The sequence below is a fragment of the Chiloscyllium punctatum genome, unplaced genomic scaffold (genome assembly GCF_047496795.1).
Source record: "Chiloscyllium punctatum isolate Juve2018m unplaced genomic scaffold, sChiPun1.3 scaffold_167, whole genome shotgun sequence".
Classification (NCBI taxonomy): domain Eukaryota; kingdom Metazoa; phylum Chordata; class Chondrichthyes; order Orectolobiformes; family Hemiscylliidae; genus Chiloscyllium; species Chiloscyllium punctatum.
In genome coordinates, this window is record NW_027309901.1 from 173,611 (window position 1) to 245,699 (window position 72,089).

At 44.1% G+C, this 72,089-nt stretch overlaps 2 non-coding genes across 2 annotated transcripts; both read left to right on the forward strand.

Annotated features, from left to right (window-relative positions):
* The first annotated feature begins 22,776 nt into the window (after window positions 1-22,776).
* Window positions 22,777-22,858, forward strand: trnaa-ugc (transfer RNA alanine (anticodon UGC)). Its single transcript has one exon. It is a non-coding gene; the product is annotated as a tRNA-Ala (tRNA).
* A 13,107-nt stretch (window positions 22,859-35,965) lies between these two features.
* On the forward strand, window positions 35,966-36,038 carry trnar-ucg (transfer RNA arginine (anticodon UCG)). The gene has a single exon. It is a non-coding gene; the product is annotated as a tRNA-Arg (tRNA).
* Window positions 36,039-72,089: the final 36,051 nt, after the last annotated feature.

A 72,089-nucleotide genomic window follows, 5' to 3' on the forward strand; every position in this document is an offset into this window, starting at 1 on the left:
TTCTGAGCAGCAGGGACAGACGCTGTGCCAGATCCCTATACCCCACTGCTTTCCCCTGGTAAGTCCCCGCTATAGTATCCAAAATGGTATATTAATTGTTGAGGTGAATGGCCACAGGGGATCCCTGCACTGCTTGCCGGTTCCCTTTCTGTCCCCTGATTGTAACCCATTTACCTTTTTCTAGTACCTGAGGAGTGATTACCTCCCTGTAACTCCTCTCAATAACCCCCTCTGCCTCCCGAATGATCCGAAGTTCTCGCAGCTCCAGCTCCAATTCCCTAACGCGGTTTTCAAGGAGCTGGAGTCAGGTGCACTTACAGCAGATGTAGGCAGCAGGGACACTGGTGGTGACCCTTACCTCCCACATTCTGCAGGAGGAACATTCAATTGCCCTCGCCTCCATTCCCACTAGTCTAAATTCCCAAAGAGACTGTTGAAAAAAAAGGAATAAAAAACTCGTTAACTTTCCAAGCTGTGGCACAGGTACTTTGATTTTGGTTAGAGGAGGAGGATTATAACAGATTATAAGGCAAGGTTAGCTTTTCTGGGTGTTTGGTTTAATTCACAAACGGGTTCATTGCTGTGTCGTAACAGCATACTTAGAACATTGTGTTCAGTTCTGGTTGCCTTGTTATAGGAAAGATGTAGAAGCTATAGTGAGGATGCAGAGGAATCCCAAGGGATCAACAGAAATTTTGGCACACACCACACGATCGAGTGAAATATTGAGGAAGACACCACGTGAAAAATAAATACTGGCAGATTCTGCATGTCTGTATAAAAGTCAATGTGTCAGTGTTTATGGTGTGTCTGTACTGATGTCTGTATATCTGCGTGTGCACATGCATCAGTGTATTGGCATTTCTCTCTGTGTGCTTTCGTATTTGTATGACTGCACCAATTTCGATGTGTGTCTGTGCAACTATATGCATATCTTTGTGTATCTGCGTTTCTCTGTGCATATCCGTGTGCACAGCGGATCTGCCAGCCTCTGTGGTGTTTAAAGTTATGCAAAGTCCGCCTCTGCTGGCCTTCACACTCTACTGCATTGATGGCAATGGAGGGAGAAAACCATAAGGGATTCAGTCTAGGAAGTGGGGAGAGGAAGGTAGATCATAGCACCATCCAAACTGACAGAACCATCTGCACATGCACTACAACACACACAGTTGGGTATAGGGAGGATCATAATTGTACTGAGGACACTCAGAGTGGCGAATGCTCCTGAGTAATATCTGTGCTCTCTCTGCAATTTGAAAGTGATTTGTCTTTGAAGATTATTCGTTACACAGAGTGTACACCTTAAAGAATAATTCCACTGCAACTGCATCCAAGCAACGCTGACCAAGTAATCAGTAAGGTGATGCGATGAATTTATTACATGTTCTTTAAATTGAAATATTTTATAATTCACCCCTAAAAGGCGTAAGTGAGAAATGTTTGAAAAGTCCTGAAACTGACCCAGAGGTGATGGTAATATATCTAGGTATCAGACAAAACTGTTCTGTGCATCCAAAGATATTTGCAAAACCAAACAGACGTGCAATGTGAGAGATTCACAGTATTTGCTGTCCTCTGATCGAGAAAAAAACTAACACTTGTGCAGTGGCATGGAGCTACCAGCAGAGGGTGGTATTGTATGACTATAACCTTAACAGGGACAGACGTAGAGGTGGAAGAGAGGAGTAAGGGTTTATCTCAATTTCAATGGATTTACCCCCAAAATCACAGAGCCATCATTTCACAGAGACGCACACAAACATACATAGACACATTAAACACACAACACACATACATACCGATATGGACACTTACACACAAACACATGCACGCGCCCGCACCGCACACAGACACCGTGTTTTCTTTAAGATAGAGACAAGTATGTTTTTCATGAATAAGGGAATCAATGGTCAGTTGGTGAAGGCAGGAGAATGTGGCTGAGAAACATTTTAACTGTGATCAAACGGCACAGCAGATCCAAGGGGCTAAATGGCCTAATTCTGTTCTAATTTCCTATTTTGTGAATGGATTCATTTTGGAAGTCGAATTTGAATGCAGATTACTGGGTCAAATGTAGGATTCGTAGCAGTGTGGAGGAACAAACCGATCTTGGGGTCCATGTCTGTAGGTGTCTCAGTTGCCACCTAAGTTGATCGGGTTGTTAAGAAGGCGTATCGTGTGTTGGTTTTCATTAGCAGGTGGACTGAGTTGAAGAGCCGCAAGATTATGCTGCAGGTCTATAAAGCTCTGGTGAGACCAAATTTGAAATGTTCTGGTCGCCTCAGTAAAGAAAGGATATGGAAGCTTTCGAGCGAGTGCAGAGGAGATTTACCAGAATGCTGCCTGTACTAGAGGGCTGGTCTTATGAAGAAAGGTCGAGGGAGCTATGGCTTTTCTCCTTGGAGTAAAGAAGGATGAGAGGTAACTTGATAGAGCTGAACAAGATAGTGAGAGTTACAGACAGAGTAAATAGCCAGAGACTTCCTCCCACGAATGATTGTCACGAGGTGAGCATAATTTTAAGGTGTTTGGAGAAAGGTTTTGGAAGATGTCAAAGGCAGTGAAACACCAACCCCCCGTCCCTCTCCCCACAAACCGGGTCCCAGGTACCGTCAGACAGCTGTACTAACCACTGAGGTATCTGTGCCTCTCCCCATCCCCCCCAAACTGGGTCCCTGGTACTGTGAGACAGCAGTGCTAACCACGGAGACACCATGTCCTCCTCACCCTGCCCCAAAACCTGGTCCCTGGTACTGTGAGACAGCCGCGTTAACCACTGAGACATCATGCCCCCCTCCCCCTCCCCCAAACCGGGTCCCTGGTACTGTGACACAGCCGTGCTAGACACTGAGACACCATGCCACCCCTCCATATCCCCCCCAAACCGGGTCCCTCGTGCTGTGAAACAGCAATGATAACCACTGAGACAACATGCCCCTCCCCTCCCCACCCCCCGAGATCGGGTCCTTGGTACAGTGAGACAGCCGTACTAACCACTGAGACACCATGCACACCCTCCCCCTCCCCCCAAACCGGGTCCCTGGTACTGTGCGACAGCCGTGCTAACCACTGAGAAACCAGCTCCCCCCCCCCCCCGCCAGAACCAGGTCCCTGTACTGTGAGGCAGCCGTGGTCACCACTGAGACACCATGCCCCCTTCCCCTCCCCTCAATCCGGGTTCCTAGTGCTGTGATACAACCATGCTCACCACTGAGACACCATGCCCCCCTCCCCTCCCCCCAAACCGGGTCCCTAGTACTGTAATACAGCCATGCTCACCACCGAGACACCATGCACCCCTCCCCTCCCCCGAAACCGATTCCCTGGTACTTTGAGACAGCCGTGCTAACCACTGAGACACTCTGCCCCCTCCCCCTACCCCCACACCAGGTCCCTGGTACTGTGAGACAGCCGTGCTAACCACTGAGACACCATGCCCCCTCTCCCTCCCCCCAAACCGGGTCCCTTGTACTGAGAGACTGCCGTGCTAATCACTGAGACACCATGGAACCCTCCCTTCCTCCTGTCCCTCAATCTGGGTCCCTGGTACTGTGAAACAACCATGCTAACCACTGAGACACAATTCCCCATCCGCGCCCCCTCCCCCCAAATGGAGTCACTGTGCTTGGTAATACTGGGGAAATGTAAATAAATGTGATGAGCTTAGAGCTATGATGTTTTGGCCATAACAGAGACATGGGTTTCTCAGGGGCAGAAATGATTGCTGGATGTTCCAGGGTTTAGAACATTTAAAAAGAATAGGGAGAGGGTAAAAAGAGGAGGGGGTATAGCACTGCTAATCAGAGAGGGCATCACAGCTACAGAAGTTAACATTATCGAGGAAGGTCTGCCTACTGAGTCAGTATGGGTGGAAATTAGGATCAGTAAGGCAGCAATCACCTCAGTAGGGGTTAAATACAGGCCCCCCAATAGAAGCAGGGAGATTGAAGAAAGCATAGGTCGGCAGAGTTTGGAAACGTGTGAATGAAAAAGGGTAGTTGTAATGGGTGACTAACTTTCCCAATATTGAATGTTGAATGGAACCTCCTTCCGGCAGATGGTTTGGAAGGAGCTGTTTTTGTAAGGTGTGTTCAAGAAGGTTTCCTAACTCAGTACGTTGACAGGCCGACGAGCAGAGAGACCATTTGGGATTTGGTGCTCGGCAATGAGTTGGGGCAGGTGTCAGATCTTGCGGTGTGAGAGCATTTTGGTGATAGTGTCCACGACTGCCTCATCTTCTACATAGCCATGGAAAAGGAGAGAAGCAGGCACAATGGAAGGATATTTAGTTGGGGAACAGGAAACTATGATACTATCATACTGCGATGCGAAGCATGGACTGGGAGCAATTGTTCCATGGAAAGGGCACGATAGACATGTGGAGACTGTTTAAGGAACAGTTGTTGCGAGTGATGCATAAATGTGTTCCTCTGAGACAGGTAAGAAGGTGTAAGATAGAGTAACCTTGGATGACGAGAACGGTCAAAAGAAAGAAGGCAGCTCATGTAAGGTGAAGGAAGCAAGGGTCTTGCTCAGCTCGAGAGGATTACAGGCAGACGAGGAAGGAGCTCAAAAATGGCCTGAGGAGAGCCAGGAGGGAGCAGGAAAAAGGCTTGGCAGGAATGATTAGGGCGAATCTAATGGCATTTTGCACATATGTGAGAAATAAGAGAATGATCAAAGCAAGAGTATGGACGATCAGGGATAGCTTAGGGAACTTGTGGATAGAGTCTGAGGAGGTAGGGGAAGCCCTAAATGAGTTTTTTGCTTCTGTCTTTATGAAAGAAAAGGACTTTGTAGTGAATGAAACCATTGAGGAGCAGGTAATCCTGCTGCAACAGATAAATTGAGGAAGCTGATGTGTTGAAAATGTTGTCAAACATTAATATTAACAAGTCGCCAGGGCCAGACCAGATTTGTCCTCGGCTGCTATGGGAAGTGAGAAATGTGATTGCTTCGCATCCTCGCTCTCCACCGGATTCGTACCGGAGGACTGGAGGGAGACAAATGTAATTCATCTCTTCAAGAAAGGACATAGGGAAATCCGCGGAAATTACAGACCAGTTAGTCTCACGTCTGCCATCTGTAAGGTGTTAGAAAGGATTCTGCGGGATAGGATGTATGACCATCTGGAAGAGCATGGCTTGATTAAATGCAGTCAGCACGGCTTTGTGAGGGCAGGTCATGCCTCACGAATCTTATTGAGTTCTTTGAGGATGATACTACAAAAGTTGATGAGGGTCGAGCTGTGGATGTTGTGTATCTGGACTTCAGCAAGGCATTTGATAAGATTCCCCAAGGTAGGCTCGTTCAGAATGTCAGGACGAATGGGATACAGTGAAATTTAGCTGTCTGGATATAGAATTGGCTGGTCGACAGAAGACAGCGAGTGGTTGTGGAAGGAAAATATTCTGCCTGGAAGTCAATGGTGAATGGTGTTCCACAGGGCTCTGTTCTTGGGCCTCTACTCTTTGTAATTTTTATTAATGACTTGGATGAGGAGATTGAAGGATGGGTTAGCAAGTTTGCAGAGGACACAAAGGTTGGAGGTATCATTGACAGTATACAGGACTGTTGCAGGCTGCAGCACGACATTGCCAGGATGCAGAGATGGGCTGAGAGGTAGTAGATGGAATTTAAACTGGATTAATGCGAGGTGATGCATTTTGGAAGATCGAACTTGAAAGTTGAGTACAGGACTAAAGGCAGCATTCTTGGCAGTGTGGAGGAACAGCGGGATCTTGGTGTGCAGGTACATAGATCCCTTAAAATTTCCACCCAGGTGGACAGGGTTGTTAAGAAAGCATATGGTGTTTTTGGCTTTCATTAACAGGTGGATTGAGTTTAAGAGCCGTGAGATCTTGTTGCAGCTCCATTTACTCATACTCCAACACTGGGTTCTCCTGCTTTTGCATATAACGATACTAATTCTGCCATTTCCTCATATCCCAGTATGATTCTCTCATTTTCTGATGCCCGAGTTCAAATCTCGCATTTAGGTGTGCCCTACACTAATTCTACATTTTAATGGTGACTTGCACCAAATATCTAATTTAGGTCCACCCCGCACTACTTCTTCCATTAACTATGTAGCTGCAATGATTCTCCCATGTCGTGGTCCACTGCTGTAATTCTCCAATTTTGGCGTTTACTGCATCAAATTCTCAAATTGCCAATTCTGCATTAATCCACCCTTTCGTCATGAACTGAAGAAACTCTCCCACTGAGTATTGCCTTGCCCCAACTCTCCTGTGTTGCTGTTTCCTGACATACATATTCCACATAATGGTTTACTGCTCAAAGTTTTTTCATTATTGGCGCCCTGCATCGAATGGCCACTTTCCTGCACTTTACAACATTTCTCCGACTTACTGATTCCTGCCTGTGTTCTCCCATTTAACTATGCTCTGTTCCAACTCTGCATGCTTTAAGCACCCCACACCAATTCTCGAAATCAATATTGCCTGAAACAATTCTCATATTCATTGATACCCAAACCAACTTCTCCCAGTGTGGAGAATGCCACTCTGACTCTCTGAGATAGTGGTGCCATACCGCAATTCGCTGTTAAGGTTCCACTGTGCAATTTCTCCATTTTGTGGTTCGTGCAACAATTGTCCCACATACAGCTTCACTTCCGTGCATCATTCTACGATTTTCGAATCCTGCACGAATCTTCTTTTCATCAGCAACTGCACCTTCATCACATATAATATTTATCAGCACCGGTTCTCCCACGTCTTCCACCAATTCTCTCCTTTCGTGACATCGGCACCAACTCTCCCATTGTTGATGCCCTGCGTCAATTGTCCCATTGCGTTGTTTCCTGATACACTTCCTCCACGTATTGGCTTCCCTGCTCCAAGGTTTATTTTTCATTTCTTGGTGGGCGGACTCGAATCTCGACTTTACTGCTGCTTGAAAGATTGCTCCTTCTCAATGATTCCCTGCCCCTATTCTTCCATTTAAAGGTGTTCTGCTAATATTCTTTAATGAATAGGCAATTTGTACTAATTTTCCAACGTAATGGCACTGTGCAACAATTCCCCAATTTACTGATACCCAACAATTCTCCCACTGCCTGACACCCTAACACCTGTCGTGGAAATTTAATCGACTCGAAACAACTGCTAGTAAGAGCAAAGAAAAGGCTTTATTTTCAACCTCTGCATGCAGAGCGGCCAATGTACTTGGCAAAAGTGCCTTATGTAAGGGCTGTTAACAAAATTCACATATTCGTGTTATACTATTCTTATCACATGCTCAAGGCCAAGTGTTGGGAAACATTCAAGCTTATATTTTCTCATTCCCATGCCTTGGACATAATTGTCTTTATGTTTTCCGAAGCTTTTTTTCTGAACTTGGCTGCTCGCAAGGCCAGGTTAAATGTTTGCAAAGTTCCACAAAGACAAGCTGACTCCTCGACGCAGATTTCAGCAAAGTATTTGCATATTTCAGCGAAGTATTAAATTTTGCAAAACATTCTCTGACAGATTTCACAGTAAATGTTAATTTTGTTAATTTTCCATTATATTTTCGAAATGTTTGTCATTTTACAACAAGGACAACAACCAAAAAAAAGTCATATATATATATATATATACATATATATTAATTTATGAACACCAGGCATTTCCTCAGCCACCACCTAACTCAAACAAAGCTTTTTGGTGGTTTTTCCATTTCCCTGGTTTCCCCGATACACAGCCCATCTTTACACGTCACATTCGTCAACGTCGCTGTAGGGTGTGGACGAGCAATCGAATCTTCCTTCTTTGGGGCCACTGATAGTTTAACATTTCGTATCTTACTGCATTCATAAGCAAGTGGTGTAGGCAGGTAACAACTAGGGTCTTATTCAAAGCAGTCTCAGTAAGACCAGTCCTACATCTAATAGAACGATAAGGGTCCATTACCCCCATCCTCCATAAGGGACATGAGCCATCGGGAGGAGGAGTCATCTGCTCGTGGAGGCGGTCATTTCGCAGCCTTCGTACCATTTATTAAACCAGTAATACTTTGGGACTCATCAGGAACATTAATACAGCACGAGGTACCTAACGTTTTGCAGACGCCCCCGCTCTCGGTCGTCAGGATGTCTAGTACTAATCGATTTTGTGTCACTGCTTCCTAACCGCCATTAACTCAGTGTTAATGAGTGCTAGGCCTTCCTCCGTCTCATTAGCGAATACACCATATGCGAGGATGTTCTGCGAATGTGCACCCATTCCAATGCAGAGGTATGCCCCTTCGAGTTCGGCAATTGCTGCCTTTTAGGGCGAACACTGTTGTGTTGGTGGACAGTATCGCGGTGTATCAGCACCCCTTTCTCCCCGGGGGAGTGGTGGTATCCTTTCTCGCCACCTGCCCTTATTATACCTGCCATCCTGATTAGATTAGATTACTTACAGTGTGGAAACAGGCTTTTCCGCCCAACAAGTCCACACACACCAGCCGAAGCGCAACCCACCCATACATTTATCTAACATCTAACACTACGGGCAATTTAGCATGGCCCATTCACCCTACCTGCACATCTTGGTGACTGTAGGAGGAAACTCACGCAGACACAGGGAGAATGTGCAAACTGCACACTGTCAGTCACCTGAGGCGGGAATTAAACCGGGGTCCCTGGCACTGTGAGGCAGCAATGCTAACCACTGTGCCACCATGCCGCTCATTGTCTGACCATTGATAAAGGAACAAGCAATGATTACGGTCGTATCATTTGTGTATGTTGCTGTTCAAGAGTCATTGTTCAAGTACAGCATCAAGGTACACTGGGAGATACCCAAAAGGAGTCTCCCCCGATTGGTGCAAATGCACGTTTATTCCCTGCTATGGACGGAATGCTGTGGACGGTAGCGCGTCAGGCTTGGGGCTGTAGTTAGCCTCGAGTTCGGGTGGTGACACGAGATTTGCCCAAATTTCCCCCCACTATCATGGTCAGGCTAGTCGCCTCCCGTGGATGCAGACAGCTGGCATTTCTCGCCAGGCTGTCAGTAATCTGCTGGGCAGTCTACCTTTGGGCTGTGTGCAAACATATCCAACATGTGTAGCCAACGTCTAATCTCTCGTTTTGTCTTATGACCAAAGCGCATGCTCTGTTCCTTTCACATCTAGCAATGGCCCTTCGCAGCTCCCAACCTACTGGCGTCGCATTTATGCCATTTATATCCAGCAAGCAAATTCCCCTCCTGCTTTAAATTCGCTCTCTCACCACGGCCGAATCCCTTCAGGTTGGGATGTGTCATTAATGACCTTTGCCCGGCTTGGGGTTAGGTCCATGATCTGGTTTGATTGGTTGCCATGCCCCATTGCTCCTATCGTCTGTAGTACATTCTGCACTGCATCTCGGAGGGCGCGGTTGAGGCGATTGCACCACTATATTCACCTGTCTACAGATGTCGGAGAAGGATCTATCTATTCCACACCACGAGACTCACTCATTTCTCTTCTGAGCCTTACTTTGATCATAGAATATCTATTTCCCATGTCAGGTGCCCCTTTTTGCCGTGGTGGCTACTACTAAATGCCAGTCACTGGCGCGGCATGGATCCCTGCATAAATCTTAATTATCCAATTTATAGTCGTCCTTGTTACTGAACGGCTATGGGTTGCATGTAAAGTTCCACTTCGTTCTATCAGTTAAGATTACCGTCAGCTGCTGCATCCCAGTCGCCCCTGCCCTTATGAATCGTCCTACCAGGGCGCTTGCCAACAGTGTGAAGTGGAGCAGCCCCACATTTGCGTAAGTCTTCTACTAAATACTTGCTCTAAATTGGTTTTGGTGTTGTGCGATGTCTCCTCAGTCCCAGCTGCACGTTTGTAATGGCGGGCGTGTATCCACGTGGCTGTTCCGGCGACCTTAACAGCTATCTGTGCTGTAAGGCGTACTTGAAACGGTCCCAGTCACCTCTTCGCTTTCCTGTTTTCCCTCCTGAAGTCTTTCGCCACTATTCAGGCTCCAGGTTATAGATCGTACATCTTCCCTTCTGCTGATTGGGGGTAGTGCTGTCTTCACTTGATTCTGTATTTGGGACAGAAGTGCAGAGAGTTTCATGCAGTAACACAACATCTCATCCTCACAGTGGCCTGTTATCTGGCTTCCCTTATGTCTCGGGACAATTCCTGTGTTTGGCGGCCTACCAAACAAAATTTAAAACGGGCTGAGGTTCACTCTCCCTCTCCTCCTCGATCTCATACACATTAGCACAATTTGAAGTGCCTTTGTCCATGTCATCCCTAGTTCCTCACAGCATTTTCTTTATATGGTTTTAAAGGTAGAATTTTCTCATTCCGCTGCCCTACCGCTCGTTTGGTGGTAGGCACAGTGTTATCCCATGTTTATTCCCAAATATTCACTAATCTGCTCGAGGGCATTATGGAGAAATGGTGTCGCACTGTCACTACTAAGCCTAGAGTGTAGGTTTGCTCGCTGAGCTGTAGGTTTGATATCTAGATGTTTCATTACCTGGCATATGGAGGTTAGTGGGCTCATGTAGGTTAGGTGGGCTTGGATCGGCGCAACATCGAGGGCCAAAGGGCCTGTACTGCGCTGTATTTTTCTATGTTCTATGTTCTCGGTAACATCATCAGTGACGAACGCGAAGTGAAGAGAAGCTGTTGTCTCCTGCTTTCTAGTTATATGTTTGTCCAGGATGGGGTTCCTGGGGTTTGTGGTGTTGCAATTTCCTGTTCGTTTTCTGAGGGGTTGATAGATGCTATCTATATATATGTCTTTTTTATGGCGTTGTGGTTGGAGTGCTAGGCCTCAAGGAATTCTCTGGCATGTCTTTGCTTAGCCTGTCCCAGGATAGATGTGTTGTCCCAGTCGAAATGGTGTTTAAATTTCATCCATGTGAAGGGCTACGAGGGAGAGAGGGTCGTGTCTTTTTGTGGCGAGCTGGTGTTCGTGTATCCTGGTGGCTATCTTTCTTCCTGTTTGTCCTACGTAGTGTTTGTGGCAGTCCTTGCATGGAATTTTGTAGATGACGTTGGTTTTGTCCAAGGGTTATACTGGGTCTTTTAAGTTTGTTAGTTTTGTTTGAGACTGTTGGTGGGATTCAGAGGGGTCTTAATCATCTGGCTGCCACTTCTGAGACTTTATTGATGTATGGAAAGGTCGATAGGGTTTCTGGCTGTGTTAGGTCTACTTGTCGTGGTTTGTTCCTGAGGAATCTGTGGACTGTATTTTTTAAGTATCCGTTCTTCTTGAATACGTTTTATAGGTGGTTCTCTTCTGTTTTCCGAAGTTCGTCTGTGCTGAAATGTGTGGTGGTTCATTGGAATAGTGTTCTGATACAGCTTCCTTATTGCGTGTTGGGATGGTTGCTGGTGTAGTTTAGCATTTGGTCTGGGTTTGTCAGTTTGCTGTACATGCAGACACACCAGAGAATTCCGAGAGGGCTCGAACTCCAATCACAACGCCATAAACAAACACATAGATCGATTTACCATCTGTCACCCCCTCAGAAAACGAATAGGAAATGATATCACCACAAACACCAGGAACCCCACCCATAACAAACGTATAATTAGAAAGCAGGAGACAGCATCTTCAGTTCACCTGGAGGTCGCCACTGATGATGTTATCTAGCCAGGTAGTGAAACGTCTGGATAACAAACGTACAGCTCAGCGAGCAAACCTACAGCATAAACCTCAACCGGAGCTATAAACCTTCACAAACCTTGGGACTACTAAGCCTCTCAGGGATGCTCCATCTCGGAATTATTTCAGTTAGGAAAGCTTTGGTTATGGCAGTGGCATTCTGTTTTGCCGTGGGGAAGGCTTGCACCCATTTGGAAAACATATTACCTATTACCAGACAATACCTTTTTTTCCTTCGCAGGGTGTTAGTTAGGTTATCTCCAGTTGTAAATGTTCAAATTGTTTTTGGGGTTTCGGACGTGCTACATGACTCATCTGTATTCCCCTCCCCACATTATTGTGGCACAGATAACACATCGTTCACAATATTTCTGGAAGTAATGATTAAATCCCTCAGTGTACCACTGTGCTGAAATGCTGTCACATCTCCCCTCTTTTGACACATGTTCCTTACCGTGTGTCAGTTTGGCATAGAATGGAAATAATGATCGTGATAGAAAAGGTTTAACACTGGGGCCACACCATACCCCTTACCTCAAACTGCACTCTGCTTTTTTCCCACTCAAACGTTTCTTTGTGGGCGGCACGGGGGCACAGTGGTTAGCACTGCTGCCTCACAGTGCCAGAGACCCGGGTTCAATTCCCGGGCGACTCTCCGTGTGGAGTTTGCACGTTATCCCCGTGTCTGCCTAGGTTTCCTCCGGGTGCTCTGGTTTCCTCCCACAGTCCAAAGATGTGCCGGTACAGTGAATTGGCCATGCTAAATTGCCCGTAGTGTTAGGTAAGGGGTAGATGTAGGGGTGTGGGTGGGTTGTGCTTCGGCGGGGCAGTATGGACTTGTTGGGCCGAAGGGCCTGTTTCCACACTGTAAGTAATCTAATCTAATTCAAGCCTGGACTTCGACTCTGACTCCCGTCCGTCTGCTGTTGGGGTAAGGATTTTTGTCATTCCCAATTCAAACTGATCATTTACCAGCTGCTGGGCTGCCGTCCATGCCGCTGAGTCTGCCCTTGCATTTCCTTGAGAAACAGAATCGTTATTTTTCGTGTGGGCATCATACGTAAACACAGCGATTGATTTAGGCAATAGGACCGCTTCCAAAATGTCATAAATCTGATCACGGTGTGTGATGAGCTTTCCGGTGAAGGTCAAGAAGTCCCTCTATTTCCACAGGGTTCCAACATCATGTGGGACTCCGAAAGCGTATCTGCTATCAGTTAAATATTCGCTGTCTTTCCCTTGGCCAATTTACATGACTCAGTCAATGCAATCAGCTCCACTGCTTGCGCTGACAGTTGAGAAGGGAGCGATCCCACTTTGAATACCTCATGGGTAGTTACTTCAGCATTCCCAATACAATTCTGGCCTATCTCCTTGCTCCTCAATGCTGACCCATCCACAAAAAAAACCGCCATATTTGGATTCTGAAGTGGTGAATTCTGCAAGTTTTGTCTAGGCAGCACATTTCATTAATTACAGGGATACAATCATGTGGGTCTCCGTCTCCTTCTCTAGTGAGAGGATTAGCAGTATTAAGGATGTTACATCGTTTTACTGCAATGTTAAGATTCTCCAAGAACACAGTATTGTATCTGAGTCAACGTGCTGCCGACGTATGTGCTGTCTTTTGCTCGGAACGCAGTAATGATACTACATGTGCGATCAGTTTGGTTAAGTCGCCATAGCCGATTATATCGCAACCACAGCTCACAGACATTTACGCAATCCTGCCGCTACGAGGTCAAGCTTAGCCGAAAGATAAGCTGCCAGCCGGAATTTTCCCCCATGATCCTGCAACAACACAGATGTTGTGCAGCCATGTTTTTCATCTACCATTTGACAGAAGGCTTGTTTGGATTCGGAATCCCCAGTGTAGGTGTACTTTGAAACGTCTTTTTCAATTCAACTCGGCCGCTGGGATCCATTGCAACGGACCTTGGTTCTGCTACCCTTTTCCATGGGCCATATCACTTCAGGGCGCCTCAAGATTTGTGTAATGTGGGATAAACGTTCTTTATTACGAGCGTATGCCCAAAAAGGATAACAATTGTTTCCTCATGTGAGTCCTTGGAATTTGCTGAATTACTTGCACTCTGTCTTGACCTTCCTTTGGTCTTCCCTTGTTCAGATATTAAGTGACCGAAGAACTTCACCTGTTGTTGCATAAATCGAAGCTTTGCGAGACTGGCTTTGTGCCCTTCCTTCGTGCAATGCAAGGGAATCCTTCTCACATTGTTCCTCTGTCAGTTCTACTATTAAGCAATCGTCTACAGATTGCTGAAGCGCAGACCCAGGGGTGAAAACAAGAGTCTCCAGACTCCTGCATAGAGCCTCATTATATATGGTGGGTGACTCACAGTAACATTGACAAAGTCGTGTGAACTCGTAAGATTTCCCTTTTAATGAAAAAGCGAACCAGAATTGACGATCTGGATGCACCATTACACTAAAGAATGTATTTGCTTAATCCACAGCAGGGAACCATTTACTGTCCGGTGGAAATTGAGCTAATACAGTATAGGGTTTGGGAACATTTGATGTGCGCGGGACAACACTGTTATTGACTGCCTGCAGGTCTTGAACAAACCTGCATTCCTCCGGTTCACTTGGAATTTTTGCCTTTTTGATCAGAAAAATGGGAGTTCTCACCGGTGAGTTTACACAGGGGATTATCTCTCTAGCCTTTGGGAAGGATTGAAAGACTGGAGTAACTACGTCCATGGCCTCTGGTTTTAACGGGTATTGTGCTCTGCAAAGACGACACTCCGACTTCGTGGTCACTCGTATTGGTTCACAACCTCGTATATGCCCCACATCATGTTTGCCTTTTACCCATAATTCAGTAGGGACCGTTATTAATCTTGGGGCTGAGAAGTTTATCTTAGGGAAACGCCAGGCCAGCCTTCTAGGCTCTTCAGGGCTAGAGGGGGTTACCTCGACTGTTCTATTGCCTGAGTTAGACAAATTAATTTCTTCCTATATGTCCGCACATCTGTATTGAACCACATAACCACATCGTCGCAGAACACCCAAAATTTCGTTTTTTATGCCTTTAGTACCCATGGCCCCAAATCTTGCCACCAGTCACTGGACACCTTCGCTAGTGACGCGCGAGGAGCATAACCTTCCACATCAAAAATATAGAGCTTACTTGCCGTCGCAGGTACTTTACATAAGTTCACACTGACTACACATCGGTTATCTCTTCAATAAAATTTGCACAATAACAACTGACCTGGTTTAACCAATCTCCTGAACCAATACTTCTTTTATGGTTCCTCAGGGCTATCGTGGTGTATGTGTGCTGTGCAGTGCAGCATATTCCCCCAAAAACAAATCGGTGTTAATAGGGTTAACATGGTTTCTTGCTTCCAGGCCGAGTGAATTGCTCACTGAACTCATTGCTCTCTGGCTTACTCGCCGCACATAGACATACACCAGGGGTGGTGGGTTGTATTTTACAGTTTACACTTGTGAATTCTCCCTTTGAATTACCTGCAAGCCCGTCGGAGTACTGAGCAAATACAACCCCAGTCTCACTATGAGATCCCGAGCCATCAAATGTGAAGGACAGAATTCCGCTAACAAAATTGAGAATTAGAATGGATACACATTTCTTATTTCACACAATATGGGTGCGGTAAAACTCTCTCATATCACGACGCCTGATGCCTCCGTTGAGTTCAGGAACATTCTACTCATCTTTATTGGTGTCAACTCTCTGAACTGTCTTGATTTGAGGAGTCAATATGCTGGCAATGTATCTACCAAAAAGGTAACTGGTGTCCCTTCCACATATAACATAGAGGTAGGCATCGACATATACGCATCATTGTTATATTGAACATATTGTCCACACTTCACAATCTCAATGTTCAATATAGAGTTGGGATACATCTCAGTGCCCGTTATTTTAGTAGAAGTGATAGCATTAGGGATTCTTCGTTGCCAAGTATAAAGGAAAGAGGTTAACCTGTACCTTGTGGCCTGCCCACCACAACCTCAGTCGTCCCCTGTCAGTCATCATGCTGTCCAGCCTCCAGGACCGATTGAGGCTGTCTGTGCGGGCACTGTCTTGACCAGTGGTCCATTGCTCCGCAAACAAAGCACCAGCCAGATCTATCTCTGCAAACGCACTTCCACGATCCCTTCCTCTTTTGCGAACTCCACATGTGTCTCTCTCTTTTCCCGCAGTTCCTCCTTCTAATGGCTGAACGACCATTTGCATCATAATAAGCTGAGGTTCATGTGATTGCTGTTCTATCTTTAATTCCCGGTTATGGTTCTCTTGAGCCAGTAGTTTTTCAGCATGTATCACGTATTGTTCTATCAAATTCAACTTTCCCGTGTCCCAGGTAATACACGTATATTATTACCTATTTTGTTGTTTTGTACTTCATTCCATTGATGAAGCTGCTCCTCAGGTATGTCTCATACGATGTGATCTCTGCCGTCGTTATGTCCTTGGGTGGTATCAGTCCACAATAGACGTTATAGACTTTCGTGAGGCGCTAAAGGTACTGGGACATTGTCTCGACTTCTTTAGGGATTCTTGCTTCAATTGATTGTGGGTACGATACGCTATTGGTGATTCAGCAGACCCTGAGGCAGCGACCGTTGACTTGGAATCTTCGTGAAGTGGATCTCGTAGGGGTGCTGTAGCTCTTCGAGGGCACCCATTAAGGTTAGGATCTGATCCAGTCTTAAGACACTGTCCAGCTTCATTAGGTTGTTTTCCGTGTGTCTGTGCATGTGCACTGGTGTTTGTACGTGTACTTGATCTATCTTTATTTCGAGATTTTCTTTCCCTGAAATCAGGCTAAGCTTTCAACATGTGATAAGCACTCCAATTCACAGGTTCTATTTTACCCTTCCGTTTCTCCTTCTTTCTCTCCTCCAATGGTGACCTCAGCATTTGCAACTGAATATTACTAAAACTTCCTTCCTCCAGAAAAACACATTCCTTGATTTACATTTTTAACTGTTTTTCAGAAACTGGGCCATAATTATTCAGCATACATTCTATTTTTTCTTGACCATTCCGAGTTGTCTGTCGACCCTCTTTTTGTTTGCGCTTGCTGGAGCCGATTTTCATGGATATTGGAAAAGTGTTCACCTCTCTCTGTCTGTCTCTCCGTCTGTCTATCTGTCTATCTCTCTCTCTCGCTCTCTCTCTCACACGATACCATAATCTTCTCTTTGCCAATATAACTTGCTTTTACCTCCGGAGGTCCCCTCTCATTGGGCGTGACCGCCTCATTGCCATGGTTTTCATAAACCAAGAACCCACGTAACCGGTACAGCTTTGGTGACTCCAACGCTGCCCATGGTGGCTCCAAGTCTCAAACCACCGTTAATCTTGCTGTCTCTTAAACTCTCTAGAGTTGAGTTTTACTCGAATACCGCACGTGAGTTCACTGGTCCCTCTTCCTGGTTCGTCTATTCTCTCCGAACGAGTCTCTATGTCGGATTTAGCCACAACTCTTACCCTGACCCTATTCGATTCGGAACGCGACTCTGGGGCGATCCACTTATCCCCAGTCCTCTCACTCAAAGGGGCCAATTCAGCGCTCGAAACAAAGTGAAAGACCTTCAAGGCAGTGGCGCGTACACCTCCTGGGAATCTTCAAAATCTTACCCAGTTGCAGGGTCCCAGGTGAGCTCCCGAGTTTACTGACGTGGAATTTCAATCGACACGACGCAAATGCTACCAAGAGGAAAGAAAAAGTTTATTTTTGAAATTTGCAGAATGGACCCAACACATTTTCAAGACGCCTCATAAAATGGCCGCCTGACGGTTTTCACATATTCCCTTTATACTATATATCATCTTGCCTCATCACACCTCAAGCCAGGAACCTGGATCAGTCGAGTTCCTTTCCACACATGGAGTTGCTTTTTCTAATTCATTGACTGCTGATATAATAGATTATTGGCCTTGAGAATCAGCTGAAAATTAGGTTGAACTTTACATTTTTTCTGTCTCTTTGCGAACTTAGGTCCATACTTATTTGTTTCAACCATGCTTTCACAGATTTCACCAAAAATGATAATTTTCCATTACAGGGGATCAGGCTGACAGTGACTCAATAAGTGTGATTGAGTGAGGATGATAGTGACACAATGAGGATGAGGTGTCAGCGGGGTAGTGATGCAGACTGTGTGAGTGGATCAGGCCGATAGTAACGCAGCGCAGGGGGTCAGAGTGATAGTGCTGCAGTAAGTCTGAGGGATCAGATCAATAGTGACGCAGTAAGTGTGAGGTGGTCAGGGTGATAGTGAAGCACTTCATGTGAGGGGTCACTGTGACAGTGACGCAGTAAGAGTGAGTGGTCAGGCTGATAATGACGCAGTAATTGGATGGAGATCAGGCTGGTAGTGATGCAGTAAGTGTTACTGTGTCAGGCTCATCCTGATGCATAAAGTGGGAGGGGACAGGGTGATAGTGACGTAGTAAGTGTGATGGGGTCGGGCAGGGACTGACGCAGTGAGTGTGAGACAGTCAGGGTGATAGTCAGGGAGGAAGTGTGTGCGTTCAGGCTGGTAGTGACACAGTAAGTTGAGGGTGTCAGGCTGATAGTGGCCAATAAAAGTGAGGTGTTAGGGGAATAGTGACGCAGTAAGTGTGAGGTGTCAGGCTGTTAGTGATGCGGTAAGTGTGAGGGGTCAGTCTGATAGTGAAGCATTAAGTTTGAGCGGGTCAGGCTGATAGAGACGCAGCAAGTGTGGTGGGGTCAGGCTGATAATGTCACAGTCTGTGTGAGGGGTCAGGCTGATACTGATGAAGTAAGTGTCGGTGAGTCAGAGTGATCCTAATGCAGGAAGTGAGAGGAGACAAGGTGATAGTGACGCAGTGACTGTGAGGGGGTCAGCGTGATGGTGACAGAGTAAGTGTGAGTGTTCAGGTTGATATTGATGCAGTATGTTCAGGGCGTCAGGCTAATACTGGCCAGTAAGTGTTAACTGACAGGGTGATAGTGATGCAGGAAATGTGAGGAGTCAGACTGATAGACACGGTGAAATTGTGAGGCGTCAGGCTGATAGTGATGTGGAAAGTGTGCGAGTGTCAGGCTGATAGTGACGCAGTAAGTGTGTTGGGAGCAGAGTGATAGGAACGCAATAAGTGTGAGCGGCTTTGGATGATAGTGACAGGTCAGTATGAGGGGGAGGATGGTAGTGATCCAGTGAGTGTGAGGTGTCAGGATGACAGTGAAGCAGACTGTGTGAATGTGTCATTGTGATAGTGACATGGCAAGTGTGATGGGGTCAGGGTGACAGTGACGCAGATGCTTTCAGGGGGTCAGGTTGTAGCGATGCATTAATTGTGAGAGGTCAGGGTGATAGTGATGCAGTGAGTGTGAGATGTCAGTGTGATAGTGACGCAGAACATTTGAGGGGCTAGGCTTATAGTGACGCAGTATGGGCAACGGGTCAGGGTGACATTAATGAAGATGCACTCACAGGTCCAGGTTGTAATAAAGCTGTATGTGTGAGTGTCTCAGGCTGATAGTGACGAAGTAAATGCGAGGGGGGAAGGCGGTTAGGGATGTAGTAAGTCTGCAGGGGTAGTGCTAGAAGTGACGCAGTAAATGTGAGTGTTGAAGCTGATAGTGGTGCATTACGTTTGAGGGATCAGGCTGATCTTGACGCAGTAAATGTGACGTTGTCAGGATGATAGTTACGCTGTAAGTGTATGGCGGCACAGTGATCTTGACGCAGTAAGGGTGGGGAGTCAGGGTGATAGTGAAGCAGTAAGCATGAGTGGGTAAGCCTGATAGTGACGCAGTATATGTGAGGGAGTCAGCCTTGTGGTGGCGCAGTATGTGTGAAATGGTCAGGCTGATATTGATGCAGTTAGTGTGTTGGGGTCAAAGTGATAGTGACACAACAGGTGTAAGCGGCTCAGGATGATAGTGACACAGTGGATGTGAGATACCAGAGTGATAGTGACGCAGTAATTGTAAGGGGTCAGGATGACAGTGACACTAAGTGTACGGCACTCAGTGTGATAGTGCCACAGCAAGTGTGGGGTGTTAGGGTGTAAATGACGTCGTAAGTGAAAGAGGGGCCTTGCGATTGTGAAGCAGTAAGTGTGAGGGAATCAGGCTGATAATGACACAGTCAATGTGATGGGGCAGTGTTTTAGTGACAAGATAAGTGTGAGGCGTCAGTCTGATACTGACACAATAAATGTGATGGAGTAAGGTGGATAGTGACACAGTAAGTGTGAGGGGTCAGCTGATAGTGATACAATAAGTGTAAGGATTCAGGGTGATAGCAACATGGGAAGTGTGAGGGCGTGACTGAAAATGACGCAATGAGTGTGTGGCGGTTAGGCTGATGGGGACGCAATAAAAATAAGGCCGGCAAGGTGAAATGGCAAAGACTGTGTGAGTGGGTCAGGGTGATAGTGACGCAGTAAATGTGAGGAGATCAGGGTGAGAGTGACGCAGTAAATGAGAGAGGATCAGAGTGAGTGTGACGCAGTAAGTCTGAGGGGTCAGACGGATATTGGCGCAGTAAGTATGAAGGGGTCAGGCTGAGAGTGACACAGTCAGTGTGAGGGGGAGAGTTTTAGTCATATAGGAAGTGCGAGGCATCAGTCTGAAACTGATACAAAAAGTGTGAGTGGGTCAGGTTGATATTGACGCAGTATGTCTGAGGGGTCAGGCTGATAGTGACGGAATCAGTGTGATGGGGCAGAGTTTTAGTAACATGGTAAGCGTGAGGCGTCAGTCTGATGCTGACACAAAAAGTGTGATGGAATCAGGCTGATAGTGACGCAGTAGGTTTTAGGAGTGAGGGTGACATTAACATCAGAAATGCGAGGGCGTCACTGATAGTGACGCAACATGTGTGTGTTGTCAGGCTGATAGTCACGCAGTAAAAATGAGGATGTCAAGGTGAAACTGGTGCAGTAAGTGTGAGTTTGGCAGATGTACAGTGATGCAGTAAGTGTGAGGGGTTCACGCTGATATTGAGGCATGCAAGTGTGAGGGGCCAGGTTGCTAGTGACGCTGTGTGCTGGAGGGTCCGGCTGATAATGACGCAGAAAATATGAGTGTCTCAGTGTGACAGTCATGCATTACATGTGTGAGGGGCAGAGTGATAATGACAGAGAAAGTGTGAGGGGGTCAGGTTGATAGTGATGCTGTAATTGTGAGCTTGATCAGCGTGATAGTGAGGGGCTCAGGCTAATAGCGACACAGCAATTGTGAGGGGGTCAGGGTAGTAGTGACGCAAAACGTGTGAGCGGGTCAGGCTAATAGTGATGCAGTATGTGTGAGGTGTCAGGCTGATAGTGATGCAGTAAAGGTGAGAGTGTTGGTGTGCTAGTGGTGCAGTAAGTGTGAGCCGCTCAGGATGATAGTGACACAGTAAGTGTAAGGAGTCAGGATAATAGTGACATAGGAAGTGTAAGGACGTGACTGATCGTGACAAAGTAAGTGTTTGGCAGTCAGGCTGATAGTGACGCAGTCATAATGAGGGTCTCGAAGTGAAAGTGGCGCAGTAAATGTGAGGGCACCAGATGGATAGTGATGCAGTAAGTTTGAGGGGTTCACGCTGAAATTAAGGTGGTAAGTGTGAGGGGTCAGGTCCATAGTGATGCAGTTATTGTCGGCGGGTCAGGCTGATAGTGATGCATTCAAAGACCAAATATCCAAGGCTCACTGTAGTGGTGAATAGCGAGACTTCTTAAGGCTAAGATAAAAATCAATAGTTCTCATCCTGGTCATAAATCACAATGCTTCATTTTAAAATTGTCCTCTCCTGCTTCGAGATTCACCAATGAGGGAACAAAATTTAATTGCACCACCCTGTTTATCTCTTCAAATATTTTGCAACTCCCAATGAGATTACCTCTCTTGTGTTGAAACTGTTAAAAAAGACCGGATTTGCCCAATTTCAATTCACAGGACTAATGTTCATCCATGATATCAAGGCTAATCACCATTCGTGGTATTCCTCATATGGCATTAGTATCTTTCCTAAATTGAGGATTGTAATTCCTCATACTGTAGTCCAAGTGCGGTCGAACTGAGCCACAATACATTGGAAATAATGCTTCGTTCTCGTGCCCTGAAATCCTTCTGCAGCTTTCACAACAGACTTCTACAACTGCTACTAGACTTCAATGACTTCTTAAAAGCTTCTCCAAGATGCAATTCTAAAAATCAGTACATCAGACTTTCTTCTTCAAATCTTCGACAAATAATCTCCACACATTTCCCTCCTGACAAGTATGATAAAGTCAAATCGTTGCTATTTATCAAATCATGAGGGACATGGATAGGTTGACTCGTGTTTTTCTGCTGGTGAGGAAGTCAAAACTTAGAAAACATCGGTATAAAATTAGTGGGTAAGGATTTAAAAGGGACGTCAGGGGCAACATTTTCAGTCATGTTCAGAATGAGCTGACAGAAATTGTTGGAGACTGGTACAACTGTAACATTTAATGGCATCTGGATGGATATATGAGTAACAAGGTTCAGAGGGATGGAGGCCAAAAGTTGGCAAATGGGACCTATTAATTTAGGATAACTGTCCTCAATGGTCAAGTTGGAAAGAAGGGCCACTTTCCGTGTTGTATTGTTCAAGGACTTGATGACACTAGAACAACCGCAAAAACTTTGCAAATAATTCCTTCAAGACGATTTCAAGTTCCGAATCTTCGGTCAATCTTCCTCTCTTGTGCTCACAAGTTCATTACCTGAAGTCAGAACTTACGGATTAGTTGCTGGATCCATTCCTGTAAATTGGTTCTGCATTCTTTCTAATTCCGATTTTTTTTTACGAATGTAGCTAGTGTTTATGGACATAGCATCAACATTTCTAATACCATATTTCGATGAATATTAAAACACAACTTTCGCACCAGATGATGAGCAATAGAGTCAAAATCGATCGGACAGTGAGACAATGATCCTCTCTTCGTGTGGTGTACATCCGTGACTCTATAATTCAACGAAGAATCATTCCCAAAACTTCAGCTGTGTCAGGATTTAGTTTGCGGTGAAAACCTGTCAATCTGCTAAGGTAACATTCGTCTGGGTCTCTGCAAAGGATTTGGCGAAATCTTTGGGTGTTGACAATTTGTTCTTCAAACAAAGTACATATTTCATGAATTAAGTTCTTTTACTATGAAAATGGGCCACTCTTATGCAGCTGTGATGGCCGAGAGGTTAAGGCGTTGGATTTGCAATCCAATGGGGCCTCCCTGCGCAGGTTCGAATCCTGTTCACAGCGTTGAACCGTTTAAAAGTCATTAATTCTTTGGCAGAATTTGGATTTCGTGGAGCTTGAGCGTTGCATTCAATCGAAAGTAAATTTTCAACTGTGTAGAATCCGAAGTAATTTCAAGACGTCTAATTGAATAAATTATATGTCGAGACACAAAAAGTAACCAACCTCCAACACGAATCAGTTTCAAAACATTTGTCGAACTATCGTGAAATTCGGATGTTCGGGGGGGGGGGTGGTGTGGGGAGTGGAATTAAGCAAAACAAGAAGCAACGCAATGCGTTTACCTGCAGGCGATGAGTTTTTTTTAGGATCAGTTGAAAGTCAAGCTGAGAAAGTTCAACCTAATTTACAACTGACTCTCAAGGCCAATAATCTATTATATCAGCAGTCAATGAATTAGAAAAAGCAACTCCATGTGTGGAAAGGAACTCGACTGATCCAGGTTCCTGGCTTGAGGTGTGATAAGGCAAGGCGATATCAGCGGAGTCGAATTTTCTGGAAATATTAGAAATGGAATGTTAACGGTCTTCTGCTGACCACATTCGTAAGAAACTGTGCATTAAGAACTGAATTTGAAAATTAACGATGAAAATCAGACTTAGCCCTCTGCTTGTGGTATAGCATTGTTCAGAACAATAGGTTGTTGTTGAGGATAAAATTGACCAAAATAATCGATGGGGATCTTATCCACGACCTTCGTTGGAGCAGTTGGTGTGGAGAGCTCAACATGAACAACCAAATACCAATTATTCATCTTGGCTATCTGAATTGCTTCGTTAAACATACTCCCAGTTTAATGTAAAAACCTTTGCTCTCAGAGCTAGATGTTTTCATGTCAGCATGTTCCGATCTGAGAAGATACTCCATGGAGTAGATGTGACTTAAATTTTGACTCTAATGTCAGAGATGTTGACACATTTCTGCCCCAAAACAGCACTACCATTGTTATCAAATCAAACTGAACAAAGAACTAGTTCACTTAGACATTTCCTGTCTGCAGACTCTGCCAATGGACCGTTCAGGCCCGACATAGGAATTGGGCGTGGTGACATCTGATCGCAAGTGGATCACTTCATTCTTGCTCACGATCCAAAAACCGTAATTCATTTTGAACTTCTTAACCATCAGCATGATAAGTGGTACATAATGCACAGGTTTGCTTCTCGAAAGAAAGAGCGAAATCTTATTCAATGCAGACGCAAATTCAAGTTGTCCCTGGTCGACCAGAAGACAGATATAACGAAACAAAGTGAATACAGAAAACAATCAATGTTTTCTGGGAGTCAAAAAGATGTACTGGAAGAACGGAAACATATATTTGGAACTAAAGTCACATACCACTTTCAGACTAAATTTTCTTGAACCGTTATCTTAATTTGACCTTCATGTCCACCATTGCTGCAAAAATTATCTTAACAACTCAGAACTTTTTGTTCTTTGATATTGTCTCCTTCATGTTTCTATTGATTTTGAAACTAAAAACGGGCAATAGTAATGCACCCTATTTCACTTGCAAAGATCAGAAGAAGATCAATTGAAAAGAGAACAGAAATAAAGCTACGTCTGTCTTTCGAGAGAAAACACAGTTACCATTTCGACTCCAAGAAGTCTTCTTCAGAAGTCTGCGTAATGAACTCGAAATAGTAGACCGAAAACGAAAAAAAGAAGCCATAATGCCGCGAATACACCACCCGCAGCGCATCAAGGCCTACCTGAATTCGCTGTATTACTACTCTCAACATCAGTGGAGAACGGAACAAAGCTCATTCTGCAGTTGTCAACCTGTTATAACGTAGTATGTAAAGTCAGAAATATGATGAGGTAAAAAGCGGGATGAAAGCGGGATATCAGAAGTCTGAAAAAAGCAAGTGCGTGCTTTGCTTTGAAGAAGGTTGGCAGTGATGAAAATGGAAATTAACTACAGTGAGGGGGGCTTCATTAATACTCAGAATCGTTGCAACACACAGGGATGCAATTCTTTTTGCTGGGTTTCTGTTCTGCCATTTTATAATCACGACTGCTGACGGGTTTGGTTTCCATTCCAGGCTTAGGTGACTGCCTGATGGAAGTTTGCACATTCGCCCAATTTCTGTGTGGTAGCTCTGGTTTGCTGCCACATTCTAAACATTGCAGGTTATTTGGATTCGCCATTGAACGCACACGGTTACAGAGACAGGGATGTGGAGAGTGTCTGGATAGGACGTACTTCAGCGGAGTTTTGTGAACTTAAATAGAGTGGGGTTAGTCTGCTGTTTCCTGGGTGAGCTACATGGAAAGAGAGGGGTCAGGGTATTCTTCCCTGAGGGAGAGACATTAACAGGGTTTGATTATTTGCTCTCACCTGTGTCAGTCACGCAGATACAGTAGGGTCAGTCTGCCCTTCCCTTGCGAATTTCTTTCACAGAGTGGTGAAAGTCTGCTCTTCCCTGCCTGAGCGAAACAGAAAGAGCGGGGTCAGTATTCTCTTCCCTCGATAATTTATGTTGACATTCTGGCTTCCGTCTGCTCTTCTCTGGCGAGTTACATTGGTAGAGTGGGATTAGTGTTCATTCATTGGGTGAGTGCCATAGACAGAATGGGATCAGTCTGCTCTTCCCTGAGTGAATTACATTTATAGAGTGGGGTCAGACTGCTATTCAGTGAATGACTTATATTGACCGTGTGGTATCAGTCTGCTGAGTTACACTGAGAGTATGGGGTCAGTCTGCCCTTCCCCTCGGTGAGTAACACTGACTGAGTGGCGTCAGTTTGCTCTTCCCTCAGTGAGTTAGATTGACAGAGTGGCGTCAGTCTGCTTTTCACGGAGTGAGTTATTTGGACAGTGTGGAATCAGTCTGCTCTTCCCTGGTTGAGTTGCATTGACAGAGTAGCGTCAGTCTGCAATTTCCTAGTTGTGTTAAAGTGATCGCATTAGGTCAGAGTGCTGTTCCCTGGTTGAGTCACATTGACAGATTGGGCTTCATCTGCTCTACCCTGGGAGAGTCATATTAACAGAATGGGACCAGTCTGCTCCTTTCTGATTGAGTAATATCACAGAGTGCACTCAGTCTGTTCTTCTCTGGGTGAGCTACGTTAAGAGAGTGGTGTCAGTCTGCTCCTCCATGGGCGTGTTACTTTCTCAGAATCGTGAGAGTCTGCTCTTCTCTGTCTGAGTTTAACAGCAAGTATGGTTTCATTACTGTCTTCGCTGGATGATTCACATAGACAGAATGGAATAAGTCTTCTCTTCTCTGAGTGAGTTACTTTGACAGAGTGGGGTCAGGCTCGTCTCCCTGCTTGTGTTTCATTGACAGAATCAGATCAGCCTGCTGTTTCCTGGATGAGTGACAGAGACAGAATAGGTACAGCCTGCTCTTCTCTGAGTGAGTTACGTTGACAGAGTGGCATCAGTCTGCTCTTTCTTGGGTCAATTTTTCTGACTGAGTGGTATCAGTCTGCCATTTGCTGGGTGAGTTACATATAAAGTGTTGGGTCAGTTTGCTCTTCCCTGGATGACTAACATTGACAGAGTGGCGTCAGTCTACTCTTACCTGGGTGAGTTACATTAACAGAGTGCGGTCAGGCCATAATTTCCTCGTTGAGTTACATTGATCGTGTGATGTCAGACTTCTGTCCACTGGTTGAGTTACATTGACAGAGTGGGGTCCATCTGCTCTTCCCTGGGTGAGTTACGTTAGCAGTTTAGGGTCGGTTTGCTTTCCGCAATCCAAGAACTCCATCTCTAGTGGTTTCTTGTCAGTACCTCCATACTAAGGATTAGAGGAGTTTACAAAATTAACTCGTCACCTACATCTTTGGGATAATTAGGGATGGGCAGTGTATCTTATCTCATTGAAAGACAACTGTGTCCCAGAAATGTATTTCTAATAATTGCATGTCCTAGTTCGACACTGCAAGCGGTCAGAATAACTTGAGGAGAGGTGCAGCGTAGAATAATTAAAGTCAAATGCACTGATGCCGAGGAGACATAACACAAGATGTGAGTGTGGAGCTGGTGGTGCAAGGCTCAGTGTCAGTGCTATTGGTTCAGCATTTATTGCTCACTGTTCGCAATGACTCCCACACCACTGCTGTCAATTCACAACAATGAGCCTCTTCATCTTGGTTTGAAAATACCTGCGTGTGTATTAACGTGGTTAATGGGACGCGAGAGGAGATGAGCACATTCTCTTTATTCTGTCAGTTTAAACAGACGAAAATATCTGTTAGATGCTAATGCAAGAGGATACTGTCTTTTTCTGTGCCTTTTTAGAGGGGCATGCTCAGCATTGAAATGTCTGTTTTTGCACAAGCAGAGTTTGATTGCCATTCATACTGAGCAACATTAATACAGAAAACGCGTTTTCGAATTCCTGTGATCAAGTGGTTCAGGCATTGCACATATGGACGAGAAATCTGGCTTTTAACGTGGCGCCATGGCTTAGCTGGTGAAAGCAGCTCCCATCACACTGGTGCCTGCTCATTGTATTGAAAGCTCGTTATTTCTCTCAAATATTGTGTTGCTGATCGAGAAACTCAGTGTCCTGTTTGAATTGCTGTACATTCTGATTTCGCGTTCCGGCTTCATTTTCCTGTTTAAATCCAGTATTGTAGGTTGCTCTTTTTAACTACTATTTTAACCTGGAGATTCTTCCCGCAGTTCCACAAGCACTTCTGCTTCTCATCCTCTTATTCTCATTCCTTCATTCCCAGTTTTGTGGAAATTAAGTGGTGAGGCAGGAGACACTGCAGCATTCCCGGGGAATGTTGTGGTAATGGCACTGACACCACGACATGATCACCCTCATTCTCTGCTGTCACCATTCATTGGTTGTACACCAACAGTAAATGCATCGTTGTTCTTCTTCAGCTATCATGTAACGACTTGCTTTTTCTGTTGGATAAGGAATTCAACTTTAACTTCGAAAGGGTCTTTAGATTTTGAGGAAGAAATGTCTCCTTGCCTCAGGTCGAAGTGACAGACGCATTATCCCGAGAATGTGAGATTACTTCGACCGACTCCAGCCAGGCGTCAAAAAGCCTCTCAGCAGTTCGAATCTCAAACTGTGTCTGAATGTCAGGCTTTTCAAGAGCAGAAATGGGAAATGAGGGATATGGACAGCCAGAGAGTCGGAGTATGTGAAAAAGGCCCAGGAGGATACAGAGACAAATATAGAAAAAAACAAAGACTCATATTGAGGCAGACACTGAAAGAAACAATTCTCCATTCGGCGTGACTGCTAAATAACGGAAACTAAAAGGAAATGTAGCCATTAAAACATAGCCTTCCACCAGCTCAGGAAAATGAAAGTAGCATGACAGCTGATTAAGTCCTTTTAAGATAGTAAATTCAATGTTTTGATTTTTGATAACCTGGCACAAAACCAAGCATTACCACGTTCGGACCAATGGTAAGAAATACTGATACCACGATATATTTGCACAATAAAACATGCATTCCCTGTCCGAGTATAGAACCAACAATTTTGCGGTTAGAGTTCCAAATCCTATCAACGAGATTACACGGATTGAAGACAGACGCTCTTGCACTTATTCTCGATGAAATGGATTTTCCATTTAATTTCTGATCAGTTCCACTGCAGATCGGTTTCTACTCGTCTTCACATTTTGCAGAATGGAGAATCCCATTTGGCCCATGGTGCAGTCTGGTTTAAAGACATTCATCTATTCCATTCCCAGTTTCCAGCCTTGGTCCATAACCTTATGTGTTCTGATGTTTCCAGTATAATGGCAGTGAGGTTCTCGCTTTGATCTTAGATGACACAACAAAGGGATTGAAGTTTGACATAGTCACACTGTGTTATTACCCACGTCGTGTCTCCCACAGAAAGAGACACACATACACATTCCCCGAGAATCGCAATAACGTCATATTCCAGGCACCAACCTAAGCCCTAAATTCATCTGTCTATACTCCATGCATTAAAGTCGATGCATTTCAGGCCATCAGTTCTTTTGCATTCATCTGCTCTCTGCCTACTTTTCCCATTATTAATGCTATCTTCCAGATTCTTAGCGTTTCCAGTTTCCACCTCACTGCCGACTTGTTTACTGTTGTGGTTCCCAGTCCCCTGCCACATTAGTATAAAACCTCCCCAACAGAAGTAGCAAAAACTCCCGAAAGAACATACGTTTCCGTCTGGTTCAGATGTAGATCGTCAATTTTCTTATAGTCCCACATTCCCCAGAACTGGTCACAAAATCCAACAAATCTGAATCCCACCCTGCAGCACGATTCCTCAACTCACGTGTTCACCGTGCCGTTTTTTAAATTCATTTCTTCGCTGGCAGTCACATGGCACCGGCAGTAATCCCGAGATTACTACCTTTGAGGTCCTCCTCTTTAATTTCTCGCCTAGCTCCCTGAATTATCCCTACAGGTCCTCATCTCGTTTTTTTGTCGTTGGTGCCTGTATGCACCAAGACAACTGGCTGTTCACGATCCCCTTTTCGAATTTTCTTCAGCCGATGGGCGACATCCCTTGCCTGACCACCTGGGAGGCAACATAACTCTCCAGAATTGTTGATACTCCACAGTGAGTCCACCCGCAGCTTCAGAGAGGCCACGTGGTCAAACAGGTGCTGCAGCTGGACACACTTCTTGCAAGTGTAAGTTTAGAAAACCTTTACAATACTTTGCAAGGTTTGCACTGCTTGGACATGAGAACGAAACTGAATAGGCTTCGTCAGATTCCCAGGAGCTTCAGTGCTTAGATATGGCCTCACAGAAGTTTATAAAATCATGAGGAAGACAGACAGAGTAAAAAGTCAGGGAGCACTTCTTCACAAGACATGCAAGTTCAAATCTACAAAGCAAACGTTTAATGTGAGAGAGGAAAATTGTAAAAGGGATGTGAGGGACACATGTTTTTCTCACAGAACTTTTGTGTGTGTGGAATGAATTGGCACATTTAGTGGCAGGGTCTGGTGCACTCACAACATTTCAAAGGCATCTGAATGGGTGTATAGACAGGAAGACCTCGGAGAGATAAGGCACAAATATTGACAGAAATGTATGGATTAATTTCGGTTATCTATTCAGCAAGGGCAAGTTGGATCGCGGGATTTGTTTCCATTCTCGACAAGTCTGAGATGCTCCAGCTACCGGCAATGGTTTGAATACACGATTTGCAAAAAAAAAACGCATGTTGTTTGTTACTCTGCCAGCGAATTTGGCTATTTTGTTTGAAGGGTGGATGAGCCCAACTGATCCAGAGATGAAGGTTTTCCGGATATTTGCTGCCAATGACCATTCTTCTTCACACTTTCCGAAGTTCGCCATCAAGATTTTGGCTGAAGCAAAATACCTCACATATCGCATTACCCACTTTGCTCTCCAGCGAATCCAAAAATTGAAAGCTCTTATCGTGGAACAGAATCAAAACTGAAAAGGCAGTACCATGATCAGACACACCGAAGCTTAAGTGCTGTCTGTGAGGCACTGTGAGTCGTCTCTGACATGAACTGCTCACACAAATAACAGCGAGGCAATTCCAAACCTACTGGAGATTTAGTGTATTGCCAAGTCTCAGAAATGCTCAAGTATCATAAAACAAAACACAACAACGAATCATTAAAAGTGAACATTTCCAAGTATATCCGTGATTAAATTAGGCCATCAATGCGCCGGTGCCCCCATCTGATCGAGAGAGCCAATCACCTTTCTCCCTCACCAGGACAGTAATGAAGGAAATGAAAGTATAGCAACGTTTCACATCGCGATTGCCCACCTTTTCGCCACAACATCAAAAAACGGCGTACAGATTCAATGCAGGACCTTCTTTCGAAATAACGGTGAAATAACTATGTCTATTCACTTTCAGAGTAAACGGGGAACAACGCAAGTTGTCTGGAATATGAATAACCAACATAGATTACTTTGGTCCCAGATTCTACTGATGTACAGACTTTCATATGAAAAGGTACCTTGGGGGATTGCCCGACACCCAGAAATCTTCTGGCTACCTTCTGTTTGCCCTGTCAGATTAACCTTGCAGCTCTAATCGAATTTGTAGTTCTTGCCATTTGTCCGTATTGCTACTAGGCATAGCTGGTCGTGGCAACACAATAGACAATAGATGCAGGAGTAGGCCATTCAGCCCTTCGAGCCTGCACCGCCATTCAATATGATCATGGCTGATCATTCCCAATCAGTATCCTGTTCCAGCCTTATCTCCATAACCCTTGACTCCACTATCTTTAAGAGCTCTATCCAATTCTTTCTTAAATGAATCCAGAGACTGGACCTCCACTGCCCTCTGGGGCAGAGCATTCCACACAGCCACCACTCTCTGGGTGAAGTAGTTTCTCCTCATCTCTGTCCTAAATGGTCTACCCCGTATTTTAAAGTTGTGTCCTCTGGTTCGGCACTCCCCCATCAGCGGAAATATGTTCCCTCCTGCCAGAGTGTCCAGTCCTTTCATAATCCTATACGTTTCAATCAGATCCCCTCTCAGTCTTCCAAACTCAAGGGTATACAAGCCCAGTAGCTTCAGTCTTTCCGTGTAAGGCAATCCTGCAATTCCAGGAATTGACCTCGTGAACCTACGCTGCACTCCCTCAATAGCCAGAATGTCTTTCCTCAAATTTGGAGACCAGAACTGTACACAGTACTCCAGGTGTGGTCTCACCGGGGCCCTGTACAGCTGCAGAAGCACCTCTTTGCTTCTATACTCCATTCCTCTTGTTATAAAGGCCAGCATGCTATTAGCCTTCTTCACGATCTGCTGTACCTGCATGCTTGCCTTCATTGACTGGTGGACAAGAACACCCAGATCTCTCTGAACAGCCCCTTTACCTAATTTGATACCATTGAGAGGTAATCTGCCTTCCTTTTCTTGCCACCAAAGTGGATAACCAGACATTTATCCACATTAAACTGCATCTGCCATGCGTCTGCCCACTCACCGAACTTGTCCAGGTCACCCTGTAATTTCCTTACATCCTCATCACATTTCACCCTACCACCCACTTTGTATCATCAGCAAATTTGCTAATGTTATTGCTGATACCATCTTCTATATCATTTACATATATTGTAAAAAGCTGCGGTCCCAGCACGGATCCCTGCGGTACCCCACTGGTCACTGCCTGCCAACACGTGACTGCCACACAAATTCTTTGCCAAAATTGGATGGTCCTGCAACGTGATTCGCAGTGCACGAACTTTGCAACGAGTATATGCCACGCAGCAAGTTAAAAAGCACGCTTCCATTTATTAAAGTAAGTTTCTGGGAACTGACAGCCAGATTCCTCCTTACACTCGGAATTATGACAACACATAAACCAACAGCCTCTCTCAGAGACAAGTGACCAATGCCCATCTTGTGCCGGACAAACGTAGTTGACATGATTGCTCGCAGGGACTGCATAGGAAACTACAGAGGAGAAGCAGACAGACGACCATCGAGCTGCATTCATGCAGTTCAGTTACCCTGTAAACCCCATGCACAGCTGTTCCTTGTAGGTACACACAGGGCACTGAGTGTCTCTGACTCCGGGACTTGGAACTCGGATTATATGACCGTCTGCGGCACTGGTTACTTCCTTGTGTGAGGTAACTCCCGATGGAACATATGTAAAACACGATAGCTCATCGAGAAATACGTCCAAAATAGTACCCAAGAGATGTATTTCTGTTGTGTTTCTGGTCCTGTTCCTGACATGACATCCATCATTGTACTTATTGTGTGCTTCCTGACGGTTTGGTGCATGCTTCCGTGATCGCATTGTGTGCAGTTACCTGCGTTTTATCTGCAATTACGTGTGTTTGAAACCTAGGACCACCGGCCTCTATTTTATTTTCCTCTTCTCGTGCGCAATTGCAACACAGTAAACGATCAATTAATACTGGGAAATGACATACACAGGCGTGTGAAAAGCCCAGTTTCCGTGGCAATTATGCAATGGTTAGAGATTACTTTGATTCAGGAGATAAGGATGGAAAGTGTGTTTGGGTAGAGATGAGGAACATTGAGGAAAGAGGAAACCAGCCGCTGTGGCTGACAAGAACACTAACAGTAACCACAGTGTAAAAAAATGTACAGGAAAAAATACCGCCTGTGAATGATAAAAGAAGGCAAGAATTATGGGAGACATTCATTTCCCTTCTTCCTCTCCCGTTTGAATTGGAAAGAAACTTTGAAGAAAAACAATTGAAAAGTTATATATGCCCCATCGAACAACGTGCGCTGTACCTTGGTCATTGATGACTGTAGATTAGAATACTTACAATATGCAAACAGGTCCTTCGGCCCAGCAACTCCACACCGACCCGCCCGAGCCCAAATGCATTCCTCTTCTTTAACCCCGTCAATATAGCGCGGCCACTTCAACAAACCGGTACATTTTTGGACTGTGGGAGAAAACCAGAGCAAGCGCACGCAGCCACGGGGAGAATGTGCAAACTCCACTCATAAAGTTGATTGAGGCGGGAATTGACCCTGACTCTGTGGCATTGTGAAACAGCAGCGCTCACGATGGTGTCAGCGTGAGATGGGACTGATTTGCCTTCTTTAATTGGGAAAAGATTCTGTCATCGTGAGCAACTGGAAAGACCAGTTCCTTCTCCAGAAAAAGAAATGAATATGTCACTAACCTTTGTTTTTTTCATGCCCAAGAATACTCAGATCAATAGCTCCCTTGAATACCTCTGCTGGTCATGTTCTCAAAGAGAACTAGCAAATTGCCAAGTGTGATTTTCCTTTGAATAAATAATTTTGACTCAATTTGGCTGCTAATATCTTTTCCTAATTTTATGCTTTTCTTCTTTTACATTAGTGTCTCGTACCTTACTAATGACAGCAAAGTTATGAAAGGAGATGGAAGCATTGAACTCAAGTCGGCCGCAGCTTTCAATGAGATCACGACTGATTTTGTCAATGTTCCACAACGCTGCGCATTCTGAAGTCATGGCTGATTGGTTAAGGCGATGGATTAGAAATCCATTGAGGTTTTCCCCACGAAGGTTCGAATCCTGCTGACGACGTTGTGAATGCTTTCCTGCTGGACAATTCAAAGTTCAGAAGGACTGTTTTGCAAACCAGGCCTGTAATTTGATTAGACTTGGGAAACTCGAGTTCTTCATCAGAAATGTTCCACATTGAACACATTACCTCTGTTTGTCTTTCCAGATACACTGCCCGACACATCGGGTTTCTGCAGTTGTTATTGAACGCCCTGAGCAGAAGTGCTGCTTTTGATTAGATTCCTTTAATCCCTGTCGTCTGTTCTCTGACTCTGGTCATTGTCAACACTTCCTTCTGCTTGTCAGAGTGCTCATTCCCCACCGCTCCGTCTCCAATCATTACAAACAACCGCAGGAAATTGCCACTTAACCATCTTTGTTCCAAAGTGAAACTCACCAGCCGAGGAATTCCCTCCACCAAACTGGACTTCTCATCCCTGGACATGGTGCAAGCCACAGAATTGTGAAGAGATACTGTGAAAATATTGTCAGTTGGAAGTTGGAAAAATGTTTAGGAAGCAAACCATATAATTTGGGCTCCACTTTGGAAATCTTGAGAAACTCTTTGGGAAATGGAATTAGAGGAGAATGAAGAAGAGTGAACTGTCAGTCCGAGTAGAGGAAGGGACATTGACTCTGATGTTCTTGGCACAAGAACTGATCTGAGAGATTGAAAGAATTCTCACTCCCGTACGTGAGGAATACAAACTTCATCTGGACTCTGGGACAATGAAAAACTCTGGAACACTCAAGACAATGTCCAAATATTTTCTAGGATCACTACAGTACGAGTACTATAGATGGGTCAGTTTTATCCAGTGAGTGCAGGAGGGCTTCCTGACACAGTATGTCATCATGCCTTCAAGGGAAGAAGTCACTTTCGATTTAGTACTCGGAAACGAGCCTGGCCAGATTTTAGATTTGGAAGTAGGTGAGCACTTTGGAGACAGCGATCACATTTCTCTTAGGTTTACTTTTGTGATGGAAAGGGATAGGTATACTCCACGGAGCAAGAGTTTCAGCTGGTGGAAGGGAAATTCCGATGCAATGTGGTAAGATTTAGGAAGCGTGGAATGGGGAAGGAAACTGTAGGGGGTGAGCACATTAAAAATGTGGTGCTTATTCAAGGAAAAGCTCCTGTGTGTCCTAGATAAGTATGTACCTGTCAGGCAGGGAGGAAGATATAGAACGCGTGAGCCGTGGTTTACTAAGGAAGTGGAATCCCTGGTCAAGAAGAACATGAAGTCTTATGTCAGGACAAAACGTGAAAACTCAGTTAGAGCGCTCGAGGGTTCCACTGGTATCAGGAAAGACCTAAAAAGAGAGCTGAGAAGAGTCAGGAGGAGACATGAGAAGTTGAGGGCAGATAGGATCAGTGTTAATTCTAAGGCTTTCCATAGGTATGTCAGGAATAAAAGAATGACGAGAGTTAAATTTGGGACAATCAAGGATAATAGTGGGAAGTTGTGTGTGGAGTCAGAGGAGATAGGTGAAGCACTAAATAAATATTTTTCGACAGAGTTCGCTATAGATAATGAAAATGTTGGCGAGGAAGATACAGAGATACTTGCGTCTAGACTAGAAGAGATTGAGGTTCACAAGGAAGAGATATTAGAAATACTGCAGAGTGTGAAAATAGATAAGTCAGCTGGGCCGGATGGGATCTATCTGATGTTGTACAGCAAATGCACTGCAGGAAGGTACAAATCAAGCTGATGCTAACAACGGCTCGTTTTGAGCCGCTAACTTGCAGTGAAGTGTCGGCGCCAATAAAAGGTGTCACGCATCTCGTCTAATTCCACATCCTGAGCTCGAAATGACCAGATGTCTCTCGCTGAGTTTCGGCAGGGTCTTGCTTAGACGACACCATGACACGTTTTCACTGGAGTGGATCATGAAATCGCGTCGGGATTGTGAATGAAACGATGTACACTTCCAGCAGAGAAGGAGGCGACCCTGAAGCAGGCAGCTGAGGACAAATGATTCTCCTTTGCCAGTGGAAGGCACTGCTTCACAAATTGGAAACTTCGAAGTGAAGCAGTGTTGGTGATTATCTTCGCTGCTTGTTCACCTTTTTAATTCTGATTCCGTGAAAGTCCATGGCATTACATATCGACATTCTGCCAGTGGTGAGCGTGTCTCTTGGGTCCGTGGCGAATTGGATAACGCGTCTGACTTCGGATCAGAAGATTGTAGGTTCGAGTCCTACCTGGCTCACGGGGAATGTCAGACTTTAACTGTGCCCCACATTGACGCTCCCTTGGGACGTCGCTTCTGTGCTTCCACATTTGGAACTTGCATTTATCATATTGTCCATTTCAAATTCCAGCTCTCCACAACGGAGACCTCTGTCGCTTTGGGGGTATCTTTCTGTGTGTCTCCCTTTGTGGGTGAAAATGAGCATGAGTTCCTCCAAAGAGTGACAAGTCGTTGTGGAAGTGTCATACATCTGCCCCATTATTGTGCCATTTAAGAACACAGGATAAAGGCATTGACATTTGCCCTTGGTAACATTAGAACACACGAGACTTTGGGCCAAAGTTGGAAACTGCGACTGGAATAGATGGATCTCTGATTAGCCGCAATGCACACAGGCGGAATGGCCTTTTCCCACTTTGTAAATCTACGAAGACAAGTTGAAAATAATCTGCAAGGAAAATGTTCATAAAGGGTGTTTTATTTACACCAAATACGATAGCATCTATCGCCTTGTCTTGTTATTTACTTGTGAGGATTCGATACTCTCAGCACCGTGGCCCGGATCGTATTCCCGCTCATGGAATGGTTGTATTGTTCAGCTAACATATCGGTGTACCAGTACTTCTGCCGATTTTCCGATGCTAGCAGGTCATTGGTTTTGTCCAAAACATTATGAATGTTAACATAATACAAATAGCTGCAGTTGCTGGGAATCTGAGCCAAAAACGAAAATTGTTTGCGGAACGCAGAAAGACTGGCAACAGAAACATCGATTTTCCTGCTCCTCGGATGCTGCTGTGCTTTTCCAGCATTTTCTGATCTAAAATCAGGTTTCCAGCATCTGCAGTCCTCACTTTTGCCTACTTCCTTCAGTGTCGCTGGTTCCCAATTCAAGAACTCCATCTCTAGCGGTTTCATGTCTGTACCTCCATGCTGTGGAGTTGAAGAGTGAAGAAAAGTAACTCACCCCCTCCATCTCTGGGGTAATTAGGGGCTGAAAGTGAATCGTATCACATTGAAGTATATCTACAAGCGATTTAATCTCTGTCTTTTATTGGGAACCATCTCTTTCATTGTAACCATCAGGAAAGACCATTTCGATCGCTAAAAAAAGAAATAAATATGTCACTAACCTTTGTTTGTTTCATGTCCAAGAATACTCAGATCAATAGCTCCCTTGATTACCTCTGCTGGTCATGTTCGCAAAGAGATCTAGCAAATTGCCAAGTGTGATTTTCCTTTCAATAAATAATTTTGAATCAATTTTGCTGCAAATATCTTTTCCTAACTTTGTGCTTTTCTTCTTTTACATTGGTGTCTTGCACCTTACAAATGACAGCAAAGGTATGAATGGAGATGGAAACATTTAACTCAAGTCAGCGGCAGCTTTCAATGAGATATCGGCTGATTTGGTCACTGCTCAACATTGCAGCTTTGTCTGTAGTCATGGTCGCGTGGTTGAGATGAATGATTAGAAGTCCTTTGGGGTTTCCCCACGTAGGTTCGTGTCCTGCTGACGTACGTTATGAATGCTTTCCTGCTGGAACAATTTCTACTCGAAGTTCAGAAAGCTTATCTTGCAAACCAGACCGGTAATTTGATTAGACTTGGGAAACTTGAGTTCTTCATCAGAAATGTTCTGTGTTTAAAGCATTATCTCTAAGAATGACGAGAGTTAAATTTGGGACAATCAAGGATAATAGTGGGAAGTTTTGTGTGGAGTCAGAGGAGATAGGGGAAGCAATAAATTAATATTTTTCCACAGTGTTCGCTATAGAAAATGAAAATGTTGGCGAGGAAGATACAGAGATACTTGTGTTTAGTGTAGTAGAGATTGAGGTTCACAAGGATTTGGTTATAGAAATACTGAAGATTGTGAAAACAGACAAGTCCCCTGGGCCGGATGGGATCTGCCCTAGGAAACTTCTGGAAAGCAAGTGAAGAGATTGATGAGCCTTTGGAATTGATCGTCAAATCATCGTTGTCTACAGGAATAGAGCCCGTGGAATGGAGCATAGCATATGTTGTTCTCTTGTGCAAAAAGTTTCGTAGAGACAACCCTGGTAATTACAGACCAGTGAATTCACTGCAGTGGTTGGTAAGGTGTTGGAAAAGCTTATTATAGATAGGATTTATGACCATCTCGAAAAGAATAATCTGATCAGGGACAGTCAGCACAGTATTTTGATGGTTAGGCCTTTCCTAACGAATCTCGTTGACTTTTTGGACAAAGTGACCAAACAGGTAGATGACAGTAACCCGGTTGATGTGGTGTATATGGGTTTCAGCAAGTTGTTCGATAAGTTTCCCCACAATAGGCTATTATACAAAATGTGGAGGAATGGAATTATGGGAGAGATTCCTGCTTTGATCAGTAATTGGCTTGCCAATAGAAAACAGTGCTGTAGTTGATGGAACATGTTCTTCTTGGTGTTCAGGTCCTGGCGCCGTAACACAAGGGTTGGTGTTAGGTCCACTGCTGTTACATGAGATCTAACCTTGCCAATCAGTCTCCCATGGGGAACATTATTGAACGCCTTACTGAGGACCGTATGGATCACATTTACTACTCTGCCCTCATCAATCTTCTTTGTTACTTCTTCAAAAAACTCAATCAAGTTTGAGAGACATGATTTCCCACGCACAAAGCCATGTTAACAATCCCGAATCAGTCCTTGCCTTTCCAAATACCTGTACATTCTGTTCCTCAGGATTCCCTCCAACAATTGGAGTATTCTTGGCAGATGCAGTTTCATGTAGGGAATGCGAGGTCATATACTTTGTTGGGAAGAATCAAAAGACACACTACTGTTCAAATCGATCGAAACGCCAAAGAAGTGCGGTGCAGAGGAGTCTCAGTGTTCTTATACATGAAACGAACAATGCTTAATCACATATTTATTTCTTGCTGGCAAAACAAAGCCTTTTCTGATGCTCACAATTAAAGAGATGGTTTCCAAGAAAATAAGACAATTAAGTCACCTGTAGAGTAATCAATTGCCAAGATATCCCTCGTGATGTTTTATGGGACATGTGGGATTTTTTTTTGATTTTGGTTCTCCAAACGTTTTTACAATGGAACCGAGAGTTTTAGATGGGAAGTTAAGATCACGCATGACTATTGCCATTTTTGTCACTCACACGCATTTTTCCACCTTGTACGATTTATTTCGCTTTGTGGTTACTGCGAGTGGGCTTGTAAACTACACATGCTTGTGAGTCCATCCCTCACTGTTCCTCAACTCCAGCCAAACAGACTTTACATCCTTATTTCCTGAATCAAGGTAATTCTCTAACCATTGCATAAATGTCATTAAAACTTCGGTATTTCACACGCCTCTGTATATCATCTTTCAATATCAATTGATCCTTTACTGTATTGGAGTTGTGCATAACAAGAGAAAAATAGAATGGAGAATGATGGACCTCCGCTTCATACACCCGTTATTGAAGCGAAAATGCAGATTTCTGCCTATAAAACGATCGTGGAACCATGTGCCGAACCCTCAGGAAACACAGAATCAGTGCAGTGCCACAGGGCATGTCAGGGACAGCACCAGAAGGACAACAGAAATGCTGCTCTAAGCTCCTATTTTGGATGTATTTCTAAATGAGCAACAGAGTGTGACTTGTGTTCCATCAGGAGTAACCTCACATAAGGAAGTAACCAGGGCTGCAGACTGTCATATCATCCGAATTCCAAGCCCTGGAATCAGAGACATTGAATATTCTGTGCATAACTGCAAGGAACAGCTGTCCAAGGCGTTTTTACAGTCCAGATGAAATTGTGAATGCATCTCTCCAGTTGTCAGCCTCTTTCTCCTATGTCGTGTTTCGTGCAGTCCATGCGTGGAATCTCGTCAACCACGTTTGAACTGCACATGATGGGTATTGGGCCTTGGATTCTCGTGAGTTGTTGTCTGAGTGAGGCTCTCGGTTTCTGTGCTGTTTATGTCCGAGTGTTCGGAGGAATCTGGATATCGTTTTCCAGAATTTGTTTTTAACACAGGGAAGCATGATTTAAAAATTACCACATAGCAAATCCACGTTGCGAACGTTGTATGCCATGCATTTGCGAATGAAGGTGGGTGGATATTGGTTCTTGGCAAAGAATTTGTGTGGGCGTCAGTCCAGCAGTCCCAACAAACGGCAAGGGCCACACATTCGGCTAGAATAGCACAACAATAATAGGACAGGGCAAGCAGAAGACAGGTAGACAATTCCTGGAAGCAGGGCACTCATCCACGGATTCCATCCATTGGACCCAATCTGCAATCCCAACAAACGGCAGCAGCAGGACTGAAACCAAATGAATTCGTACCAAAACATGAGAGCAGCGCTTCACAGGAACCTCTGCAGCGCTGAGAATGTCACCCAGAAAGGGACGAAAAGTCTGCAAACCATCTTCCTAGCGTCACCGAACTTTTCAACAAGAACTCCAGAAGCATCCGAACTTCACATCTTTCTGCTCCAAAACACTCTGCTTTTCCACAACAGAGAATTGCACACTCAACTACCGCGTGTAAGAAGAGAATTGCAGCCCCTACACGACCAAGGGCGGCAGTAAGAGCGAGGGGAAACAGCTGCCACTGTCATTCCACAGCTCCAAACGCTCTCTTTGAAAAGTACATTATCGCATTAATGTCAGGACAGCACTAGAATATGGGAACTAAACAGCCTGCGCTGTGTATTCATATTCTGGACAATGTGAGTTGTTCACAGTTTTCCCTGAAAGTGAGTGGACGTCCTTATTTCACCGCTGTTGTGAAGCCAGATCCTGCACTGAATCTGCTCCCTCGTTTTTTGTTGTTGTGGCTAAAAGGTGGGCAATCGCAACGTGAAACTTTGTTATATTTCACTCATTTCCTTCATTCCTGTCCTGGTGATGGAGGCTGGAGATTGGCTCGCTCGATCAGATGGAGGCACCATCGCATTGTTGACCTAATTTAATCGAGAATATAATTGGTAATATTCACTTTGCATGGTACATTTTTCTGTTTTGTTTAATGTTACTTGAGCACTTTCTGTTCCTTGGCAATGCACTAAATCTCCATAATGTCGGGAAGCTCCGTTTGGAATTGCTTCGGTGTTATTTGTGTGAGCAGTTCTTGACATTCACGTCACGCACTGCCCCACAGACAGACGTAATGAGTTTGTGTGTCTAATAATAATTCTGCCTTTTGAGTTTCGCATCTGGTCCACGTTAAGAGCTGTTAGTTTTTTGATTCACTGGAGAGTTGAGGGGATAACACGATTTGTGAGATTCTTTTTTAGTCAACGAAATTATTTGATGGAGAACTTGAGAATGTACCAAGGAGAATGGCCATTGTCCGTAAATGTCTGGAAAACATTCCTCTCTGTGTCATTTCAAAACATTATGCCTCATGAAAAAAAAATAAAATTCAAACACGCTGACTTAGTAACAAAGAGCATGCGTTTGTGTAAGTGGTCTATTCAAACTGTTGTCAGGTACTGGAGTGTCACAGAACCGCCGAGAATGGAAGCAAACCTTCCTATCCACCTTACACCTTACACCTTACATTGAACAGATGACCGTAACTAATCTAAACATATTTGCCAATATTTGTCCCTTATCTCTCCGAACAGTTCCTGTCTGCATACGCATTTAGATGCCTTTGAAGTGTTGTGAGTGCACCAAACTCTGCCACTAAATGTGGCAATTTATTCCACACGCACAAAAATGTCTGTATTAAAAACAAGTGTCGCTCACATCCCTTTCAGATTGTACTGCTCTCACATTAAACCTGTGCTATCTCACTTTAAACTCACGTGACTTCTGAAAAAGTGTTGATTGACTATGTTCTCTGCTTGTCTACCTCATGATTTTGTAAACTTTTCCAAGGACATCCCTCAGGCCTGAAGCTCCGGGAAAAACTGTCGACGAATATTCAGCTTCTCAATAATGCCCACACCGTGCAAACCTTTCAAATCGTTGTACATATTTTTGTTTAATTATGCTAAGGTATTCAAAGAAAGTGCCAGGGGAAATTGCCTGAGGTGAAGCGATGCTGAAACATTAGTTTTGACAGGTTTGGCGCTTAGTTATCGTCAGGGAGCTTCGCCGAGTGGTTTAATGTCGGTAAAAACAATGAATGCAGATGCTGGAGACCAGATTCAGGATTAGTGGTGCTGAAGAGCGCAGCAGTACAGGCAGCATCCGAGGAGCAGTAAAGTCGACGTTTCGGTCGAAACCCTGTATGAAGGGCTTTTGCCTGAAACGTCGATTTTTACTGCTCCCCGGATGCTGCCTGAACTGCTGTGCTCTTCCAACACCACTAATCCAGAGAGTTGTAATATGCTGGGTTTAGGATCCAGTCTCTATTGCGTCTTGGGCTTGAAACCAAACTTTGCAATAGAACAACTGCAGGCAGCTTTTTATGACAGAACTACACAGGTCCTGATATTGCTTTATGGGTGTGTTTGTTACTCCCCTGGTCTCTCACCCTCTCTGCGATAAACACGGGAACATAAGCAACGGATTCTTAAAATAATGAGAACTACTGCTGTCCACATCCTCTCGATCACTGTGCGTTTGGATGTGTACACGCACAATTTTGCTGCCAGTTGCTGTGTCTCAAATGGTCAGAGCATTTGGCTGAAATGTTTTTTGTCCAAGCCCAAAAAGAGCACAGAGCCTCAAATATTTCACATCAAGTATTGAGATCGACGATGTACTGACAATACAACCACGGGAACTCATCCATGATTGACCCTGAGTCCGCAATGATTGAGACGGTCACGTGCAGCAAAATGTGACCCCACTCTCTACAAGCCCCTGCTGCCAACAGAAAGGGGCCACTGTAGTTTCAATCAGCGGCTTCCTGCCCAGCCCTGGGACACAGCTCATGGAAACTCCTTCCTCACGAACGTCTGTTACCGTGTGAAAGGGTAAAACATTCTAATTCAACTTGGAAATGTCTTCAGAAGATTGTTCCTGTTTTTAAAATATTTTATAATCAGAATTCCTTTCTCGAATATTAGAAGTGGTAAACTTTGTAGGCAGGTAGAACAAAGAAAGTGTTGATTGTGAGGACTCTGTCTCTTCAGCAGATGGGATTCCCTACACTCTAATCAGAAATGATTTGGTTTCCTGAGGTATTTTCCCGATTGATTTGCAGTCTGCCAGAGTGTCTGGGAATCACTTCGGTGACCTAAGGATCAGGGTCAAAATATGAAAATATTAACAGAGAATCGAAAATCCCGGGCAAGGCCTAAATGGATTGTAATGGTCTGAAGGAATAAATCTGAGAATTGAAAGACTTGGGATAATGTTATTTGCAATTGGGAGGAATGAACGAGATTTTTGAAAATTGCCATGTCAACTGAATTAAACTCAGTATGAAATGATAAATTAACCAACACCAATCCTGTCTTGGTACGCTCAGTCGGTAGAGCTTGAGACCTTTAATCTCAATGGTGTGGGGTCGAGACCCACGCAGGGCACTGTTGTTTGTTAATAGGTTTGCCACTCTCCTTTAATGTTGCAAGAGCGAATTCACTGGCTGAGTCAGGTTTTGTTGACACATGTTTTCCTCCGTTTTTGATCATCTCTTGGTTTCTGAGTGAAAACTATCTCCACTGTACTGCAGGTGCAAGAGACAAGGTTATCAGTTCAGCCGAATATGCTACAAACCATGTCGCTTCCAAAACGTGAGGCTCCATTCCAAACGTGCCCCAACCAAAATGTGCAGAGACGTCGAATGCGAATGGCCACATGACAGTGTCAGCTGCATGTCAAATGGTGCTGCAATAGAATTAACTAAATGAGAATGCTCTGATGGAAACCGAATGGAACTCTCCCTGAAATTTTCCCAATTCACTTGGTAAATGATGCTGTGCGTACCCATATGTGTTTACGTAATGAACAGCTTATTGTCAGGAACAGGGGTAGGGCTGATGCAGGATAGTGAGGTTTCCGTGTGGGTCAGAAGTATTTTTTTCGAATAGAGAATTCAAACGTCCACAGAGCAGACATAGCTGATTGGTCCAGGATCAGACTTTTCCCTTCTGTTTCAGTACCAACAAAAGAAATTGCGGGAAAATCTCAGCAGGCCTGGTAGAATCTTGGAATGGAAAACCGTGTTAAGTCTTCAAGACCAGTGACACTTATTACTCCATGTCCATTTCCGTCTACCTATTTTATTGAATATTTCCTGACTCTCAACTTTATACTGAGTTCCCCTTTTTTACTCCGTCTCCAAACATTGTCCCAGTCTCAAACTTTAATAGCAGAACTGTTCCATCTCTCACCTCACCGAGTTATGGGAGGAGGACTTCGAAATTCACGATTAACTCTGTTTGTATTTACTTAGATACTGGATGGTCAGAGACCCGAAGGCATCGGAGGACAGTTAGAGCTTTCAGCCCATCTGGTCTACCCGCCATTCGGTCATGACTCATATATTTCCCAAACCAATTTTCAGCCTTCTATCTGTGACACTTAGCTCCCCTGAATTTAAGATCCAGTCTTTTTCCCAGAGTGTGAATGAAACTGTCCCAACCGTCTTCACATCTGCTGGCAGCTGTTACACCGTATCTGTGTGTGATCGAGCTCAATTTCAGTCCCACACAGCAAACACGACTGTTCTGATCAATGCAATCCCCGCTGCATGACAGATCGATCGGGTCTCGGACCCCACGGTTTTTCTGTGAGGCAGTAGCTAGCTCCTTCACCAACCACGGCAGGGACCGGTGCTTCAAAATGTGGGGACAAAGAACGATAGGCACTAGAGTTTGTACAGGTTAGGTCGAAAGGCATACTGTCAACTTCAGTGGAGTCCCTGCTTCAGAGTCTGGGTTTGAATCGCCCAGGCCTGGATAAAATTCCAAGTCAGGAAATCAAGATTTATTTCTCTTCTTGTGGCTACTCTGAATGAAAACCATTTTCTGCTTCAATAGAGAGCGCAGACCCGGTTCTGCCAGAAGAAACCCAGTGATTGATTGCATCCAACAGGAATCATAGAGTCATAGAGATGTACTCCAAGGAAAGAGACCCGTCGTTCACACCTGTCCATGCTGACCGAAAATCCCAACCCAATTTGGTCCCTCTTGCCAGAACACGGCCCATATCCCTCTAAACCCTTCCTACCCATATACAATTTCAAATGCCTATTAAATGTTGCAATTGTACGAGCCTCCACCACATCCTCTGGCAGCCATGGCAGCACATACACCAAATAAATTGTCACTGCAAATCCCGTCTAAGGATCTCGCCCTTCTGAGCCGAAACTATCTCGCTGTTCATTCAATGTCGCTATGTCTAATTCTTGGAACTCCCTCCCTATCGACATCATGGCTGTATCACTCTGTTGAGCACTTCGAGGACGAAATAAAGTAACTTACCATCTCAATCTCTTGAGTAATTATGGTTGGGCAGTGAAGCCTATCCCAAAGATTGACGTGCATTCTCCAGAATTTCTTTTGAAAAAGCTGCAGTTTCCAAGTGGACATCCGAAAGTGGTCCGGAACAAAAGTGAAGTTTCGAAGGGAAAGTACGATAAACTGAAAGTCAATGATGACTGAGATGAAGGAGACAGAAAGTGAGTGAGGAGCTGTTGGTACAAGGATCAATGTCAGTGCCCAGGGTTTAGCTCTTACTGCCCACTGTTAAGACCAACTCACACACCACTCCTGGTAAATTCACCACAATTACCCTGGTCTCTTGGAATGAGTTTCCCTCTGTGCACATTCAGGCGGTAAATCGGCCCCGAGAGGATGAACGCATACTGTTTATCTTGTCAGGTTAAAGAGGTGAAGGCATCAGTTTGAAATCAAAGCAAGAAGGGATTGCTTCTTCCTGTACATTTTCAGTGTACAGTCACCAGCTGTGAACTTCTTACCTGCACAAACGGAGTTGACATAAATTCTCATCGAGCAGCTTTATTACAGAAAAGTAGTCTGATTAACTGTGATCAAATACTTCATTAAATGCCCTTATTGATTTGAAGAACCGTGTCTGTGGTTTCGTCAGTTAAAGCATATGGTAGTAACTCGACGTTAATTGTGTCACATGCTGTCAAATGTTCTGTACATTGAAAGTTCATTGTTTAAACTTCTTGTAAAAGCTGCATTGTTTATCCAACATCGCGAAAGTGATGGCTCAGCATGCTTCTTGTGTTTGAGCTCAGACCGTTATTATTTCGTGCTCCCAAGCCCTACCTCCTGATGTGGACCCATTAGTCTATGTTCTATCCTGCTCATTCAACGCAGAGTTCTTTTTACTCTTTTCGACAAGGATTTGTCTATCTCTTCTACTATTATTCTCCGTCCGTCTTTTCAAGTTTTTTGGGAATAATGAAGAGACGCAGGAGACACTGCAGACTTGCAGGACAATGTTGTAGTAATAACACATCCAATGAGATAATGGCTCTCATTGTCTGCTGTCACCATTCATTGATTTTCTGCAAATGGCAATAGCATCATAGAAATCCTATAATTGGAGTGAAACTGCTTTTTTTGTGGTCTATTACGAATACTATTTAGAATTGTAAAAGCTCATAACGTTTTGAGTGAACAAATGTCACCTGATCTCAGACCTAAGTAACACAGACATTACTTGGAGACTGGGAGCCCAGTTCTACACACTCTGGCCGGGGGTGGGGGGTTGGGGGGGGGGAGGGGGGGTGGGGGCGGAGAAATCCACGGAACAGCCTCCGATTTTAACACTTTTCCAAGAGTATAAATGAAAAACGAGGGATATTTACAGTCAGAGAGTGGGAGAATGTAGAAGAGAGTGAGATGGTCCAGAGAGACAAAGGGACACAAACAGAAATTCTCCATTCACAATGGCTGCTCCTGACATAAAGGAGAAGAAAAAGGTAATGAAGGCCAGCCTTTCACCAACTCAGGGCAACAGCAACAACATTACAGCCGATAAAGGAATTTAGCATTTTTACAGATAACGTCTGTTTGCTAATGAGCGATTCTGGTAAGTATGCTGTTTTGCGAAGTGAAATTGACAATTACCCAGGCAATAAAACAATAAAAATCATAAGTAGCCTGAATCTGTGACATGAAACAATAAATCCTTTTGTCTCCACAGATGCTGTCAGGCCTGCAGAGTTTCTCTGTCAATTCCTTTTGTTGATTCAGATTTCCAGGAATCACACTTCTTTGTTTTATGCTAGTCTGAATCCCGTTTGTGACAATACTGGATTAATTGCCAGTTCCATAAAAATTCCCTGCTTTGGGAAGGTTGTCAACAACATAAACGGTCAGAGGAAATCCCCCATTGCTACAGCAGTGAGACCACTGAGTCCTCAACAGTAGACTTCCACGGAAAGTGAAATATGGCGCTGCATGTTTTCTCAATGAATCCACTTTTACTTTTTTCATTTGTGATCATTTTAGCTGCACATTGAGTTTATTTCTTTCTTCCATTTCTGTCAGCTTGGAAAAGGCCTTTCTGCCCATCTGCAGTGCGGGTCATTGGACATTCATCTTTTCGAGTCCAGGAGCTACTATTTCTTGAAGGACCTTCTACACTGCATCTCGGGTGGGGTGGGTGCGAGGCTGTACCACTATATTCACCTGTCTATAGATATCAGAGAAGGGTCTATCTATTCCACACCACCAGGCTTCCTCATCCCTCTTCTGAACCTTGGTTATTATTACCCTTGCCATGGCACCTCCTTCTTTGATAAGAGGAAACCGATATCCCGTGTCAGGCGTACCTGTAGCTGTGATGGATAGTACTCAGTGCCAGTAACTGGGGACACAAGGATCTCTGTGTAAATATTTATTGCCTTATTTATAGTCTTCCTGGTTACCAAACGGGCATGGGTGGCATGTAAAGGTCAACTTAACATCCTTGGTTAAGATTACCGTCTGCTGTTGTATCCCAGACACCCCTGCCTTCACGACTCGTACTGCCATGCAGCCCCATATTTCTGAGTCTTCTAACCATTACTTACACTTTTTTGGATCCGGTGTGGTCCGATGTCTCCTCAAGTTCAGCTACACGTTTGCAACGGCTGGCGTGTATCAACGTGGCTCTTTCTGCGATCTTAACAGCTGTCTGTGTTGTAGGGAGCCCTTGGAACGGTCCCAGCCAGCTCTTCGCCTTCATGCTTTTGCTCCTGAAGTTTTCACCACTATCCAGTCTTCAGGTTCTCGATTGTGCATCTTCCCTTCTGCTGATTGGGGTAGTGCTGCCCTTCTTTTGATTCTGTATTTGAGACAGAAGTATGGAGAGTTTTATACCGTAACATAATATCTCGTCCTCACAGTGGTCTGTTATCTGTTTTACAGTCGGTCTTGGCCAATTCCTGTATTGGGCCACCTTCCAAACAAAATCTCAAACAACCTAATATTTTCTCTTCCTCTCCATCATATACATTAGCACAATTGGAAATGCCTTTGTCCATGTCACCTCTAGTTCCTCACAACATTTTGCCAATTTATTTTTAAGGATAGTTTTCTCTCTTTCCACAGCCCCACCGCTCGCTGGGTGATAGGCACAAAGTTGCCTCACCTTTATTCCCAAGTAATCACTGATCTGCTGTAGGGCAATATTTTTTTTAATGGCTTTCCATTGTCGCTGCTTAGCCTTTCAGGGATGCCCCATCTCGGAATTATTTCAGTTAGCAAAGCCTTGGCTACTGCACTGGCATCCTGTTTAGACGTGGGAGCACTTCCACCCCTTGGGAAAACATCAACTATTAACATACATTGCTTTTCCCTTCGCTGGGTGTTAGTTCAATAAAATCCATCTGTAAATGTTCAAAGGGTGTTTGGAATTGGGGGTGATCGGCCTGATTCATTTGTATTCCCCTCCCCACATTATTAGTGGCACAGATAACACATTATTCACATTATTTTTATGAGTAATGAGTAAATCCCTTTCTGTACCAGGGTGCTGAAATATTGTCGTACATCCCCACTATTGACACATGGTCCTTACCGTGTGTTACTTTGGCATAGAAAGGGAATAAAGATCGTGGTAGACAGGGTTTCCCACTGGGGCCACACCACACCCATTCCCTCATTCTGCACCCTGCCCTTGTCCATTCACGCTTCTCCTTCGATGTGGCCTGAGACTGTAACTCCTCTAAGTCTGCTTTGGATTACAAATATTTGACATACACATGCCAAACTCATCACTTGGCGCCTGATTGGCTGCCTTCCTTGCCGCTCTGTCTACGTATTCATTGCCTTGAGAAATTGAATCATAATTTTTCCTGTGGGCTTCACATGTACATACAGTGACTGATTTAGGCAATCGGACTGCTTTCAGGAGGTCAGAGATCAGGCCATGGTATGTGATTGGCTTTCCAGTGGAGGTCAAGAAGCCCTTGTTTTTCCACAGGGATCCAAAATTATGTACAACCCCGAATGCATATCGGCTGTCGATGTAAATATTCACTGTTCTTCCTTCGGCTAATTTACAGGCCTCAATCAAGGCAATCAGCTCTGCTGCTTGCGCTGACAGATGAGAAAGAAGTGATCCTGCTTTGACTACCTCGTGGGTAGTTGCTACAACATACCAGACACTGGCGTATCTCTTTGCTTCTGAATGCTGAGCTATCCACAATAATACGCCGTATCCAGATTCTAAATTGGTGAATCCTACACGTCTGGTCTCGAGCTTCAAATGTCATTAATTACAGCGACACAATCATGTGGGTCTCCGTCTCCTTCTGTGGGGACAAGACAAGCAGCATTAAGGACGTTACATCGCTTTATCGTCATGTTAAGCTTCTCCAATAGCATAGCATTGTATGTGAGCCAACGTGCAGCCGACATGTGTGCTGTGTTTTGCTCAGAAAGCAGTAAGGATACTGCATGTGGGACCAGTCGGTTTAATTCAACAAAGCCGACTATGTCCCTGGAATTACAACAGCCAGTTCAAATGCAGGCAGGACACGAAGGTATTTATGCACTCCTGCCGTTACGGGATCTAAGTTGAGGTGAAAAATAAGCTACTGGCCTCAATTTTCCACACATAATTCTGCATCAGCACAAATGTCATGCAGACACGCTTCTCATCCACTGTTTGTACAAAAGGCTTGTTTGGATTTGGAATCCCAGTGTCGGTGTAGTTTGGAGTGTCATTTCAATTCAACAAAGGCTCTCTAGGCCTCAGGGGTCACTGCAACAGACTCTCGCTCTGCAAACCTAAACCATGAACTATGTCACTTTTAGGCGCCGAAAGGTTTGCGTAATGCGGGTTAAACATTCTAAGTAGGATCGCATGACCGAAAAGGATAACAATTGTTTCTTCATGTGAGACTTTGAATTTTGCTGGTTTGCTTGAACTCAGTCTTGACCAATGGCCTTTCCTTGTTCAGATATTAAGTGACCTAAGAACTTCAACTGTTTTTCCACAGGTTGTAGTTTTGCGAGACTAGATGGCAGAGCATCGCAAGCCTACCTTTCTCACATTGTTTCTCTGTTGATGCTGCGATTAAGCATTCGTTTACATACTGCAGAAGCGCTGACACCCCCCCCCCCCCGGTTAAAACAAGAGTCTCTAGACTCCTGTGTAGAGACTCGTTAATTATGGTGGGGACTCACAGTAATCTTGAAAATGTCACGTGAAAGTATACTATTTGCCTTTGAATGGAAAAGTGAACTAGAATTGACTGTCGGTGTGTAACGGTACACAAAACAAGGCATTTGCTAAATCCACAATAGAGAGCCATTTACATCCGGTGGAATTTGAGCCAATATAATACAGGGGTTAGGAACATTTTGGGGTGTGCGGAACAACAGCGTTCTTGATAACCTGCAGGTCATGAACAAACCTCCATTCCCCCGATTCACCTGGAATGTTTGCCTTTTTGAACGAAAAGAATGGGTGTTCTCACCAGTGATTATTCACGGGGATTATCACTCCAGCCTATAAGAGAGTTTCAAAGACTGGAGTAATTTCTTGCACAGCCTCGGGTTTTAATGGCTCTTTTGCTTTGCAAGGACGATGCTCAGACTTCGGGGTTATTCTTAAGGATTCGTATGAGGCTCACATCGTGTTTCCCTTTTGTCCTGAAATCAGTTGGGACCCTTCTTAATCTTGGGTCCGAGACATCTACCATAGGTAAACGCCAGACGACACTCCTGCCGTGGATTACCTGGACTGCACGGTCTGCCTGAGTTAGCCAATTTAGTTTCTTCCTATACGCCATTATAACTGCATTGAATCAGACACCCACACCGATCCTGAAGATACAATCTTGCGTTTTTTTGTGCCTGTAGTACCCATGGTCCCAAAATCTGATACCTGTCGCTGGATGCCTTCGCCAATGATCCGTGAGGAAAAGAGCCTTCCACGTGAAAAAAAAGGGTCTACTTACCGTCACAGATACTTAAAAAAGTTTAAAGTGACAGCACAACTGTGATCATTCCAATAAAATTCGCACAATAACAACTGATCTGGTTTAACCAATCTCCTGAACCAATCCTTCTCTTATGATTTGTCAGGACCATCGCGGTGTATGTTTGCTGTGCAGTGCAGCATAGCTCCAGCAAGAAAAGCTGTGCTAATGGGATTAACATGGCTACTTGCTTCCTCGGTGAGTGAATCGCTCACGGAAACTATCGCTCTCTGACATGCATCAGGGCTGGTGATTCGTATTTTCCAGCCTGCACTGTTAAATCTTCTTTTTGTATTACCTGCAAGCCCGTCGGGGTACTGTGCAAATCGGACCCCAGTCTCACTATGAGATCCCGAGACATCAGATTTAAAGTACAGAATTCCAATCACAGAAATGAGAATTGGAATGTTTCCCCATTACTGGTTTGGCACAATAGGGGTGCGGTAAATCTCTCTCGTGTCACGGCTCCTGAGGCGCCCATTATATTCAGGAAGCTTCTGTTCATCTTTATCTCGTCGACTCTTTGAACTGCCTTGATTTATGAACTGAATATGTTGCCCTTGTATCTTCCAAAAAAGTAAGAGGTGCACCTTCCACATATAACATAGATGTAAGCATTGACTTATATGCATCATCGTTGTACTGAAAATAAAGTTCACGCTTCACAAACTCAGTGCTCAGTATAGAGGTGGGACATGTTTCAGTGCCCCTAAGGTTAGTAGTAGAGATGAGCATAAGCGAGTATTCGTTGCCAAGCATAAAGCAATGAGGCTTACCTGTAACTTTGGGGCTGCCCACCTCCACCTCAGCCTTCCTCCACTGGTCACCCTGCTGCCCAGCCTCCAGGGCTGATTGAGGCTGTCTGGGCGTGCACTGCCTCACTCAGTGGTTCATTGCTCTGCAAACAAAGCACCCGCCAGATTTACCCATGCCAGCACTTCTTTTCATGCAGCACTGCCTTCCAATGGGCGGCAGGGTGGCACAGTTGTTAGCACTGCTGCCTCACAGTACCAGAGACTCGCGTTCAATTCCCGCCTCAGGCGACTGACTGTATGGAATTTTCACTTCTCCCTGTGTCTGCGTAGGTTTCCTCCGTGTGAGCCGGTTTCCTCCTACAGTCCAAAAGTGTGCAGGTCAGGTGAATTGGTCATGCTAAATTGCCCCTAGTGTTAGGTAAGGGGTAAATGCAGGGGTATGGGTGGGTTGCGCTTCAGCGGGGCAGTGTGGACTTGTTGGGCCGAAGGGCCTGTTTCCACACTGTACGTAATCTAATCAATGGCTGGGCGACTGTTTGCATCATAGTAAGCTGAGTTTTAAGTGTTTGCTTTTCCATCTTTAATTTCCGTTTTTTCTTCTCTTGAGCCAGAAAGTTTTCAGCATGTACCGCGTGGAGTTCCATCAAATTCAGGTTTCCCGTGTCCCAGGTAATATATTGGCAAGACGCCTCATGTAATGGGCGCCTCATAGCTTTTACATATTCCCTTTAAAGTTCAATTCGCTTCTTCTTATCAACACTTCAAGGTCAGTGGCCTGAAACATTCGAGTTCCTTTCCAGATATGGAGTTGTTTTTTTCTCTAATTCCTTGGCTGTTGATATGGTAGTTTGCTGGCCTTGTAAGTCTGCTATTAGTTTGGTTTAAATATACATAGATTTTCTTTCTGTCTGCAACACTTCCCCTCTGCAAAGTCAGGCCCTTACTATTTTTGTTTCCCTGTGCTTTTATTGGTTTCAAAAGAAACTTTAATTTTCCATTGCAATGGACATCACATTATTTTCACAGGTCGGTGCAACATCGAGGGCCGATGTGCCTGTCCTGCACTGTAACGTTCTATGTTGTAAGATACATTTCCTGCTGGTTTCCGATGTCTCTCCTCACTGTGGAAACTTCCAGACACATCTTCCAGTGATTTGTCTGCACTTCATTCAATCCAGAAAACTGTCGTTCCGGCTGAGAATGTGATCTCTCGACAATGGAGAGAGGAAAACAGAGTCGGTGACAAAGCTGAGATCACTTAAGTTCTGTCCCGAATCTAAAAATTTACCGCAGTCTTCCAGTGTCCTGCAACTTTAAGATTGAATTGTATACCCAAGCCATCATACCAGTCTCTGGTCTGCTGCAGTTCTTCTTCAAGGCACAGCGCAAGCTGGAAGATCGGGCAACTCATTTTCTCCTGAAAGACCATGTAGATTTCAGGACCCAACATCGAGTTCAATCATTTTGGATCCTGTCTGCCCTCTTCCACATTTTTCACCCACCCATACATCCCATCAGTTCCGAACACGAGTCACTGGACTCGAACCGTTCACTGTCCTTTCTCATCATAGATGGACAAGAGCTGCTGATTTTGTTCAGACATTTTGGCATTTCATCAAAGAGCATTTCTTTTTCCGTTGTAATCGCAAGACTGCAAGAACCGTCTGATTGCAGGAGAAGTTCACAGTAAATGAAAATAATGCCAAGGGCTGGCCCATTCCCATTGTGAAGGTAGATGAGCTAAGCTGGGGCTGTGTAACTAAGCACAGAGAAGGCTGAGTGAGAAACTGATTGACATGCACATATTATGAAGAGGATAGATATGTATGACAGGAATAAGGCTTTTCGGGAAGGAATAATAACCAGTGACATCGATGAAAAGCAGGAGAAAAGCCGTTTAGAGGAGATTTAGGAAGAACGCTTTCACCCATAGAGTGTTGTTCATCTGGAATTTCTTATTTGAACGTGTGGTAATGCTAAGTGTTCTGAGGACATTGCAGCAGTATGTAGCCGAACACTTAAAGATCCAGAGCACACGTGGATAAGGACCAGATACTGGAAAGTGACACGAGGTCATACAGTCGTGAGATGGGTGTCCCGAACGAAATCGTTCTAAGGCAAACTTTTGTGGTGAAAACTGGGTGAGACCGCGACTCTGTGGTGCAATGGAAAGCGCGTTGAATTTCTAAGCCTTTCTTAAGACTGCCATTCAAAAGTTGTGGATGCAAATCTCATCATAGTCGAGTTTTAGTTTATGGTTTGAAATGTGTTCAGACCAGACTCGGCTGCTCATCTGCAAAACCTATAACATTCATGCAGAAACCCAACAGTCTCGAAATGCAACATTTTCCTCACAGCGATGAATAACTTCGATGTCTGTTTATGGTAGAGATCGATAAATATGTGTTAGCCACTTGGCAACACGATGATTTTGGATACGCTGGAAAAAGACATAAAAGTGCTGTGTGAGCTATGATGGTACAGAATGGCGTGACGGGGCAGGAGCGGTGTTAAGAATGGCCTACGTCTGCTCCTTTATGCTTGAGTCTTTTCTGCCCCAGTTTTTTAAGCAATCACAATGAGAACAATGTGAATCTACACCAATTAATATTTTCTGTCTCACCTCCACTTCGCTACCCTCCAAGCTGGAATAGATAGCTCCTGTTTCAGGTTTAGGTCAGACAGTGGAGGATTCTCACAAGTTCTCTGTCAGGCTGAACATCCCTTCATATCGGTTTCCAAGTGGACACATCGAGCAAGCAATTACATGGTTGCTGGCGATTGAAGGACAGATTTCCCTCTTCCGGGTCTAGAATTCTGGCCAAGGTAATGAACGTGAATTTCTGACATTTTGAAACTTACTCTGGATTCTTGCGACTTTACTAATTAAACTATAATGCAATTTGCCCTTGCAAAACATGATTAATTTTTCTCTATTTATTTAAAAAAAATATGCCACGAGCCCTTGGATGTAGTAATGCAGAAGATTGTTGACGTTGTGTACAGTGTGGGTCATTGTGCCGTATGAACATTCCAAAAGATGCTGGTGAAGTACCAGTGAATCGAATTCTCTGGCAAATTAATACCGATAGAAGGAAAATCCCAGCACAGTAGCGACATAACATTGCCTGTGATCAACGCAGGAAGCCACGGTAAATGAACACAGAATTCAATTATGACTATTTTCACCACATTTTACTATTCATGTTCCTGAACCTGATGCTCCATAATCGATGATCCATCATCAGTATAACCTCCTCTACGCTGTGTTTCATTTCAGATAGTCAGCAAAAAAAGTAGTAATTGGTTTGAGGGGCCCAGTGGTAAGATCATTGATCATCAGTACATGGCAGCTCCAGTGGCACAATTCGTCAGTTTGATGTAATTGCACGACAGACTGGAAGTGCGTAAGGTGCCAAAGTTGCACATTCGATTCTCGCTAGGTGTTGGTTTTACTGATAGTGACCAGAGATGATTGCAACTTCAAGCTGAAGAACAGTTCAAACACCGAATATTACACCGCAATAAAGTTCATTTTGGCCCTAACATTGCGTCGACCTGTGATACCAATCTGACTAGTATTTTACCAACATAATCCGCAAGTTTATACAATGACCATTTCATTGCCCTGAAAGTTGTTGAGTCGACGAGTGTTGAAGGCAAGGCGTTCAGCACCCTTACTATTCACTGATAAAGGAACCTACCTCGGTAACTATCACCCCCATTTACATCGATGTGCCCTTGTGCCAAAATTACCATTTGAAGAAAAATGCCTTCACTGTCCACTTTATGGCAACCTCTGATCATCTTCTATGTCTCTCTAAATTCACCCCTCAAACTTCTTGTCGCTATTAATAACCGCCTCAAGTCCCCCAACCTTTCCTCGTAAGACCATCTCTCCATAGAAGGCAACATCTTAGAAAATGTCCTCTGCACCCTTTCCAATGCTTTCACATCCATCGTATAATGTGGTGACCAGAAATGCACGCAACTCTATGAGTGCGACCACACCAGATAACTTCTGGAGCTGCAAAGTGATAATTTCACTCTGAAACTGAATCACTCTCCAAGAATAACTAACACACCGTACTCCTTGCAAACAAACCTGTCAACGTGGGTGGTAACTTTCCGAATTTTATATACATGGGTACCGAGATCGCTCTGCACATCTACACTTCCAAGAATTTAACAATTAGCCAAGAACTCTTTATTCTTGTTGCTCCTTCCGAAGTAAATTATCTCACACTTTTCCACATTAAACTCCATTTGCCAGCTCTGAGGTCAGCTCTGCAGATTATCCATGTCCCTCTGAAACCGTCAGCAGATATTGGCACTATGACAATATCGTCGATCTTAATGTCATCTGCAAACTTATGAATCCATCATTCCATGCCCTAATGCAGGTCATGTATAAAAATGACAAACAACAGCGGGCACAAAAAGGAACCTTGTAGTACACCATCAGTTACTGAACTCCATGATTATCATTTCCTATGAACTGCCACACTCTGTCTTCTTTCAGCGAGCCAATTTCTGATCCAAACCGCTAAACCATCCTCAATCCCATGACTCTGTATTTCATGCAACAGCCGACAGTGCCTTACTGAAAACCATATCCACCACATCAACCACTTTACTCTCATCCACCTGTTTGCTCACCTTCTCAAAGACCTCAATGAGGTTTGTGAGGCACAACCTGCTATTCATAAAATCGTACTCACTATCCCGAATCAACTTCTTCCTTTTCGATGATCATAAATCCTATCTCTCATAATCTTTTCCAAAAATAAGCTGCAAGAAAGCTAAGGATCACTGTTCTATAATTACCAGCATTGTCTCTACTCCACTTCGTGAAGAAGTGGACAATATTTGCTTAACTCGGGTCTTCTCGCACTAATGACATAAACACTGACGAAATAAAGCTTATAGTCAAAAGTTCTGCAATCTCCTCCCACGATTCGCAGAGAATCCTCGGATACATCCCATCAAGTCCAGGGAACAAACCTATTTTTAGACTTTCATGAAATGCTATCAACTCCTCTTTATGAATGTCAATTTCGTTTATTCTAATAGGTTGCATCGCAATACTCTCTTCGACAACATTGTCTTTTTCATTTTTGATATGATAAAAAAATACATTCAGCGTCTCTGCTATCCTTGGACTCCGCTGACAATTTCGTACTTCTGTTCTTGACAGGCCAGAATCATATACTAGACATTCTTTTATTCTTGAACTATCAACTAAAAGCTTCAGGATTGTTCCTGCCAGACAAAGACTTCTCCTGCCTCCTTTTCGCTCGAAGTAGCTCTCTCTTTAGGCCCTTCCTGGTTAGTTTTTAATTCCCAAGCGTCCTAGCTCAGCCTTCATACCTCATGTTTACATACGCCTCCTCTCCTTCTTCTCAAGAGATTCAACTTCTTCAGTAAACCCAGCTCATGTGTCGACCTCATATTTCCTGCATGACGCATACATACTTACCAAGGACATGCAGTAGCTTTTCCATGAACAAGCTCCATATTTCAGGTGTGCACAACCCTTGAAGTTACTTTGCACATGCGGTGCATCTTAACTCTTGCCTAATCGCACCATAATGGCCTCTCTCCCCGCGATACCTCATGCTCTGCAATAAATACCTATGCCTATCCATCACTAAATAAACAGAACCGAATTGTGGTCACTATCAATAAAGTGCTCACTTACCTCCAAAGAGAACAGCTTTATGAGTTCATTACCCATAAGCAAATCCAATGTGGCTTTGTATCTTGTTGGCCTGTCTACATGCTACGTCAGGAAACCCTCCTGCACACATTGGACAAATACTGACCGATCCGAGGTGCTGAACCGATAACATTTCCAATCAATATTTGGAAAGTTAAAGCTCCCGATAACAACTACCTTGTCACTTTTGGTCCTATCCAGAATCATCTTTGCAATCTTTTCCTCCATAAATCTAAAACATTTTTGTGGTGATCTCTCCATTCCTGATTCTAATCTCAGTACATTCTACCTCAGCAGATTCAGTTTCGTCGTCACCAATATCCTTTTTGCTAGCATAATACTGTCCTTGACGAATAATGCCACCTCTCCCCCTCTGAAACGACCCTCCTGTTCTGACTGAAAAATCGAAACTGAGGTACCAGGAACAACCATTCTCTTCAGTTCATGTCTCTGAAATGGCCACAAAATCGAAGTGCCAGGTAACAACCAATGACACCTACCTTATCCCAGATGCTTCTGGCATTGAAGCAAACACACTTCAAGCCACCTTCATCCTTGCCAGTACACTCTTGGAAACCTTAAACGCTATTTCTGACAAAACCACTCACAACCACCTGCAAACTGGAGGTATAATTCAGCTTCCCACTCCGCAGCTGAATTCGTTCAAACTCTCATGAAGATCTTTGGCAAATTATCCCCTCAGGGTATTGGTACTCTTCTAGTTCAGGTGAAGACCATCCTGTTTGTAAAGGTTCATCGACTCCAGTATGAGCCCCAACTATCCAGGTATCGGAATCACTCCCTCCCGTATCATCTTTCCAACAACATTTTCAAATGCTCTCTCCCGACACTTCACCTCACTACGACGTAGAATGGGCAACAAATCAGAGAGAACAAATCTGTTTGTTCTAGATTTAAGATGTCACCCTCGATCTCTGAAATTCTGCCATACATTCACATCACGTTTATTACCGATGTTGGTGCATATGTAGACAATGACTTGGGGTTGCCCACCCTCTCCCTTAACGATCCTGAAAACATGATGCGAGATATCACAAACCCTGGGAGCTGGGAGACAACACACCAATCATGAGTCTGCCCGATATCAACAGAATCTCAGTCTGTTCCCATCGATATGGAGTCCCATTAAAAATGCTCTCCTCCTCTCTTCCCCACCCTTCTGAGAAAAAGGGCAAACTCTGTGCCAAACACCTATACCCAATGGCTTTCCCTCGGAAGTCATCCCACCCAAAAATAACAAATATGGTATACATGTTACTGAGGGGCACGACCACAGCAGATGCCCGCACTGTCTGCCTGTTCGCGTTTCGGTTCCCAACTGTATCCCATCTATCTATTTCTTGTACCTGAAGTGTTACTGCCTCCCTATAACTTATCTCAATTCCACTCAGACTCCAAATGATCTGACATCAAGCTACAGTTCCCAAACGCAGTTGCCAAGGAGAAGGAGTTGGGTGCACTTCCCGCAGATTTGTATATCTGGGACATTATTGAAGACCCTTACCTCTTACATTCTACAGAAAGAAATTTCAAAGGTACGGCAATCCATTCCTATTATTGTGAATATATATATACATGTATATAAAAATTTGTGTGCACTTGCATGTATGCGTGGGCACATATATATTTAAAAGTTGCAAAAGGAAGTTGATTGAAATGGCATTTGTTTTTTAAAAAATGATTTTGTGGAGTGTTCTGTCCTTAGGAAATACCTCAGTTACTTACAACCAGCAGAAATACTCCCTGAGCGAATATCCATCTCTCAATAGAGATACAGAGGTGACTTTTGAAGATGTTGACGTTTCTAATATCGCTGATCCTGTGCTGTGTTAAATTCTGGAAAGGACGTTTGTTTGGTTCATGTTACTTATTTTGTTGCAACCTTGCACAGGCCATTAAAACAATCCAAAAATTATTAGATTTATCTCCTTGGACAATGTTGTCGGCAAAACTGAAACAGAAATGGTAAAGATTTTTGAAGTACTGCTTTAATGATAATAGGATTCAAACAGGAACATTTTTCGAGTCTTGTCACTGGAAAGTGTGGGGGAGATGGGTGAGCAGCAAATGGTCTCACTCCCTTCTCTGTGATTGCAGCCAAATGTCCAAGGCAATAGACGAAAAAAAAGGTGCATTCCATCAACAGGTTAGTTCCCACTCACTATAGTATAATTTCGCTTTGATTGTCGCCATCGTATAAAGGGTCAGGTGAGTGGGGAGCTCGGGATTCTGATGGTAAGTTGAGACATTGCGATAATTAATCCCACACTGTTGGCATCACTTTATATCATAAACCAATTATGCAGCAGACTGAGCTTACCGACTTCCCTTTAATGCTGAGCTAACAGAAACAGCTCAGTTCTTTTACAATTTATGGAAGTTCACGTAGAACAAGCTGCTAAACCTTTCTTCAAAACCAGCACTTTCTACACTTAGTCATACACAGTTGGAGGTGATATGTGGTATATTTCCAATTAACGTTAACCAATTAGAAATTGTGCACCTAACGCTGACCTCACCCGGCCGACCAGACTTGGTGAAATTCACTCATTATGTTTCTGCACGCACTTTTACAAATACTTTAGAGTCAGCTTCTGACACATTTTTCCTGAAAAATAATCATTTTCGATTTCAATTACTGTAGAATGAAAGAAAAGTGTTCCAAACTTTTCCTTATCATTCATCACTGGTTTTGAAGTTCGAAAGTCTAGATATAGATCCATCTGAATGAAGGATTTTCCCTCCTGTTTACTCTCAGCAAATTCACATCATCAGGGAACCTTCCATATGGACGCAACTCAGTTTTACCTGGTTTCACGTCACATGATCTATTCATCTGTTCCACCATCCCATGAAACCCCGCTTTGTCTTTTCTAATGGCGTTATGCCCCAGTACTTCGTTGGCTTCCTTTCCATTCTTTTTTTTTCTCAGTCCATTCTTCCTAACTTCTTTTGATTCCAGTCATCGGCATCCATGTCTTTTATCATCTCTTTTATATCCCAGGGAAGTCCATCTTGAGAAAGAATGCTGTTCTGATGCAACACATGAAAACCCGTTCGAACGGTGTATACTGTCATTACCAGTATAGGGAAGGTGGGAGCTAGTTCAGTCACGGGTGAATCGGTTTTTTGTCACACAATGGATCAACCATTGACTGGGAAATGACTGTTTTTCTTCACTTTTCTCCCCTCTCTGAACATGTGCTAACGCAACACAGTAAGGTATCAAAGAATGCCGACAGTTAAGAAACTGGCCATTTGATGCAACAAATTCATACCAATCCTCCAGGGATTAACCCCGACAGAACAATTCCTTACCCTATTACTCTTCATTTTTTCCTGAATAAGGCACCTTACTGACAGTCGACCCATTTGGATTCATGCCAGGTCTCAGGCTCTGTGAGGCAGCAGTGCTAACCAGTGAGCCATCTTGCGGCCCTGCAGCAATATTTCAGGGCACATGCGGAAGCGTGTAAAATGCGTTTCCTGTCAAAGATGCTCCGCTTTTGTTGTTGTCCTTCTCAGGAACAATAATCCTGATTCCCTGACCAGGCAATGAAACCCAATCACAGCGGTGATAGTGCTGAATTGTAACCACTAGCTGACATTTAGGACGGCAGGTGCAATTGCATCTTCTCTTAACAGCATAGTATTTTTTTCCTGCGATGAGACGTTTCTTCCAAAATACTATTCGTGACACCGAGCTTTTACAGCACAGAATAATGCAGTATGTCAATGCCAGTCCATCAAACATCCATCCATTCACATTTCCAGCTTCCAGTAGCCCGCAGCCTGACTTCTGAAGTGTTCATCTGAAAGAGACGTTCCCTGCAAAGGTTTCATCTCAAGTCAAGAAGCGAATGAGACTGAAGTCAGATACCATCAAATTTGATCATGAGCTGCGGGAGAACTGAACCGCATTTTCAACCAAAGAGGGAAATATACAGACACATATTGTGAGAATGACAAAGGCCTGAGGAGAGGCCAACATTCAGAAAATGAGGAATTGAACTGTTTACCTCTTCTTTCTTCACTTCGGGCTTTAAAACCCGATTCTCTTTGCATAAGCAAAGGGGTAAACAGGCAGGCGACTGTCCTTCGAGGACTGGCACAGTCGTGAATAATTGGGACAGGCTAATCGTTGAATTCTCCAGCTGTTGAGGTAGCCTGGCTAGCCGTGCTCTTCCAGCCTCCTACCTGTTTCATTTGGATTCCAGCAGATTCCTGCCTCTACATTAGGAATGGAAGCATTCAGCCGCTTCGCTGTTTGTTTTCCTCCCCCACTATTTCACCGTTACTTTACTGTTTCGACTGTATCACGTTGTTCTTCCGGCTAAACGAGAGCATTCTTGGCATCAGACGCTTGTCGTCCTTATGTTCCTCGAAGTAGAAACACAGAGGGGGTTTCGAAAGCCAAGCAGATGAGGCCTGGTCCGTGGGGAAAATCACTTCACAATGTTCCCTCAGAAATAATTCCAAGCAGCACGGAAAATGCTTCTGTGAATGTTTGTTGCAAAAGTTGTAAACAAATTCTGCAAGGCCCAAGCGAGATTCGAATACACGATCAATGGTTGATAAGACCTCTGAGCTATGGAGCCACCAGCAAGGAAAGCGTTTTTTCTGACTAACAGAAAATCATGAACTCTAGCACAGCAAGTCCGTCGTCCGAGGTTCGTGATGCAAGCTTCGTTTTCTGTTTTAAAATGGCACAGTGGTTAGCACTGCTGGCTCACAGCGCCAGAGACCTGGGTTCAATTCCTGCCTCAGGCGACTGACTGTGTGGAGTTTGCACATTCTCCCCGTGTCTGCGTGGGTTTCCTCCGGGTGCTCCGGTTTCCTCCCACAGTCCAAAGATGTGCAGGTTAGGTGAATTGGCCATGCTAAATTGCCCGTAGTGTTAGGTAAGGGGTAGATGTAGGGGTATGGGTGGGTTGCGCTTCGGCGGGGCGGTGTTGACTTGTTGGGCTGAAGGGCCTGTTTCCACACTGTAAGTAATCTAATCTAATCTAAACTTGAAATCCATTTCTTTGGTCACTTGTTTGATATAACACTTTGTCAGATTCCCAATATGTCATAATGTGACTGGGATCAAAATTTGCTTAAACTCCCTCCAGAGGAACAGCTTTGAAGTTTCCATTATGTGAAAGGCACGAAGTAGTATTGATAGCAATTAATTGCCCTTCAGTTCAACAAAGTTTACAGCTTTTCTTCTTCCATTGTTGACTAATTTGTTTCCTATAGCATTGTGCAATTTACGTCGTGAAGCGATTTCACAATTGATGACCTTGGTTGATGAAGTTGAGGCAACAAACGTGGAACAGTTCAAATCGAACATACTCTGGTGATTGGAATTCCAGGCTATGCAGGTATCTGAGAGTGCGTTTTAAAACAAAATCTTGGGTGTCGTGTTCACTGGCTGGGTTGGCATTTATTGAACAACACTAATTGCTCTTGAGTGGGCTGGAGGACATGACAGAGACAGACAGAGCGAAGACAATCAAGAGATTTGCAGAAATGATAAAAACGTTGGTATTTAGCTGCCCGGTAATGGGTGAACAGCCCTTGTTGTTAATACTCCCACGCACAGCAGAGTTGTTGAAAGATCTCAGGACTACATCTTTGGATGAATAACCCGCAATCCCTGCCCTTCCAGCATGTGGGAGCCCGTGTGGAAAGATAAAGCTGCGAAGGCCGCAGTGCAGGTTTAGGAAAATGTGCAGAGGTAAAAATATCATTCATGTAAGGAACAATGAAACACTGAACAGAACGCAAGTACACCCTTGAATAGAGACAGAGGGCGTTAGTCCAGAGCAGAGGGGGAATTTGAGAGGATGGATGGAAGTGTGTTACCACCGTTTAATCCAAACGAATGGATGAGAGTTTGAGCTGCAGAAGAGCGGAGACGTGGAAGAGTTAATGATGTTAATGAGGTGCAAGTAGCCTGACATGGTGACGATGGTGATATGTGGTTGAAAGCACTAAACACGGTGTAGGATGTCACTATGGTTATGACGTCACTCGTTCAGACTCAGACAGTTGCGAGGGAGAAGATTGAGTCAGTGGAGAGGCATTTTCTCCTCGCACATGGTCAATGATGCTTTCCAGCTCATCTCATCTATTTGCCGCAATTCCACTCTCAAAACCCATCCCTCCAACAAGGACAGAGCTCCCTTATTCATCACTTTAAATTCCAGCTACCTCCGCAGACATCATGTCATTCTCCGACATTTCCACCACCTGAAAATGAACCCCACCAGCTGAGATGTGTTTCCCTCCCCACCGCTATCCGCTTTCTACAGATCATTCCTTCTACGACTCCCTTGTTAAGTGTACGCCCATCACCAAACCACCCTCCCCTCCCGCCCCATTCTCATTCCAACACGGGATTTGCAAAACCTCCACCCACACCTCCACTCTGTCACAGGCCCCAAAGGAGCCTTCCACATCCATTAGAGTTTTACCTGCACTTCCACACATGTCATTGAATGTATCCATTGCTCCTGATGCAGTCTACCGATATTGCAGAAATAGGATACCTAATAACAGTTCGCTTCAGAAAACACCCCCGGACACCATTAACAAAAAACATCACAGACCCGTGGCCGAAAACTTCAACTCTCCCTCCCAATCAGCCCAGTTCATGCAGGTCCTGGGCTTCGATCGCTCTCATGAACTGTCCTATGTATCAATCTTCCTTCCCGCCTATCCGGTCCGCACTGCTCTGCGACCAATCACCACTACACCCACCTCCATCCACCTATCACACTCTCAGCTACCTTGACCCAGCCCCATCCACTCCAATTTGTCTCTCTACCCCCTCGGTTTACAAGCTTATTTCCTGATGATGGCTCTTGCCCGAAACGTCGATTCTCCTACTCCTTGAATGCTGCCTGCCCTGCTGTGCTTTTCCAGCAGCACACTTTCGACTCAGGAGCGAGTCAGTGGATTTTGATTTCAGGACTGAAGACAGAGGCCTCAGCTTTTCCATGATGCAATTCTAAGAAATGTCTGCTCCAACAGAAATGCATGTCAGACAAGGCAGGACAGCGTTTGACCTGGAAGGAACAGGGAGGTGATCGTGTTTATATCCACCTGCAGATCTATTTGTTCTCTGTGGTGGATGCTGTGTGCATGAAAGATTCTGACGAAATTCTGGTCACATTCTAAGTGTCGAAAATCCCTCACCCTCATACCATGTCTTAGAAAATATCCAGAGTCTTGTGAAAGTTGCTTTCCCACTCTCATTTTTGAATAACATCAATTTTGCAGGATATTAGAAGGGAAAGATTTACAAACCAATCTCTCCACCGTGATCTGATAAAGTCGCACATTTTATCACAAGTAGAACTTGATCAGAGAGAGAACATACAAGAAAAAAAAACCCTCTGGTTACAGTGAGAGAGAAATCGTTCTCTTATTGTGTGTGTGGACAATGGTTCTACCCATCATCAGAGCTCACAAACCACAAATGCAGTCAGACTAAGGAAAGTCTATGGAAATGTGCGTATTCATTTCCTTGTCTGAGCTGAATTCCCATGGAGGCAATGATTCCAGGAAAAAGCAATTCACCTGCTAAGAGTGTGGAAAGGGATTCACTCTGTCTCTGACCTGCTGCAGCACCTGCTCGTTCAAAATGAGGAGAAACCATTTCAAAGTCTGGACTGCCGAAAATGCTTGAAAACGTCCAGCACAACGCTCATACTAATTAGAAACCTTTCATCTCGCCAGACTTTGGAAAATGTTATCAAACCTCTGTGTGCTTCATCTCTGAGAAATATGCTCACATGAATGAGAGACCTTTTAAGAATTCTGGAGACGTGCCATCTGATCTACGTGCTCACCCAGGAGGAGAGACATCTTCGTTTTCAAATCGATGTGACCTGTTGTAAAAGTCCGAGTGACCGGATGGCTCATCACCTTTCGCACAATATTAACGTGTCTTTCTAAATGCCCTGACTGCAGGAAGTGCTGCACAAGTTCCTGGAGACGAACGTTTCATCAACGTGTGCACACTGTGGAAAGACATTCACTCTAAAAGTTCCAGGGGGCAGTTTATCATTAACGTCTTCACATTGAAAAGAGACCTATCAAATGTATAGTCCGTGGGATGTGCTTAACAGTCTCTGTAGAACTGATGTCCCTTCGACATTTTCACAATGTGGGAGACGTTTCAAGTGTAGTTATTCTAGGAATAGGCTCAAGCGTTCATCTCAACTCTCAGTACACCAGCAAGTTTGCAGTGGGCAGAAAGCATTTAATTGCTCCATGTGAGAAACACAGTTAGCTCACTCATCGACCCTGCTGAGACAAAAGAGGGATCCCACTAAGGGAAAGAATTCACTCACTCATCGACCCCGCTCAACCGCGATTAACCTTGTTGTTCATCATATTCAGATCTGTAAGCAAAGTTTTGATATTCTGGATAAAAATCAAATAAATCAGCTTTGTATTAAATTCATTGTCAAATGTCATTGGAAGGATGGGTTTACCGAGTACTTGAAGCACCAGCACAGGTTCTCAAGGGGAAGTAATTTCTGAAAAATATATTAGACATCTGTGAGGAGATAATGAGCAAGTAAGACGAAGTCGACCCTGTAGAAGTGACCAGCTGGAATTTCCAAAAGGCTTTTGGCGAGGTGCAGTATGACAAACTACTCAATAATGGGCAACTTCTACTTTAGACGACGGTGTGTTGGGAGTTTCCACATCCTCTCCATTCCTGCCTGGATTTCCTCCCCAGACGAAAGATGTGTCAGTGACCTTCTTTGGCCATGGGGAATGCAGAGTTACAGGAATTGGGTAGAGGTGTGAGTTTGGGTGTGATGACCGTTGCAGGATTAAAGGAATCTTCCTGGGCGGAATGGCCTGTTTCCACATTGCAGGTATTTTATTAGGACAAGGTTGATCACAAGGATTAAGGCTTTTGTCATATGAATTTCTTTTTTTTAAAAAAGGTCACAATTTCCATATAAACATATGATATCAATTGAATCTGTTGAATGATATAAGGAGGGGATTGGCATTCTTAAAGAGGACATCATAAAGGTTAAGCGAGAATGTCAGATCACCTTAGCATGTAAAGTTGAGGATATAATCTAAAGAGATTCCACAAGTACACTCAGAACTAGAGACGAAATAGGACCACTTTAAGTTGAACGAGCTCACTTTTGTTTTTAACCTCAGCAGATGGAGAGATATATCAGGTTCACTTCGTGGAGAACGAAATGAACCCTACAACTAAATATTGATGTTTATAAAGTCGTTTGCATTGTAAAGGGCAAGTGCTGGAGGACTTGGAAAATATGAAGAAGGATATTTCTCTGGAATTTGATCTCATGTATCCCAGAACTTTTTGGCACGTTAGGGAATGAAACTGTTGGGCCTTTCGTAGAAATAATTGTGTAAGCTATTACAATGAGTGAGGCGCCAAAAAAATGGGGAGTTGCTAATTTTGTGCTTTTGTGAAGAAAGGGTTACATGGAGAATCTTGGGAACGATAGACCTGTGTTTCTGACGGTGGTCTTATGTAAGTTGTTGGATGCAATTCTAAACGATTGAATTTAAATGCATTTGGAGATATAAAGAATAAATAGGAATAATCAGAATATTTTTGCGCGAGGGAAGTTGTATCTCACAAACATGACTGAGTTTTCGAGGGCATAATTAATATGATTGATCTGGACAAAGTGGTAGATATTGCTCACTTGAACTTTAATAAAACCTTTTTCAAGGTTCCACATGTTTGCCTGATTCAAAAAGTGAGATCACAGAGAGTTTTATGAGATTTCCAATTCGATATAAAATTAGACTAACAGCAGGAAGCTGGGAATAGCCGTGGAAAGTAACTTTCAGACTGGAGAAGTATTACCGATGGTGTCCCACAAAGATCGATGCTTAGCCCACATTCATTTTTAAAAAATTTATATAAATGATTTAGGTGAGAAGATAAAAAGCATCGTAAGTAATTTGCAAAATTTATCGGAAAAGGAACAATAAAAAGGTGATGGAAGATTGTGAAGAGTATTTCTCGTCAGGTCAATTCCTCTCTCTGTCCTCGAGTTTTTAAAGCGTGGAGGAGTGGGGTTGGGGCGGGACAGTGAAGGGCCATCAGTCCATCGCACAGACCAGGTTATCAGACGTCCATCTATTCTCGTCCCAGTTTGCAGCATTTGCCACATAACTTTGAGTGTTCTGACTTTCCAGGGAAAATGTCAATGAGATTCGCTCTGTGAGCTTAAATGACACAACAATGGTACTGACGGTTGACTGGGATGCAACACCTTTGAGGAACGTATTCTCATGTTCAAACACAGAGGCAAACACGCCGGCACATTCCCCGACAGTGACAAAGTCCTCATCATTATACGCAATCCATACGCTTTACGTCCGCAACTTTCTCTGGTGAAAGGCGGTTTTAAGTGGAATACAAGCCATTTCTCGAAAAAAAATGTGGACCGTTGCTGTAAGCCGCGATATGAATAGGATACTGAGCTGAAATAGTCCCACACGCTTCGCATGTGCAACTTTCAGTAAGACAAATCCCACCAAATCAAGGCATCTTGCTCCTCGGATCTACAGGATAGCGCCCAGCAAACATTCCTAATTAAATCTACTGACACACGGCAAATTCTAGACACTTTCACGTCTCGTCTCGTCTCGTTCTGTTTCTGTCCCTGTCACACCTCCAGATTCCTCTTCATGTCTAGTCCCGAGATCAATGAGCTCTTTTATACAAATACAGACACATTGAGAAAGTGACATTATTTCAAAAGCAGAATCAGGGAATGTAAGCTGCGAGGGTTTGCTCACGGCAGGGCAATAAGGCACCACGGGTTCATGTCCCGATTATCATATAGACTGATTCCACCAATGGGACCGTATCAGTTATTATCAATTAAAATCTTCCAATGAATACTGTGACTGACAGAAAGTAGCTTCGACCCCTTCCTCGCCAAGGGACATTTTGCCTTGTTTGTACCTTCACAAACTGAGTTTTTCTCAGCTGGCCATGGATGCGTCGAGCACAGAAATGCCCTTTGGCCCACTAAGTCCGCACATTCCAATACAATCCCCTGAACTGTTCTTACCTCATTTGGCAGCACTTTGCTCAAAGGCTCAAACGAATTCAGCACTGTAAGTGTTCGACTATATGGGTCTTTAATGCTTTGGAGGTTTCTGCCTTTTCAATCATGACAGGCGGTTGGTTGCAGTTTCCCAAGCTTCCTTATCTGGGTTATATGCATTTTATTTCATTCTGCAATTTGAATTTCATACAAAAAAGCAGAGAACAGACACCCTTCTAGTTCACTCTCGACTCTCAATTACAGTCAGCAAAATGCTTAACTCCATGAGGAACTCACAGTGGATTTAACGCCCATCGCCTCAATCACTTGGCCACACCTGCAGAAGTACACTACTAAACTGGTTTCAAGATCTCCCTTCCTGTGGAGCTGAGGAACAGGCAATCATTGTTAGGTTTGTTTGAATTGAATCACCACAGCTTCGACAGCGTAAAATGTCAAGATATATTTGGTCTGTGTAATCAATCTCGATATTTCAAATTATCAATCATTTAGAAGCAAAGACAGAGATTGCAAGATAAACTAAGCATGTCTGGCAGCATCTGGAGATAGAGAAACAGAGACAACGATTCAGATCTTCTTCAGGAGTTTCTCAGAACTCTGTTTTTCTCACAGGGTCTTCCATTCCTGCCGAGTTCCTTGAGCAGTTTTTGTTTTTGTCAGAGATTCCCAGCATCCGCAGCACTTTACTAGCCATTAAACAATAAAGAAACACATTTGTCGTTCCTCACTGGATAGGTTTTCCGATTGGGAGCATATTCACGAACCTACTAAAAGATTCGGATGGTTAAGAACAGCGACCGCTCCATGCGTGGCCACACCTATCGGTTAACAGCTGAACGAGAGAATTAATTGCTCCAAAGAGACTGTGGAGTTCCTGTCACAAGCCCCTTGCAGGATCTCATAAAGAAGACTGTTAGCGAATTCAAGAATTCGCCTCCCCTTCATAGAATGACAATTGCCCTCGATTGGTTTGACGTTTCCAAAATGAATCCTGGGGCATTCGTTGTGGAAAATGGGAACAGTCTGATCCCACGCCTTGCCGACACAGTCATGTCACCGGGAACCAGCTCTCCTAAAACCGGGACCTACTCCCTTCGTGCCTCATGACGAACATATTCCTGACCACGGTAAAACCCCGGAATTATGCAGCTGGAGAAAAAGGATGGTGTGATTGTCGCTCCCTTCCTGGGTCGTAGAGAACAGCACCTGTTAGTTAAGAGCCGAACGCACTGACTAACATCGCCACATAGACTGATGAGCCAAAGGCGTCACTGATCTCCGAATGCAATTTTTAGTCTGCTCCTCCCCCATAGAAAATACTCCTTAATTAGCTTTACCTTTCGAAAATAAATCTTTGGAAATTCATTCTGAAGACATGGGAATAGTCTGCTCCCACCCTCTAACGACATAACCACGACACCAGGAACCAGTTCTGCTCCAACGGGGACCGTGACACTTCCAGCCTTTCAGTGTCTTGTCTGTGACCGTGTTTTCTCATTGTCCCGGAGTTGAAATGAGCTTTGACGTCCTGACGTGCAAAAACGAGAATCTTTTCAATGTCACAGATCAGTTCATGTCCGGAGAGCATCAGAGTCAAAGCACTGGCCTCCGCAAGCACAGAAAGATTTCTAACCTGTCTCTGCACAGTCAAACATTCGCCTCTGGATCCACTTCCCAAGGAATATTTCAAGATTCAAAAAACTCGAGACTAGGATTTCTGCTTTGCTTCTTGACAGTTTCTCCACCTGACAGTTGGCAAAATTTTCCAAGAATCTCATCACAACCCTCTGCTTTGCACTATGTCCAGAGATAAATGACTTTCACTTTGTTGAGAGATTCCCGACTCTGGGAATGTTTTGTTTGGAGCGAAGAAGTGTAATGGGAGATTTCTTGGGAATGTTTACAATGATGTGGGCGGAGGTGGTGTGGATGGGCCGTTGATGGTCAGGAGGAACTGCTTCCCCAGACCAGGGCAACTGACCAAAGGACGAGGAGTGAAGACGTTTAATGGAAAACACAACTTGTATCAAATAAACTCAGTGAAACCTACATATACACCATGTGTTTATTATTACCTGTGGATAGAGGAACAGAGCTAATGATTTGAGTCAGATCCGTTTCTCGTTCAGAACACTAGTTTCCTGCATGTCAACAATTGAGCAGACCTGAGAAAATTGTCGAGTTGTTGAGACGGGTTTTCTGGAGTTGCAGGGATAACTCATTCAACAGGAAATCATTCAAAATCAACAGTGAGGGGAACATGCTCTGTATTCATGAGAAATAGAGTGGATGGGAAGAATCCATTTCCATGAGCAGAGAGATTAACAATACGGCAATGGTCGAGTAACAAAGATGTTCTTGTATTTTTACAGCGCCTTTCAGCACCACTTCAGTCACAGACACTGAAGTAACTTTGAATTAGATGTGTCATTGTCAAAACTAAAGTGATAATCAGGGCAGTTTGTTCAACAAGATGTCAAAATAGACCACTCAGAACTGGCCCTGGAGACGCCTGTGAGATTACGTTTTACTTTAAGCGTTTGTTCCTATCTGGTTTATATCCAGAATAGTGCAGACTGGAGGTTCTAATCTCAGGGGAAGGTGTTACCCACTAAGACACAGATGAGAAGGATGTTCTCACGATCAGAGGGTAGCAAGTATGTAGAAGTATTTACAGTAGATGTCTGGCAAGACTCACTATATTTAAGCCTTCAATTATCTCTCTATTAATAGCATGGAGCAAGTGGTAGAGTGAAATGTGCACAAATGTGCCGACAATTCACACTCGTGGGAGCGCATATTATGTTGAGAACGTGACATTTCGCACAGGCATATAGATAGGTTGAATGAATGGGGAATAACTTGTCAGATGCAGTTTCATTTCGGCATTATGAGGTCATGCACTTTGGTCGGAGAAGTCAAAAGAAAGAACACGATTAAAATCGAGAGAAAGTAAAAGAAACGTGTGAGACAGAGGAATCTCATGCCTGACACAAGCATGTTTAGTATCAGCTTCTTTCCCTGACAAAAGGGATGGTTTCCTTTCCGAATGCTCACAATGAAAGAGATGTTTCCAAGGATAGTAATAAAAACCCTGGAACAAGTAGCCTAATCGAAAACAAAGGAATGAATTGAGTCGTTCCAATGGACAACTTTGA